The sequence below is a fragment of the Columba livia genome, chromosome 21 (assembly GCF_036013475.1).
Source record: "Columba livia isolate bColLiv1 breed racing homer chromosome 21, bColLiv1.pat.W.v2, whole genome shotgun sequence".
NCBI lineage: Eukaryota > Metazoa > Chordata > Aves > Columbiformes > Columbidae > Columba > Columba livia.
The window spans coordinates 7615167-7677519 of record NC_088622.1 but is presented as its reverse complement, the minus strand read 5'-3'; the positions used below and the strand labels follow the sequence as shown (position 1 = coordinate 7677519).

Below are 62353 nucleotides of genomic sequence, written 5' to 3'. Positions count from 1 at the left end.
AATCGACAGGAGGGATTCGGAAGAAATTGTCCCCCTTGGATGCATTTTGTGACATTAGAAAAAGATTGTTGGACCCCCTGGGGAAGAGCAACCAGGGACAATCTGATTGAATATCGTAATCAATGGTGGCCACCATATAATATATAATAATATTAATTTGCTGCACAGATCTAGGTGGGTATACTTGATAATGTATAGCATGGAAATGCATTATGCATAATAAATCATAAGATGGATATTTTAAATAATATATTGCCTTTTATGTAATGCATATTATACAATAAATAATGTTATATGTGCATTTTATATATCCTCCTCACATCCATTTGTTTTGACCCTTGAACAGTATAATCAGGGAAAGAACCTGAAATGCTGCTGTATAGGGCAGACGTGTTCTAAACATTTGCCTGAGAATAAATGTGATTTAGATCTAATGATCAGCCCTGGCTAATGGGAGGAAGGGGAGTAAACACCTGTCAAGGTTTGATTGCAGGGCGACAAATACACTGTAGCAGATGCTTTGTTAATGCCCTGTCTCCTGCCAAACACCTTGCCCCCCCCCCCACTCCCCACTCAGTACAGGTGGCTGGAAGGCAAAGAAGGACACAGAGAGAGAGAGTTGGAAAGAAAACATAAGGTTTTACTAGTGCTACTAATAAAATAGAGAAAATAATACAAAATATGCAAAACCAATCTTGAAAATGCTGACAAACAACTGCTCCAGCAGCAGCAGGAGACACCCAGAATTCCTGGGCTGGAGACTGCAGCAAACCAGAACTGGATTCAGTCTGTCACTAAGAAAACCAAGACAGAGTGGTCTCCTTGTGCAGACAGCAGAGCCGGGTGTAGTTGTGGCAGAGGTTGTTCTCAGCTGCTGCTCTGTGCAACTTGGTGAAAGAGGTGGCTGGGGGCTTCTTTTGAGGGAGGTTTCTTGTTCTGTGCCTCCTGCTCCTCAGGACCCTGCACAGGAGCCGTGCTGGGGTCTGCAGGGACAGTTGGGACCTACTGTGATTCCTCGTGTATGTGAACTGAACTTGTCCTGATGTCCTCGAATGAAACCAGACTGACTGCAGATGGTTTTCTTACCAGATCCAGTTCCAACCTACATGTTCAGTGCTAAAGAACATGAGACTTTGTGCTATTTTCAAGATGTCAGTGGCTGCGAATCTGCTGAGAACATCAGTGCCTTAGGTAACGGGGCAGGTGGTCTGTGATCTGAGATGTGTATTTGCATGGCGGTGCTTTCATGAACGTTTTCTGGTCTTGCCACTTCAAAGCCCTTCCTTTTCCTGGAAATTTTAAGATGGCATTTCTTATTCTGAGGTTCAGACTGGAGTTGGACTAGAAAGTTAAGTGGCTGATATAATGGGTTCCATAAAATAAGAACAGCTATCTCACTTTTTTTGTGTTTTTTTTTTTTTCTTACATCATCTGAACCTTGAATAAGCAAAAGGAAGAGTGGGCGACAGTCTGTTTTGTGATTCTAACATGTTCCTGTACCTTTCCCATCTTTCTATGGTGAAGGATTCCTTCCCTTGCAGACAGGACTGCAAGACCCGCTCCTGTCAGGTTGGACTTTGCCTGCAAACGTGGCACAGACTCTTCCATTGTGACATCAGCCACTGCCGTTGATGTCACAAAGCAGCATCAGCGCTGAGGTCGGCACAGCAGGGTATAAGACCAGGGGTCTCCATGCGCCTTTGTCACTCTCGATCTTGACGGGACTGAGATCGCAGAGTTTTTGGCTCACTCCTGAGCGAGCAAGATGCTTGTTACCTGCACCTCAGCAGGTACCAGGAGACACACAGAGACGGTTGAAGGTCTCAACAGGTACGTTTGAAAAATCTTTCCCCCCTTTCCCCATGTGTGTTTTCCACCTCATCAGCTGGGGTGGGTGGAGGGTGGACGGGAGAGGAGCATGAGGGCAGCCTGAGAGCTGGGTCTGGAGCTGCTGGAAGGCAGCAGCCGCCTTTCAGTCTCTTCATGAACGCAAGGGCTGGGCCCAGAAAGCCTTTGATCTCTGCAGAATGGGGGACGGCTCCATTTTGGATCAGAGAGAGAGTGTCCCAGGGGGTGACCCAAATACAGCCTGCCGTAGTAATTGTGAGAGCTCAGCTCCGTCCTGTATTGTGTTCTGCAGGGTGGGTTCTGTCCCTGAGCCTGCTTGGTTTTCCTCTCCACTTGGACCAGGAGGACACCCCCATGTCCTCTCTTGGCCATGTATTTGACTTGTGCTCCTGACAGAGGAGGTTTCCTTGGGAAACCTGGCCAGCTCCTCACCAGGGCTCTGCCTTAGGAAAGGGGCTTAAGATCCTCTGAGAGGTGCAAGGAGTTCTCTAGGAAAACAGAAGGGGATTGTTTATTCCTGATGAAGTGTACGCTGTGAGCCTTTTGAGAGCCTCCTGGAACAGGCAGGAGGAACTTCCCCCTTGCAGAGCGGTGTGTGCTGTGTCTTGGCAGATCAGGCTCAGGGCAGCAGGGCCCAGACACCAGAGTGTTTCTTTGGCACTTCCTTGGTTGCCCGTTGCTTGCCAGCACACACTGACATTCAGCCCTCCCTCCCTCTTTACCCAGTCTGCATCTGTCTGTAGTTAGGCCAAGAGAAGGGCCAGAGATAACCCGGCTGCTAAAGAAATGCTGTGAGAGGGGAGACACACACCCCCCGCCTGGCAGCTGTTGAACTGTAGGGGCACAGGCTGAACCTTCTCTTGAGAGGGTGGAGAACAGGATCAGCACAAGTGCCCATCAGATAGTGGGCAGGAGAAACAGGCATTCGTTATGTCCCTTCCATTTCCAAAGAATCCCTGTCCAGCCCCACAGACAGGAAGTGTGGCCACAGCTCTTGCTGCACTTCCTGCTCTTAGTCCCTGGTGCTGCTCTCCAGTCTGCTGCTGATCTGCACGGGTACCGCCAGCTTCACCAGCCTTTTCCTTTATCTGCTCTGCAGGAAGATGAAGACTCAGAAAGCAACGATGCTGGTGTTGATTCTTGGTCTGCTCTCTTTTGGTGAGTGTCTGTAGAGCTGTGACCTGAGGACGGTGCTTTAGGAGGTACTCGGGGCTCCATCCTGTCATGTTCCGTTTCCCCCGCTGTGACCAGAGGAGCTCAGCTAAGAGCAGAAAGTCCCCGACAGAGCTATGCCAGTCTCTGCTCCAGCGGGATGGGTGGGGGGTGAAGAAGTCCTGAGTCGCCTTCCCCAGGAGGGCTGAGCCAGTTCTCTTCAGCCAAGGGAGAGGCCGTGGCTGAGCTCTTCTGCCCCAGGGAGCTGAGAATCTTCTGCAGGACAAGGAGCACAGTCCAGGGCAGGGAACGTCCATCTGTTGTGAAGCCCTTATGCCATGATGGCCACTGTCAAAGACAATGAGAGACAACTAGGGTACTTGAGAGAGACACAGAAAGGGGAGCAGGCACCCTGGGGCATAACCCAGCCTTAGACCAAGTTCTAAGCTCTGGTGTGTGTCCCACAGGTATTTACGACTTGGGCCAACTTGGCAAAGAAAGCCTCTGGAGCACCGCAGCACAGTTACAAGACCTGAGCAAAACCCTGTCCCTGCCAGACCAGCTCCATAAGCTCCAGGAACAGCTTTACCATCTGCGCTGGAGCACAAAGGATGTCGCGGAGCAGGCTCTACAGGAAGGCTTGAAGCAGGCAAAGCTTCCAGGCTTTACCGGACGGGTAAGGGCACAAGGCAGAAGGATCTACTCAGGGGATTTATCCTCCCTCCGGCACGTATCCTACTCCATTCCCTGTCACAGCCAACAGGCTGGTGCTGCTGGAACAAGTGCTGTCATGGCCACGCTTCCTTTTCCTGTTGCTCCACACTTCCCTATGGGGAAAAGAGAGCGTGACGGGAATGACAGCTGTCTGAGTTGTACCTTCCTCTGCATTGAGATCTCGAGTCCTCCTCAAAGGAGGACTGGAGAGAAAGACCTTCCAGGCAATTTGGGTGTTCCTTGCATCTGAGATGGGCCTTGTCCCCGTTCACCTTGGCTGGCCTTGCAGGGGAGCTGCTTGCCTCGTTCCTTTTCCTTCTAACAGGCACTGTCCTTTGTGTTCCTTCCCAGGCTGTTCAGGAGATCATCAATCAAGCCCTGGAGAATCTGGTGGAAATCCAGGTCCCGATGCCGGATTACGCCCTGAAATCAGCAGGTGCCGTGACATTGTACATACAAACCAGTTCTAAAGCTCTTCCTGTCCATATTGACAAGATGGGTATTGTAACTTGCCCTGGGGTGGGAGAGAAGGGACGAGAAGTCAAGGGTCAATTTGTGCCCTAAAAGTGCACCCACTGACAGAGTGTGTAATGGGCCAGACCCCATGGGAAGCTCAGAAAGCCTTGTTCACGTTCTTGTCTTTTTCCACGGCCCCATACAACATTTTAGTGACACCTTGCTGTGTGTTCCAGAGAGGCCGTGCCAGTGAGAAAGAGGGGAAACAACTGTGGGACATAGATGATAACTGAGAAACCTTTTCCAAGTCAACAGTGCAATATTCCTCCTGGCACCGCCTGATGATTCTGCTCATGTTTTAATTTCCAGGGGCTGCTGTCATTCATTCCAGGACTTCTCCATCCCTGCGGAACGCCAAAGCCAAACTCTTCTTCTATTCCCTGCCATTGATGGATTACATGAGGTCCCCTGAGCTTATTCTGGAGGTAGGAGCACCAAGAAGCAGTAAAACATAGGTCGGGATAATGAACCACACCTGCTGCTCAGAGTTGCCTTTCCCCGTATCTTTGATCCTCAAAGCTTCTTCTCCTGCCTCCTTCTTGCATGGACCTGCTTTCCTTCTGTGTCTCCCTGCTGAGTATTTCCTCTCCCAAAGTGCCCCAGGTTCTACGCGGGAGCTTCTGCCAGGCCAGGCTGCTCCTGCAGTCTGTGTCTGCCCACTCGCTGTGCAAACTGTCAGCACAGCATGGGAGGAGAATGGCAGAGGAGCCTGCAGAGCTCTGGTATGTATTCTTACTGAGCAACAGCAGGTGCTGAGAGTCTGCACTGCTGGAGGGTCCCATGTTGGGCTCTCAAGCTGTCCTGGCCCTGCTCCTGAGCTGCCTGCACAATCTGAAGAGCTGGCTGGTGCCAGTGGAAGGAGGTGGGAGTGGATGAGAGGGAGCAAGTGCTTCCTCTGACAGGAAAGGTTCATGCAGGTGGGCCCGGAGCTGCCACCTGCTCTGGGCAGGGGCCTTTGAGCCACACCAACCCTGGCTTGTTTTTGGTGAGGGCTCTGGACTGGGAGAGGACACTGAGATTCTACAACTAGTGCACCCAGCTCCCAGCCATCGAAGGGCTTCTCTGCGGAATGGTTTTGTGATACGTGAATTCTCACAGCTGCTGCTCTGTTCGGTACCCACAGAGTCTGACTGAAGGCACTGGCTGTGGTTCAGAGCAGAACTGATTGGCCAAATGATTATTAATCCTCTAATGCTCATGGCAGGAATGAGAGCCAGGGCAACCTTCTCCATGTCAATGTAGTTTCTTCTTCTCCTTTCAGCCAGAAAATTATCCTGGAAACTGCTGGCCCTTCCCAGGAAGTCAGGGTCATGTGTTCATCAAGTTGCCCGTGCCAGTCATTCCAAGAGCAGTCACCATGGACCATGTCTCAGGGACAGCGTTCCACGGAGAAAGTATCTCCGGAGCTCCAAAGGACTTTGCTGTCTACGTAAGTGATTTCTCTGGAGTTGGGGGCAGGGGGTTGCACAGAATTTCTAAGCAGGGAATGAAGATGGGTCAAAGAGTCCAGTGGCCTGAAGCTTCCTCCTGACTCTCAGAAGAAACAGGGTCCTTGGAGTCACTCCCTGCCCATTTTATTCCTCTTTTATTCAATGTACCACTCAAAAACAAAAAGCTGCTCGGGCAAGATGCTACTCCAGGAGCCACAAGGAAAAGGAGCTGAACAGTACATGGTCCTAAACCTTCTTGGCTTCCAATCCCAGTGGCATTTGTGATCCTCAGGTTACCTCCCTCTCACTGGGAGTGTCTGCTCCTTTTCGGACTTCCAGCTTGGACTCGTTGAGTAGGCAAGTGTAGCGTGCTGCCCAGCTGCAGCTTAAGTCTTTTCCTTGTGGTCATCGTCCTTGGACTATGTAGCTGAAATAACCCCGTACTTCACCGACTGAAGTTCAGTCTTCCATGAGGCACCAGACGCTCTTGTTTTCTCTACCCCTGTTTTTCTGTAGGGCTTCAAGGAAGAACACGAGGAGCAGGGAATGTTCCTGGGACAGTTCACTTTCCTGGTGCCACTGAATCCCAGTCAGACCTTCCAGCTGAAGGTATGGGGACAAAGAGGGAGGAGAACTGTAGGAGAGGAGGAGAAATGCAGTTGAATGGGCAGAGGCTTCCTTGCCAAAGGGCACAGGCAGCCCTGTCCTTGAGTGTGTGCCACACTGGCCTTTCTTCTGCTTTAACTTCCTGGTGGCAGATGTCTGGACTGCCGGTCTTCTCTTTCATTTTGGGTGCTTAGTGCTTAGAAGTGCCACAGCTGAAGCTGGAATCAGCTTGACTGTCTAGACCCCAAGTGCACACAAGCGGCCACATCTGGTAGGATGCATGACTGCTGTTCTGCAAGTTAAAGAGCAGAAATACTGGGCTTCCTGAGGATTCTGTTGGTGCTGGCAGTGAGTAGTGACAGAGAGGCCATTCTGTTTCTGTGGCTTTCTAGAGAAGGGAACGAGACATTATACTGACACCAGCACTGGATCTTCTGACTGTGGAAACGTGTGCCTCAAAGCAGGCGAGAACTTTCCAGTGTATTTGCTGAGGCATCTGGTAGCTGCTTCTTCCTTTGCTGTTCTCATGGCCCAATGAGGGAACATCTTGACCATGACAGGTCAAAAGTCCCCGCAGGGCAGCAGGAAGGAAGCTGTTGAATGAGGCCGTTGCTGTGGCACTTCTGTCAGTGCTCACGTGCCAGAGAGGAGAAGGCGACTCCTTTCTTCTTGTCATTGCAGAATGAGCTCCCTGTGGTCGTGAATTACATCAGGCTGCAAGTGCTGAGCAACTGGGGCCACCCGGACTACACCTGCCTGTATCGGTTCAGGGTGCACGGTGATCCGCCCAAAGATGGGGGAGACGTTCTTGTTTCATCTGTCAATAAATTCCATTAATGTTCACCAAGTCGAGTTCCAGTCTGCTTTGCCTGTGATGCTGCCTGGTCCTCCCTGAGCTCACTGGAGCTCCCTGTCCTTCTCTAAACCCACCAGCTTATGGGAGACTTCAGGCGTACACAGCAAGATTTTCCTTATTAAGAGAAATGGGAAAACTCAGTTACAAATCTGCAGAAAGCCTGACATCCACACACTTGCTGCCTACTCAGGAACATCAGCAAGGCCCTGCCTGTACACCAAAGATTAAATTAATCGACACGTTTCCTGTGCAGGAAGCAACCAAGGATCAACTGAGTGTTTTCAGAAGAGGCAGATGCTGCTTCAGCTAACACCTGTCAGTCTGTTGCCAATGAGAAAATGGAAGGGTGTTTTTTTTGTGAGATGGAAACCTTAACTGGAAAGTTGGTTCATGGACTTACTAGGCTCTCTGAGCACATATCGTGTTTATATCCCAGGAAACATTACAGAGTGATTAGCAAAGCAATTCCAAGACACTTAAGAGATCCCATAACCACAGGAGCCTGTCTTTCTTTTTCACCCGAATTCCCGAAGCACCAAGGCAGGAGCAGGCAGGGCAATCGTGTGCTCGATTGGCACCAGGAAGGAGAGAGCAGGAAGAGCACTTGGCACCCAGGGCTGGGAACAGCAATTTGTGCTCTGAGCTGGGGCTTAGTCCATGTACAAGCCCAGCACGGGTCCAGATACCAAACTGAGGGTGTCGGTTCATTCCCAGTATCACACACACGGCACCTTCTTCCATTGCCTCCTCCTGATGAGCTGTTTTCCAGCCCCTTCCAGCTCAGCCCAGCTCAGACGCCTGCACTCTGGATCAGGGCTGCCTGGGGCTGGTGACCCTCGGGGCAGCAGCAGGAACCGCTCTGACCCTGGTTGTGGGGCTGTCCCTGGGCTGAGCCCTCGGGCCCAGGGCTGCTGAACTGGGCCCTGGTGGGGGTGGACAGGTCCTCCCGGCCTGTCCGTGCTGGGAGACACCTGCTCCTGCAGCACCCCTGGTACTGATCCCGAACCTGGTCCAGCCTCATCCAGAAGTACACTTTAGTTTGGTTTCTTTTTCTTAAAACTGAGGATAATTCAGGTAGAGGCAGAGCCTGTTTACAAGTCTGAGTATTTTGGGGACAGAGGCCAGTTGGGGGCTGGGACCCTTGCAGGTGGGGGATCTTTCTGCCACATGCCCTTGGCCTGGCGCTCACAGCTGGGAAGGGACTTTCCAAAATGCTGCTGGGAGGAGCCAGATGTGGCCACCCCCGGCACAGCCTCAGGGTCTGCTGCCAACCTGCCCTCAAATCATCTCTGCCCAGCTGGACATTGCCCAGGAGTCACTGCCAGTGTTGCTGTTCTCCTTGGGGCAGCGTGGTGCTCACCAGGCACAGCCAGAGCTGTTGCTGTGCCAGGAGAAGACTTCACACAGAGCCTTGGCTGATGGTGACAGTTCCCACCAGCCCTCCAGCTCTGGAAGGTCCAGTTGCCCCACAGGGCAACTGACTGGTTGGCAACTGACTGACTGGTAACTGACTGGTAACTGACTGGCAACTGACTGACTGGTTGTCACTTCTCTTGCAGGAACAGGATTGAACAGCAGGAGGGAGGCAGGACGAGAGAATCCATGAGGTCAGAAAGCACATCAGGCAGCTGGTATAGTCATGGTGACAGCAGAGGGGTCAAAGACCCGTTTTTTCAACTATGTTGCGGATAAAAGTAACACCAGAAGCAATGTAGGCCCACTGATGAACGAGGTGGGTGCCCTAGTGACAGAAGATACAGAGGAGGCAGAGTTACTGAACGCCTTCTTTGTCTCTGTTTACTCTGCCGCAGGCTGTCCTGAGGAGCCCCGTACCGCTGAGGCCCCAGAGGAAGGCAGGACAATGAGGAGTTTGCCTCAGCTGATGAGGACTGGGTTAGGGACCAGTTAGGCAATCTGGACATCCATAAATCTATGGGTCCGGATGGGATGCACCCGCAGGTGCTGAGGGAGCCGGCTGAGGTCATTGCTGGACCACTCTCCATCATCTTTGCCAAGTCTTGGGAAATGGGAGAGGTGCCTGAGAACTGGAGGAAAGCAAATGTCACTCCAGTCTTCAAAAAGGGCAAGAAGGAGGACCCGGGTAACTGTAGACCCGTCAGCCTCACATCCATCCTTGGGAAACTGATGGAACGACATACCCTTGGTGCCATCTCAAGTATAAGAAGATCATTAAGGGCAATCAACATGGCTTCGCCATTGGGAAGTCATGCTTGACCAACCTCATCACCATTTATGAAAACATAACAAGGTGGATAGATGATGGCAGAGCGGTGGATGTGGTCTACCTTGACTTCAGTAAAGCGTTTGGCACAGTGAATTAGAATTAGTGAATTAGTGACAGAGAATTAGAAAGGGCATGACAACAGGATCACATTAAAAAAACACCTAATAACAACAGAAAATCCAGATGACAGGCTGGTCCTGTAATTAGCTGCATTAAAACTCCTGTGTAGAAGCAGGTGGGAGTTTATTGCTTCAGAAAACAATAAGAAATGAGTTTCCACAGGGCATCCTTGAGCTCCTGGTTCCTCCTGCTGTAGATGAGGGGGTTCACTGCTGGAGGCAACACTGAGTACAGAAATGACAAAGCCAGGCCCAAGGATGGGGAGGAGATGAAGGGCGTTTTCAGGTAGGTAAACATGCCAATGCTGACAAACAGGGAGACCACGGCCAGGTGAGGGAGGCATGTGGAAAAGGCTTTGTGCCCTCCCTGCTCAGAGGGGATCCTCAGCACGGCCCTCAAGATCTGCACATAGGACAGCCCAATAAAGGAAAAACACCCAAGTAATACCAAGACACTGGCCACAAGAAGCCAGATTTCCCCGAGGTAGGTGTCTGAGCAGGAGAGCTTGAGGATCGGGGGAATTTCACAGAAGAACTGGTCCACAGCAGTGCCCTTGCACAGTGGCAATGAAAATGGTGCAGAGCACTGAGAAACCCAGTGGCCCAGGCAGCTGCTGCCATGTGGACACAAGCTCTGCTGCCCAGGAGGGTCCCGTAGTGCAGGGGTTTGCAGACGGCAACGTAGCGGTCATAGGACATGATGATGGGAAGAAAATACTCTGCTGAAATGAAAAAGACAAACAGAAAGACTCGAGCAGCACATCCTGTGTAAGAAATGCTCCTGGTGTCCCAGAATGAATTGGCCATGGACCTGAGGACAGTGGTGGAGATGGAGCCCAGCTCGAGGAGGGAGAGGTTGAGCAGGAAGAAGCTCTGTCAGTCTCTGTCGGGCCTTGTCGGCCTCTAACGGGCACTGTCGGGCCTTGTCGGGCTCTGTCGGGCTCTGGCGAGCTCTGTCGGGCCTTGGCGGGCTCTGGCGGGCTCTGGGGGTTTGGAGGTGCTGGTTCCAGGCTATGGTGGTGATGGTGAGGCCATTGCCCAGGAGGGCAGCCAGGTAGATGCCCAGGAAGAGCCAGAAGTGCAAGAGCCACAGCTCCCGTGTGTCTGTGAACGCCAGGGGGAGCAACTGGGTGATGGAGCTGCAGTTGGACATTTGCTGTTTCTTGCCATGGGGGCGCTGTTCCAAAAAAGAAAATGACAACTTAAAATCAGGACACACTCCTCTGAGCAAAGCCACTGCATTTTTCATATAAATAAGCCCAGTTGAAATGCATTTCCTTCCTCCGCTGTGTGCTGGCTGAGTGTGCTGTGAGGAGCAGGACCTCTGCCCGTCTTGGGCCAAGCAACCAGCTTTGCTCTGCTGCGCTGGGGACATGGGAGCTGGTTTGTGACAGCCTTGACGTTCACAAGCAATGTCAGATTTGACGTTCCATTAGTGGAAAAGTTCAAGATCAGTACTTGATACACCTCAGAGCGTGGGCTGCAAAGTAGAGGCTTAGCATGTCATTATAATGATTTTGTCTATGTTTTGAATTTTCCATCATCATATCTCATGAGTGGTTATTTGCAGGGGTTGAAATCCTCATTTATATGACTGAAAATATGAAGAAGAGTCTCAAGACAGGCAAAACAGCTCATCTCTCTGTGGCTCAGTGCAGAGTTAGGAGAGCAGCTTTTACCCATTTGCCCTGTCCTTTCACTTGTGCTGCCTTGAAAACCACTTCATGAACAAATCTCTCTTTAAAAGAAAACCCAAAACTGAACTCACAGTGGAGCAGGAGAGCCCTGTTTGAAAGGGCAGATCTGCCCTTTTGCTGCCTCAGCCCAGAGGTGGAGATGTGATGGAGAGAGCAGGACACAACCGCTCACTGAGGGAAGCAAAGGGCTCTGAGAGGAGAGTGCAGACCCCAAGGAAAGGCTCAGCACTCCTGGGATCCTACGGCAGAGCTGGGCCTTTCTGGGGGCAGCTCGTGAGCCCAGCAGGACAGGCAGAGCAGAGTCAGGGCTGCTGAAGGTGGGATGTGCTCAAAGGACAGTCAGATCATTGCCCAGCAGACAACACCCAGCATCATCTGCAGAGAAGGACCAAAAGAGCTCCTGAACACCCCCTGCTCTGCTGCCTGGAGCTGTTCCTGCCTGCAGCTGTGTCTGTGTCCCCAGGTCTCCTCCTGTCAGTGTCACAGACCCCATCCCACCCGCTGTGTGCTCAGCTCTGCCCTGCAGACCCCTCCCAGCAGCCAGGCACAGCCCAGGGGCAGCTCTGTATGTGCTGGCTCTGATGGGAACATCAAACCAGCAATAATGAGCCTGGAAAAGTCACCGTGAATCTGTCTGTAAGGCACAGTGTGTTAATTTCTGATACTCCCAGGTTTATACAACTCTAAGAGAAATGGATCTGAAATTTCAGGGCCGCATCCTGAACCAAGAAATTAGTTTCTATGTCCCAGTGCCCACCCCGTCAACCCAGACAAAGGGATTTCAATACCAGGATCCCTCCCTGTCATGTACCAACTGACTTGCTGTACTAGTTTAAAAGTCGCCTGGGAGTGCCCTGTAGTGATCTTGAGATGTGAATAGCTCTGACCCAATGTGAGAGTCGGTCCGAAGATGGAGCAGTATTTGCCTGAACATCGCCATCAAGAACCGCTCCAACGCGGTTCCAAGAACTGGTGTCACCTTTCTTGGTTCCTGTCCGCGACCTTCGTCACAGTGGCCTTGACCCCGTGGTAACCCGGACCCCGCAATGGCCTTGACCCCACGGTGGACCCGACCATCCCTGTGGTGGCCCTGACCCCATGGTGACCCTGCTTATTTTCCCAGGGGTCACGGCCACCCCTGTGGTGACACCGGTGGCCCTGGCTGTCCCTTCAGAGGCTGTGGTGTCCCCTGGTCCCTGTGGTGTCCCCTGATGGTGACCATCTGTAAGAGTCGGTCTGACGATTTGCCTGACCATCGCCATCAGGAACTCAACTGGTGACAAACACAACCTCATTTCTCATCTTTACTTTTACTTCTCCCCGTTTCTTTTCCCTTTTCCTTTTCTTCATCTTTTTCTCTATCGCGTGCCCCTTTAAGGGGAAATTAATGAAGTAACGCTGCTTGATTGAATTATAACCCCTGGGCATTTTGGTCGCCTTAATTTTACACTCTTAGATCAAGGTTAAAAGAACCATCACGAGTCCATCATCGAATGGGCCGTGACACCCAGACAGCACCCTCTGTACAGCAGAAGGACCCTGCATTGCTGGGGTTGCTCCTTTCATGCAGAGCTTCTCCCTGCAGCGCAAGGGAATCTCCCCGGGCAGGCTGAGCGCTGACCCTGGCAGGCGGCAGAGTCCCTGCCCTGTCACAGCCCTGGGGTGCAGGGACCCTGCTCTGCAGGACAGCCCTGGGCACCCCTGGGTGCTCACCCGGTTTCACAGCTGTTCAAAACTGCTTGAACAAGAGCACCTCTGTACAGATCCCACAAGCTGTGCCTGTGCCAATTTTAGGAGATAATGCCAGGAGCTACAGCTGCATTGCCCTGCAGCCAGAGACTAACCATGGCAAGGGCTGCAAAGATTTCTCCTCCAGTGAGCTCTCAGTCATCCTCCCAGTCCTGACCACCTTTAATCTCTCTCTGCCTGGCTTGTCTCCCTGAGATGCCCAGGCAGAAACCTCAGCCCTGCTGTGCTTTGCAGAGGAGCTGCTCCTGGGCAGAGCTGTCTCTCTGCAGCGCTGCCGCTTGCCATGAGCTCCCTGTGTCCCAGGAGCCCAGCCCAGCTCAGCAGCACAGCAGCAGCCCATGAGGTCCCTTTCTCTGTGCCCTCTGGGCTCCCTTGTGTTCTTCCTGGATCTCCAGAGGAATGGCCCATGAAAAAGTCTGAAATAATCAGTGATGTTTCTTCTCTCACCACTACAGAGACAATTCTTTCCTGCAGTAGTTTTTTTCATATTAAGAAATAATTTTGGCATGAGAAACATATTTTCTTGCCCCATCGTTAGACAGGACACCAGGAATGTTACAGCAAAGGATCTAATTCCTCCAAGCTGGGGGAGGAGCATCTTCAGTTGAATGAATTCAGGCATTTTATTCTGGTTTTATAGTCCTAGGTGTAGAGAGACATTCAACAATCTGTGGCCATGTCATGTCTGTGCTCTGAGGCAAAGCCTTTGCACACATGCGGTCTTGGACACTTGGTACCAGGTTTCCTGTGGCAGGTCAGAGCCGGGCTGGTGCCACAGCTGGGGTGGTTCAGCCCAGATGTGAGGTAATGTCCTCAGCCAGGGACCTGACGGGGTGGGCTGGAGCTGTCAGTGCTGCAGACAGAGCTGTGACACGGATGGAATAAACTGCCAGGCAGGGTGGCAGGAGTGTGTTCATCTGGTGCTCAATGACAGCAGCCTCCAAGCACAGCAGCAGTCCAGATCAGAACTCAGTCTAGACCTGTAAGGCAATTGAAGGTCCCCATAATGAGCTGTTACTACTGCAGGAACAGTTAAAGGAGAAACAAAGACAACATGTGGCCACTGACGAATTTAATAAGGGAAGGAAGTGACATTCTCTGTGTGTCTTGCTCTCCATCTTCACCAGCAAGGTCTCTCAGGCCTCTGTGACTGGAGGCAGAACAAGCAGCAGTGGATGGGGATCAAGTCAGGGATCACTGGAACTAACACAATCCTTTCCAGTCTATGGGACAGGAGGGGCAGCACCCCAGGAGCTGAGACAGCAGGACGATGTCACAGTGAGGCTCCTCCACCATCTTGGAAAGCTCATGGAGACTGGGGGGACTCCCTGACCACTGGCAGCTCTCACACAGTGTGTGCACTTCTCAAAAATGGCCGGTGGGTGAGCAGGGGAACCAAGGGCTGTGCCCCAGAACGTGTCCACTGGAACCCCATTTCTGGGTGTCTGAAAGAGAAGGTGATGGGTTTTACCCAGGGCAGGTTGTGTCTGTCCATCCTCTTTGTTCTCTGTGAGGAAAGGACGGGGTTGCTGGCCGTGGGCAGAGCAGCGGTGGTCTGTTACCTGGAAGTCAGCCAGGCATTCAGCAAACAATCCTTTACAAACAATTTTGTGAAGGATTTGATGGAATGTAAAAGCATACACCTCCATATTCCAGGTAACTGCTTTATATGTCTGTAATGGAGAAGTAGACTTTCTAGAAGAAGCTGGAGGAGTTCCACTCCACGTCTCTGTCTTCATTTCATGTTTTGTTTCTCTCATGTGGATACTCAGAGAGATTTTAACCTGGACTGCAGACTGGTGGTTTCCACTAGTCTTTTGTTGACATGGTTAAATTTTTCTTGGGAAATAAAAGATCAGACTTGTTTGTAAAGAAATCTTCAGTTGGTGAAGGACTTTGAGAGGAGGAATGATGCTAATGAACATACTGGGAATAATGTGAAATGATTCTTTAAAAAATGATGAAGGAAAAGCTTGTGAAGAAAACACTCAGTGCAGCTGATATTTTCTATCCCCCAAAATAGCTTGGGCAGGAGTCTGAAGAGCTCTCTATCAGTCACGGTGCCAGGATCTGTCCTATTTCTAGAAACTGAGTTTAGAAGCTTTTAGAGATGATTTTAGCAACATGTGGCCACTGTTCCTGGTCAGTTCTCGAGGTATGTGCAAGATTTTGCTAGGACATCTGGCTGCAAGTGTTGATCAAACAGCATGGAGGAACAAACAGTACACAGGACTACATAGCATAGCATATAGGATTGCAGTACAAGTGCTTTGTGTCCTCTACAAATAGCCAAATAAGCAGTGAAGATAAATAGGCTAGACTGGCATTTTAAAATCAAGCGTGACTGTACCCTGCAAGTCATGATCATGTTCTTTGGGCCCTGTCAGGCTCTGTGAAACTCTGTCAGGCTCTGTTCGCAGAATCACAGAATCGACTGGGTTGGAAAAGACCGCAGAGATCATCAAGTCCAACCCTTGGTCCAACTCCAGCCCATTTGCTAGATCATGGCACCCAGTCCCAGCTGGCCACAACTTCCCTTCAGGCAGTTCTAGAGAGTGATGAGCTCACCTCTAAGCCTCCTCTTCTCCGGACTAAACAAGCCCAGCTCCCTTAGCCTCTCCACACAGGTCTTGTGCTCAAGTCCCTTCACCAGTCTTGTTGCTCTTCTCTGGACCCTCTGTTGGTCTCTCTTGGGCCCTGTCGGACTCTGTCAAGCTCTTTAGGGCTCTTTCATGCCCTCTTGGACTCTCTTGGGGTCATTTGGGCTCTTTCACGCTTTGTTGGGCTCTGTCTGGCCCTGTCAGACTTTGTCAGGTGCTGTTGGGCTCTATCAGGCTCTGTTGACACAGTGCCATGGACAAGAGCAATGTTTTGTTTGCAGAGCCTGTGTACACATACGCAGGCACATCGCAAGAAGAGCCAGAGGCCACAAATGCATTTGCAAAGAGCAAGTTTTATTTTAGTTCCCTCTCTACTGGGGGATCTCCGAAGCCACACCGGAGCTCCCAGGCAGAGGTGACAGAAGCGGGGACGCAGGCGCTGGTCAGTTCACCCTGCTGGAAGATCACCGGAACTGCTGAGCTCGCCTGTATTTCAAGGCTTCAGGCAGGCGCAGCTTCCCGCTCTTCCTCACAACCAAGCAGGAACCTCAGACATAGTGGTGAGGTGCCTGCAGTTTCTCACAGGCCTATGTTATCTAACGCAGAGGTTCTACTCATCAAGCACACAAGGTCAGTAGAACAATTAGTGTGATGCATGTGCTTTTTCTACAGACAAGTGCAAGTCACTTGAGCGTATTTACATTTCACTAACCTCCTCCCCAAATCTTCCCCTCTATCCCCATAGAGAGCCTCATGGAGTGGGCTATGGCTGTCCCTGTCCAAATGTGACACTGGTGCCCTTGGAATATCCAGGGAGAAACTGAAGTGCTTGGAGAGATTCTTATCAAAACCTCATGTGCTGTCAACTCTTGTGTGTCACCAGAGGAGGAGGCGATGGAGGAAATGCGTGTGGCACGTGTGTGTGGCCCCGGGGATGAACTGACACCCTCAGTTTGGTATCTCGTGGGGGACTATGTTGAGTCTGTGGATTCCCTAAGGGAGGACATGGGAACAGAAATTAGCCTTGAAGATACTAAGGCCTACCTGTGAGAAAGATGGAACTAAAGGAGTATCCAGAGATATTGAGGTGTAGCCATGAGAGAGAAGGGAGTAAAAGAGTGACACTGATGACAGCAAAATTAGCCAATGAGATGCTACTGCCGCAACTTGTAACCAATAGCAAAAAGACACTTGAGCTGGAAAAATACATAAAAAGATGTTTGTGGCAATAAATGGAGACTGCTGCTTTTACCTAAGAACTTGGTCTACCTCATTTGTCCGTCTCAACTGCAATACCTAACAATATCAAAACTAAACACAAATTCTGGATGGCTGCCTATGGACATAACATGATACGTGTCGAAGGCAACTGAACAGGGAGAATAAAGAAATTGGTATAATATGTGTGAAATCTCAACGGCACACGGAAGACAACCTCCCAGTAGAAACTAAAGCTACACGATTTTTTAAAAACTGCAGTACAATTATTAAAACCATTCAGACAGGGAAACGTTAGGGTTACCCTTCCCATTAAAAATGTTTTCATTTCATGCGCTTATTTGATGGCGTCAGAGTGGAAAGTTTTTCTTTCCTTTTAGAGACAGACAGAGGCCTTGGTGGGTCCTGGAGGAGGCGGAAAAGGTGCCTGGGAGGGAGGAGAGCACGGGGAGATGGGGACAGAGGTGCAGACAGAGGAAAGAGCCGGTGCTGGCAGTGAGGACACTCCTGCTGTGCAGGTGCTGCCGAGGTCACAACCCCAGAGCAGTGACAGACAGGAACGGGCCACTGGCTTGTGCTGGTCCCTTGTGGAGCAGAAATCCTCCTGCAGCCTCTGGAGCTCCACGCAGGAGCAGTGTCGCCACCACAACAGTTCTTTCTCCACCCCTTGTTCCACCCCATGGACGTCGGGCTCAGGTCCCACATGATCCAATACGTCCTCACCAACCACTGCTCCTCTTCCCACTCTTTGGGCACCAAACCCAGCTCGGGTGGGAACCAAGAGGGTCCCCTCATGTTCAGGGCCCAAAGCGCCATCTGTAGCATCTGCCCGTCCTTTTGAGTGCCCAGAGCCTCCTTCTTGGGGCCAAATCCTCATGTTCAGAGTCCCAACGTGTCGTTTATCACCCATGGCCTTTGCTCAGGCCGCACTGCTCCATTTTTAGGTGGAGCTCGTTGCCTGGCAACAACCAAGCCGAAGTCTCTAGAGAGTCAGTGGACCGAGGAGAGCAAATCACATTTGAGGAGGCGGGGCGAGCCATGTGACTGAGAGGTAACCAGCCAATCAAGCTTTGAGACCTGCAAAAAGGTGACGAGAGTTGAACAAACTGGGCAGCATTCAGGGCCGGGCTGTGCTAGCTGCACCAGTCACACCTGGTGGGAGTGCAGCACATGGATCATTGACAAACAGTCTGACCAATCATTTGATGGGAGGAGCCAGAGGGAAATCCCAGACTGCCAATCAGAGGACACAGCGCCACATGGCAGTGTGGCACCCAAACCAGGGCAGAGTGCTCAGGCTGCCCCGAGCTCGAGCAGCCCCGGCCCAGGCCCGGGGCCCCTTCCTCTCTGCCACCCTCCCTGTCCCTCCCATCTCCCGGCCACCCCCATGTTCCAGACCCCGCGTGTCCGTGGCACCACCCGCTCACACAGTCAGTATCGCGGGCTGTGCCGCTGGAACGCAGCCATGGGCCATCTGGCTTCTCGCCGCCACCGCCAACAGCGTCCGACCATTGTGGCCCCTGCTGTACGCTGGGCCACAGCCCATGCTGTGGGGCAGAGGCCCCACGAGACCCAGTACCCGCCATCCTGACAGGGGCTGAAGAGGCCCCAGCATCTAAGCAGCTTCACCTCTGCTCTCTCATGGATGGTGGAAATGCCCCGTGGCGCTGGTTCCAGCAATGGAAGCGGAGCCGCTGGCAGTGCAGAGCCCAACCATTCTGGGCTGCTGAATCATGGCGAGATATTGCTGCCCAGCTGGAGAACCTGCCTGTGAGAGTTTACCACGTAGAAGCCCATGTGCCCAAGTGTCGGTCCACTGAAGAATCTGATAAGAACAACCAGCAGGGGGATCGAGCTGCCAAGATTAAAGTGGCTGAAATAGATTTGCACTGGCAAGATGAAGGTGAATTATTGATGCCCCATTGGGCCCACGATGCCTCAGGTCATCGAGGAAGGGATGCAACATATGAATGGACTCACAGTCGAGGGGTGGACTTGACCATGCACGCTCTTGCACAGGTTATTCACCGTTGTGAAACATGTGCTACGATCAAACAAGCCAAGCAGGCAAAGCCTGTGTGGTATGGGGGGCGATGACTAAAGTGTAAACATGGGGAGGCCTGGCAAATTGAATATATCACACTGACACAAACCCGCCACGGCACGAGCTCTGTGCTTACAATGGGGCAGCCATTGGCTGGAAACATGCACCGTGTCCCACGGCACTGCCCGCAACACTGTCCTGGGCCTTGAAAAGCAAGTCCTGTGGTGATGCGGTAGCCCAGAGAGAGCTGAGCCAGACAACAGGACTCATTTCCAGAACATCCTCATAGACGTCTGGACCAAGGACCGTGGCATTGAGTGGGTCTGTGACATCCCCATCATGCACCAGCCACCAGGAAAATGGAGCGGTGCAACGGACTGTTAAAGACTATGCTCAGAGCAATGGGTTTAGAAATTGGCATTGAAATTTAGCCATGGCCACCCTGAGAGAACCCAGGTGCCCAGGGCTGAGCTGGCCTGTGCCTCCCAAGGGCACACCCTGGCCTCCCTCCCCAGGCGCAGGGTCACAGTGGGGCCCTTTGTGACCTCACTTGGTGACACCCACTGCCCTGCACGTGCTCAGCGCAGCTGCGGGCCCAGCCCACACTGTCCGACAGGACGGTGAGGAGACAGGGTGTGAGCACGGAGCTGGCGAGAGCCCCCGCGCGTAGCCCACGTCTTTCAGAGAATCGGAGAATCTTTTTGGTTGGAAGACACACTTAAGATCGTCGAGTCCAACCACAACCTAGCTCTAGCTGCCTCCGGCAGACTCTCTGCTGCCCCTGGCAGACTTGGAGCAAGGAGCTCCTGAGCGCAGCTCACGTCTTTCCCCAACGAGGAGCACACGAGCGCAGCCCACACCTTTCGTCGCTGCCTCTGGCAGAGCTGCAGCACCAAGGCATTTTTCCGAAGCATCCGCCTTCCCCATCCTTAGTCGTAGCCTTTGTCTGCAAAATGGCGGAGAGACCCCCGATCCGACCTAGGCTGGCCTGGCAGGAGAGACCCCCCAGCCGCCCCAGGGTGGCCTGGCAGGAGGAGGTTGGGGCTCCCCACGAGCTCAGATCTCCACTGGACCCCAACCAGGTGGATGTGGTCCAGCCACTGCAGATCGGTGAGTGAGAGGCCCTGACTGTCTGGCCAGGGTGGGGCCCAGCTATGGCTCTCTGCTCCACACCAGCATCACGTTTCCCCACAGGCTGGCAGGGGGTTCCCATGGGTGGTGATTATGCTGCCTGAAGTCCAGGGCTGCTCTGAGCTGGGAGCTGGCGCCAGCACAGCTTCTGCAGGCAGAGGGGACCCAGCTCCTGCTCCAGGGCACTGGCAGCGAGAGGCAGCTGGGTGGGCAGGAGGCAGCCGTGCTGTGGGACGGGGACCTTTCCTGCCCGTCTGAAGCGAGTTCCTCACCCGCTGCACTGGGGGCTTTCCCTGTCCTGCCTGGCTCCAGCATCTCAGCCCGTCTGCCAGGCACCCTCCAGCCGTGACACGCATGGGACGACCGTGCCAGGGCAGCAGGCACTGGGATGGACATGGGGCAGAGCTCCTTCCTCTGCTCTGTCCTGCCTGCAAACCCTCTCTGCAGCCCTTCCTGCTCTCCTCCTTTAGCAGACGCTGGCTGGTTGCCCACGTCTGAGGTGGAACCGGAACACATGGACTCTCATCTTCCTTGGCATTGTGATGGACCTCCATGTCACCAGCACTGCCCCTCCTCTGCTCCTGACCCCCACGCTCTCTCCCAGACTGTGATGCTCACGTGTAGCTCAGCTGCTCCTTAGGAGAGCAGGACACAGTTGTGCTGCATCTTCCCATCTCTCCCGGGGGTCCTGTATCCCTGCCCCGCAGCACTCCAGCCATGCGAGCCCTCCCCCACATCTCCCACGTTACTCCAGCCATGGGGACTGAGCTGTGGGACTGCACACAGAGCTCTAGGGCCTTGCAGTTTCCACAGCCAGGAGCATTCACACACGTACACTGGAGGCAGGTCAGGCTTTCCATGGCACCACTCTCCACCACCTCCTGCACTGACATGACCTCTCTCCTCGGCCACTCCAAGTTCAAAGCTCTTTCTGGTACTGGGGAAGCTGCTGTGTCTTACCAACTGTTCTGTGTTTGCCCGCTTTTTAGGCACGACACTGCCAGAGGAGAACGCACATCTCCAGGAGGACTGTGAAGCCAAGACCACCTCCTTGCGTTCTTCGCCGAGTGCTGCTCACATTATCGAGGTAACGAGCTCCCGGCTCTGGCTGGCATCCTTGGCTGTGGCATCAGCAGGGGCCTTGTGTGAGCAAAGGCCTCCACAATCAGCGGGGCTGGCATGGTCCCTGCTGAGAGGGTTCCTGCTGTCCCCAAGCAGGGACAATGCGAGGGTGTGCTCCAGTGTCCCAGCAGCAGCCCCAGTCCTCCTGGCCACCAGCAAGCCCTGGTTCACGGCAGGGCCAGCACCCTGTGCCCATGAGCCCAAACCTTCTCCCTCAACCTGGGGCCTCTCTTCTCATCCTCCCCAGCAGTCACTGCCGCCCCTGCTCCCAGTTTGGCTGCAGGCACTGTTGCAGCACCGCCGGGTGCCTCTGCAGGGCTGCTGGCACTGCCCGGCTAAGCAGCAGCATCAGGGCACCGGGTGTGACTTGGCTTCGCTGCCTCCCTTCTTCCCATAGTTCTTTGCAGAAGACCTCCAGCCTTGTGAGAAAACAGACGTGGTCCTGGTGTTAATCGAGGCAATGAGAGACTCCAGCACCTTTGACAAGGAGGCGGCCAGAAACATGCTGAACACGGTGAAGAGAAACTGTGATTTCTGGCTGGTGGATGTAAGTGGCCTTTGGCTGGATTGCCCTTTGGCCCTGTCAGGCCTTGTTCCTCCCTCCATCCGTCTTTTCCTCTCAAATCCCGGTGTCTCGGAACAGTGAAGCCACGTGAAGGCGGCAGAGAGGGATGGGAAGGACAGCTGAAAAAATGGCTGCACTCCAGTGGCAGCGCCATCCTCACCTTTGTCCCCTCCAGGTACCAAAGATCACGAGCTGCATCCACAGAAACCTGGAGAGCATAAACACGACAGCAGCCCGGCAGAGTGTGGAGTCCCTCATTGTCGAGATGGCTGACAAATGCCCTGGGGAGGTGGTCTCGACGCTGCTGACAATCGCACCACCAGGAGACAGGTACTGGCCCCAAAAGCCATGAGGGCTTGTTCCCTGTGGGGAGAGGGGCCTGGAGACGCTCTGGCTGCCAGCGCCAAGGAATCCTGCAGGACACCCCCGAGGAGCAGGACCCTCCATCCCACCACATTTGCCAGCGCTGGGGCTCAGCCAGGCCCGCAGCGGCCACAGCTGAGCAAGACAGCCCAGAGCCCCCCACTGCACTCCTGCCAGCCCCACGGGAGCAGCAGCTCAGCCCTCTGCTGCTGCCCAGGGCATCCCAAGCGTCCTGCAGCGCTGAGCCTGGACACGCTGCTGTGGCCCAGGCTGCCCTGCTGACAGAGCGCTCTCTTGCAGGACTGCCCTGGCACTGTGGGAGGTGATGTTCTCCGTGCCCCAGACCTTGCAGAACGTCTTGAAGGAGCTGCACATCCAACTGCAGGACCGGCACCGTAGGATCTTATATACACACCGGGACGACGCCTCCATCCTTCGCTTGGCTGTGAGTTACTGGAAAAAGCTCCTGGTGCCCCAGGAGCTGCACGGTGCAAGGAGCCCCACCAGCTCTGCCAGTTGCTCACTGCTGGCTTGCTTTCAGATGCTGGCCAGCAGTGACCTGCAAGATGAGGCGTTTGCTCCAATGTACCAAGTCAGTAGGTTTCTGAGGCAACGAAGACCAACGCTGCTCTCCCTGTTGCTCAGGGGCATGATGACGCTGTCAGAGAGACACGAGATGGTGAGTAGGGCGTCACCAAGGGCAGCCATGTTGGCAGCCAAGGGCCGGGGCAGTGGGTTCGGGCTTGGCCTTGGCTGGCAGTCAGGCGCCGGGGTGACTGCTCCAAAGGCCCTCCCTGCCATGGTGGGGCCTGGTGGCTACCTGGGGAGCTCTCCAGGCATCGACCTGGTCCCAAGAGGGCAACTCTCTTTTTCATACAGGCAAGAAAAATGAAGGTCATGCTGCCAGACCTGCTGTGGGTCCTGCAGTACGGCAATAAGGCTATCAAGATCAAGGCTCTGGTGGTCTTCAGAAACGTGATGGCTCAGCTGGAGAGGAAGGAGGCCACCCCCATGGCTGTGCTGCTGGCAGAATTTCTCCCGCCCTTTTTCGATGATGTAAGGCTGATATAAGCCTGAGCCTTGTGGATGAGAACTGGACAATGAGAGCTGCCCTTCAGCCCAGCCACGCGGAGCAGGGGCTTCTTCTCTGCTTTCTCCCTGAGGCTCTTGTGGGATGGTTTCTGTGTTCTGCAGCCCAGCCCAGCTTCTCCCTGCCAGCTGCTCCCACAGCTCCTCCCCACCATGGCTGCTGAAGCTGGTGGGGGTCGCTGGGTGGCTGGGAGAGCACTTTGAGGCACAGGCACTGCCTGAACAAGTCTCTTGAGTGGCCTTTCATGGACGCAGGGCCGCAGATCTGGCCCACAACTGCAGTGTGCAGAATGCTGCCCTGGAGCACCTCCCCTCACATCAGCCATGCAGGAGCTTCTGCTCACTGTGGGCAGAGAGCTGCTGGTGTTCAGGTCCTACTGTGCTTCTCCCTTCCAGGAGCTGAGCCAGCTGAGAGAGATGTCCATCAGCCTCTTCAGAGACCTGATGAAGGTGTTGGTGGGTAACAACAAGAGAAAGACGAAGAACAGGGTGCGACTTGGCCTGCTCCCACTCTTCTTCCACATGAGTGACCAAACGGAGAGCGTGGCCAAGGTACAGATTTCAAAGCTGAGCAGTGACGCAGGGAAGAGACCCCTGGATGATTGGGCCAGGGCATGTCTCAGCTCCCTAAGGGCAGAATCATCCCAGGAACGGAGCCCAGAGGAGGGTGATGCCAGATCTCCTTCTCCAGACCATGCTGCCATCTCCCAGCTTCTGCTGTTCCGTAGGTCGCCAGGGAAGGCCTCCTTGGTGCAGCAGAGCTCCTCAAGTGGAAACAGCTCGAACACCTGGTGCAGACACAGCAGAAATGGAGGATTGGAGAGTGCTTGGTGAGGACGACCCCCAAGGCCCAGGGCCCAGGCTGGACAAAGGCACATATCTGTGCTGTGGGCTCTGCAGATGTGCCTCGCCTGTCCTGCTGCAGCTCCAGGCTGCATCCTTGTTCCCTGTCCTCAAGAACAGAGCCCCCAAGGGCTCTTCTCTCTGTCCCGCTGCCCTCCCTGCACCCACTGGGATGGAGGGCTCTCAGCAGCCCTGGCACTCCTCAGCCTGTGTCTCTCTCTCAGCCTCAGCCCCACAGGGCTCCTGGCTGGAACACGGGAATGGCCGGAGGGGAAGGGGAATGGGGGTTCCTGGGAGGAGAGACTGATCCAGCCAAGTGGGGAGGGACACTGACGTGCTCACACCCTTGTGCTCTCTCCAGCTGGAGCAGGACAGAAGCAGAGCTCAAGAGTTCTTGATTCAGAGCCTGCCATACCTGATGGATGCTCAGGCCAGCTTGCGAGAGGCGGCCTTGAGGTTCATCGGTGAGTCACAGTCCCCAGGGTCCCTCTCTTGGCAGCCTGGCCCCGGTCCCCACCGCTGCCCTGGCACAAGGAGCAGCCCTGTGCCTGCCAGAGCCCCTGCTGCCCCGTGCAGGGCCTTGGCCTCCCCTCCCAGCCCTGCCCACACAGGTGGGCTTGGTGGCTGCCTTGCTTGGTCCCACCATCTCAGCTCCTGCTCTCCCCTGGGCTCAGCCCTGGTGAGGGGAGGGAGCAGGGGCTGATGGAGCTCTGTGCCCAGGGCTGGCTGTGTGGCACCTGAGGGGCACATGCAACGAGAAGCTGCCTGTGATCTGCAGAGGTGAGTAGGGAGCGTGGTCGGGAGGGGATTCCTGGGGGCCAGACATGAGAGGTCACCTGGGCTCTGCTTCTTTCTCTGGCAGCCATTCAACCCTTGGAGAATGACAGTGAGCCTTCCATCTGCTTCCTGGCAACTCAGACCATTGTCATCGTGCGCTCTTCATGGAAGCGGCCAAGATCACGATGGATCCTGAGAGCCCTGTGCTGCTGGCGCTAAACCAGGTGGAGGAGCAGCTCTTCTTGAGGAAAATGGCTGGGTTTTAATAAAGAGCCCTTCTTGAAGTTCGGTTGGATGTCTGCCTTTTCCAAGGACCCCAGAACCTCTCTGAGTGGGATGTTCAGAGACAGAATCTTTCCCTGTTGCACATAGAGGCCGTAGTCTTGGTTTCCCTCTGGCCTCCTGTTGCCACTCCCAAAGGATGGGAGGCACCCCAGCCTTGTGGCATGTCACCCTGCTCTGCACTCATCTGAGATGTCCCACGCCATGAGGAATGGACACGGGGATCACAGTTCAAGGAAGCACAACCCAGTGCTGCATTCAGGTGGTTTCCCATTGGATGTTTCTGCCAACATGAAGTGACGTCAAGGCACTGTCTGTCCCACAGGCCTTCATGGAACTCCCAGGAATAGCTGATGTTGTTTGTGCTTACTTGGGTACATCTCACCTCACATCCGTGATGTGCGTGCTCACATCTCATCTGTACAAAGCAAACATGGATTTCTGACCTGCTCATTCAGTGTCCCTCCATGGGGGGAAGAGCAACATCTCTGAGGTGGGGAGAGAGGCCAGTGCTGGAAATGGTGGTTATGAGGGGCAGTTCGTGAGGATGTCCTGGGGCAGCTTCTGTGGGGTGTCCGGTGCACACGGGCACAGCCCAGCCCCTGCTCTGCTGGTCCTGCAGGTCTCTGGCAGGAGGCCTGGCTGTGAGAGGACACTGCTGTGTGCCAGCCCCGCACACACACACTGTTCAGCTGTACCCTGGGGTTTGCATCCGTGGCCAATTTCATGGGCATATTCTTGAGAGAATCTTTGGAAGAAGACCTAAAGCATCATGCACTGCCCTGAGGAGATCACCTTTCTATCTGGAAAGGCTGTTCTGGGTCCAGATCTGTCACACAAGTGCCCATTGCCTGTCCCTGCCTGCGCTCACAGGACTGACACACAGCAGGAAGGTGACCAAGCTGCCAGAGCACTCAGGCCTTGCACCAGCACAAGGGATCAGAAGGAGAGTGTGGGAGTGGAATGAGAACAGCTCTGGAAGACCAAGCGCAGCTGCTCCCTGGCAGTGCTGCCGTGCTGGACTCTTTTCCCCTCCTCCCACGCACACAGGAATTGTCCCTGAACCTCCAAAAAGGCCTTGGAGGAAGGATATAGTGAAAAACAAGTTACTACAGGAATGTTTATTTTGTTTAAGAGACAAGGAGAGCACAGCTCTTCATTTACACAGCCAGTAGTTATAAAAGAAAATCAGACAGAGAATTAGAAAGGGCATGACAACAGGATCACATTAAAAAAACACCTAATAACAACAGAAAATCCAGATGACAGGCTGGTCCTGTAATTAGCTACATTAAAACTCCTGTGTAGAAGCAGGTGGGAGTTTATTGCTTCAGAAAACAATAAGAAATGAGTTCCCACAGGGCATCCTTGAGCTCCTGGTTCCTCCTGCTGTAGATGAGGGGGTTCACTGCTGGAGGCAACACTGAGTACAGAAATGACAAAACCAGGCCCAAGGATGGGGAGGAGATGAAGGGCGTTTTCAGGTAGGTAAACATGCCAATGCTGACAAACAGGGAGACCACAGCCAGGTGAGGGAGGCATGTGGAAAAGGCTTTGTGCCGTCCCTGCTCAGAGGGGATCCTCAGCACGGCCCTGAAGATCTGCACATAGGACAGCCCAATAAAGAAAAAACACCCAAGTAATACCAAGACACTGGCCACAAGAAGCCAGATTTCCCCGAGGTAGGTGGTCATAGGACATGATGATGGGAAGAAAATACTCTGCTGAAATGAAAAAGACAAACAGAAAGACTCGAGCAGCACATCCTGTGTAAGAAATGCTCCTGGTGTCCCAGAATGAATTGGCCATGGACTTGGGGACAGTGGTGGAGATGGAGCCCAGCTCGAGGAAGGAGAGGTTGAGCAGGAAGAAGCTCTGTCAGGCTCTGTCGGGCCTTGTCGGGCTCTGGCGGGCTCTGGCGGGCCTTGTCGGGCTCTGTCAGGCTCTGTCGGGCCTTGGCGGGCTCTGGCGGGCTCTGGCGGGCTCTGTCGGGCCTTGTCAGGCTCTGGCGGGCTCTGGCGGGCCTTGTCGGGCTCTGGCGGGCTCTGTCAGGCTCTGTCGGGCCTTGTCGGGCTCTGGCGGGCTCTGGGGGGCCTTGTTGTGCTCTGGCGGGCTCTAGCGGGTTCTGTCGGGCCTTGACGGGCTCTGGCGGGCTCTGGGGGTGTGGAGGTGCTGGTCCCAGGCTATGGTGGTGATGGTGAGGCCGTTGCCCAGGAGGGCAGCCAGGTAGATGCCCAGGAAGAGCCAGAAGTGCAAGAGCCACAGCTCCCGTGTGTCTGTGAACGCCAGGGGGAGCAACTGGGTGATGGAGCTGCAGTTGGACATTTGCTGTTTCTTGCCATGGGGGCTCTGTTCCAAAAAAGAAAATGACAACTTAAAATCAGGACACACTCCTCTGAGCAAAGCCACTGCATTTTTCATATAAATAAGCCCAGTTGAAATGCATTTCCTTCCTCCGCTGTGTGCTGGCTGAGTGTGCTGTGAGGAGCAGGACCTCTGCCCGTCTGGGGCCAAGCAACCAGCTTTGCTCTGCTGCGCTGGGGACATGGGAGCTGGTTTGTGACAGCCTTGACGTTCACAAGCAATGTCAGATTTGACGTTCCATTAGTGGAAAAGTTCAAGATCAGTACTTGATACACTTCCGAGCGTGGGCTGCAAAGTAGAGGCTTAGCATGTCATTACAATGATTTTGTCTATGTTTTGAATTTTCCATCATCACATCTCATGAGTGGATTTTTGCAGGGGTTGAAATCCTCATTTATATGACTGAAAATATGAAGAAGAGTCTCAAGACAGGCAAAACAGCTCATCTCTCTGTGGCTCAGTGCAGAGTTAGGAGACCAGCTTTTACCCATTTGCCCTGTCTTTTCACTTGTGCTGCCTTGAAAACCACTTCATGAACAAATCTCTCTTTAAAAGAAAACCCTAAACTGAACTCACAGTGGAGCAGGAGAGCCCTGTTTGAAAGGGCAGATCTGCCCTTTCGCTGCCTCAGCCCAGAGGTGGAGATGTGATGGAGAGAGCAGGACACAACCGCTCACTGAGGGAAGCAAAGGGCTCTGAGAGGAGAGTGCAGACCCCAAGGAAAGGCTCAGCACTCCTGGGATCCTACGGCAGAGCTGGGCCTTTCTGAGGGCAGCTCGTGAGCCCAGCAGGACAGGCAGAGCAGAGTCAGGGCTGCTGAAGGTGGGATGTGCTCAAAGGACAGTCAGATCATTGCCCAGCAGACAACACCCAGCATCATCTGCAGAGAAGGACCAAAAGAGCTCCTGAACACCCCCTGCTCTGCTGCCTGGAGCTGTCCCTGCCTGCAGCTGTGTCTGTGTCCCCAGGTCTCCTCCTGTCAGTGTCACAGACCCCATCCCACCCGCTGTGTGCTCAGCTCTGCCCTGCAGACCCCTCCCAGCAGCCGGGCACAGCCCAGGGGCAGCTCTGTATGTGCTGGCTCTGATGGGAACATCAAACCAGCAATAATGAGCCTGGAAAAGTCACCGTAAAGCTGTCTGTAAGGCACAGTGTGCTAATTTCTGATACTCCCAGGTTTATACAACTCTAAGAGAAATGGATCTGAAATTTCAGGGCCGCATCCTGAACCAAGAAATTAGTTTCTATGTCCCAGTGCCCACCCCGTCAACCCAGACAGAGGGATTTCAATACCAGGATCCCTCCCTGTCAGGTACCAACCGACTTGCTGTACTAGTTTAAAAGTCGCCTGGGAGTGCCCTGTAGTGATCTTGAGATGTGAATAGCTCTGACCCAATGTGAGAGTCGGTCCGAAGATGGAGCAGTATTTGCCTGAACATCGCCATCAAGAACCGCTCCGACACGGTTCCAAGATCTGGTGTCACTTTTATTGGTTCCTGTCCGCGACCTTCGTCACAGTGGCCTTGACCCCGTGGTGACCCGGACCCCCCAATGGCCTTGACCCCACGGTGGCCTCGACCATCCCTGTGGTGGCGCTGACCCCATGGTGACCCTGCTCATTTTCCCAAGGGTCCCGGCCACCCCTGTGGTGACACCGGTGGCCCTGGCTGTCCCTTCAGAGGCCCTGGTGTCCCCTGGTCCCTGTGGTGTCCCCTGATGGTGACCATCTGTAAGAGTCGGTCTGACGATTTGCCTGACCATCGCCATCAGGAACTCAACTGGTGACAAACACAACCTCATTTCTCATCTTTACTTTTTCTTCTCCCCGTTTCTTTTCCCTTTTCTTTTTCTTCCTCTTTCTCTCTATCGCGTGCCCATTTAAGGGGAAATTAATAAAGTAATGCTGCTTGATTGAATTATTACCCCTGGGCATTTTGGTCGCCTTAATTTTGCACTCTGAGATCAAGGTTAAAAGAACCATCACGAGTCCATCATCGAATGGGCCGTGACACCCAGACAGCACCCTCTGTACAGCAGAAGGACCCTGCATTGCTGGGGTTGCTCCTTTCATGCAGAGCTTCTCCCTGCAGCGCAAGGGGATGTCCCCGGGCAGGCTGAGCGCTGACCCTGGCAGGCGGCAGAGTCCCTGCCCTGTCACAGCCCTGGGGTGCAGGGACCCTGCTCTGCAGGACAGCCCTGGGCACCCCTGGGTGCTCACCTGGCTTCACAGCTGTTCAAAACTGCTTGAACAAGAGCCCCCTCTGTACAGATCCCACAAGCTGTGCCTGTGCCAGTTTTAGGAGATAATGCCAGGAGCTACAGCTGCATTGCCCTGCAGCCAGAGACTTACCATGGCAAGGGCTGCAAAGATTTCTCCTCCAGTGAGCTCTCAGTCATCCTCCCAGTCCTGACCACCTTTAATCTCTCTCTGCCTGGCTCGTCTCCCTGAGATGCCCAGGCAGAAACCTCAGCCCTGCTGCGCTTTGCAGAGGAGCTGCTCCTGGGCAGAGCTGTCTCTTTGCAGCGCTGCCGCTTGCCATGAGCTCCCTGTGTCCCAGGAGCCCAGCCCAGCTCAGCAGCACAGCAGCAGCCCATGAGGTCCCTTTCTCTGTCCCCTCTGGGCTCCCTTGTGTTCTTCCTGGATCTCCAGAGGAATGGCCCGTGAAAAAGTCTGAAATAATCAGTGATGTTTCTTCTCTCACCACTACAGAGACAATTCTTTCCTGCAGTAGTTTTTTTCATATTAAGAAATAATTTTGGCATGAGAAACATATTTTCTTGCCCCATCGTTAGACAGGACACCAGGAATGTTACAGCAAAGGATCTAATTCCTCCACGCTGGGGGAGGAGCATCTTCAGTTGAATGAATTCAGGCATTTTATTCTGGTTTTATAGTCCTAGGTGTAGAGAGACATTCAACAATCTGTGGCCATGTCATGTCTGTGCCCTGAGGCAAAGCCTTTGCACACATGCGGTCTTGGACACTTGGTACCAGGTTTCCTGTGGCAGGTCAGAGCCGGGCTGGTGCCACAGCTGGGGTGGTTCAGCCCAGATGTGAGGTAATGTCCTCAGCCAGGGACCTGACGGGGTGGGCTGGAGCTGTCAGTGCTGCAGACAGAGCTGTGACACGGATGGACTAAACTGCCAGGCAGGGTGGCAGGAGTGAGTTCATCTGGTGCTCAATGACAGCAGCCTCCAAGCACAGCAGCAGTCCAGATCAGAACTCAGTCTAGACCTGTAAGGCAATTGAAGGTCCCCATAATGAGCTGTTACTACTGCAGGAACAGTTAAAGGAGAAGCAAAGACAACATGTGGCCACTGACGAATTTAATAAGGGAAGGAAGTGACATTCCCTGTGTGTCTTGCTCTCCATCTTCACCAGCAAGGTCTCTCAGGCCTCTGTGACTGGAGGCAGAACAAGCAGCAGTGGATGGGGATCAAGTCAGGGATCACTGGAACTAACACAATCCTTTCCAGTCTATGGGACAGGAGGGGCAGCACCCCAGGAGCTGAGACAGCAGGACGACGTCACAGTGAGGCCACTCTCCACCATCTTGGAAAGCTCATGGAGACTGGGGGGACTCCCTGACCACTGGCAGCTCTCACACAGTGTGTGCACTTCTCAAAAATGGCCAGTGGGTGAGCAGGGGAACCAAGGGCTGTGCCCCAGAACGTGTCCACTGGAACCCCATTTCTGGGTGTCTGAAAGAGAAGGTGATGGGTTTTACCCAGGGCAGGTTGTGTCTGTCCATCCTCTTTGTTCTCTGTGAGGAAAGGACGGGGTTGCTGGCCGTGGGCAGAGCAGCGGTGGTCTGTTACCTGGAAGTCAGCCAGGCGTTCAGCAAACAATCGTTTACAAACGATTTTGTGAAGGATTTGATGGAATGTAAAAGCATACACCTCCATATTCCAGGTAACTGCTTTATATGTCTGTAATGGAGAAGTAGACTTTCTAGAAGAAGCTGGAGGAGTTCCACTCCACGTCTCTGTCTTCATTTCATGTTTTGTTTCTCTCATGTGGATACTCAGAGAGATTTTAACCTGGACTGCAGACTGGTGGTTTCCACTAGTCTTTTGTTGACATGGTTAAATTTTTCTTGGGAAATAAAAGATCAGACTTGATGCTAATGAACATACGGGGAATAATGTGAAATGATTCTTTAAAAAATGATGAAGGAAAAGCTTGTGAAGAAAAAACTCAGTGCAGCTGATATTTTCTATCCCCCAAAATCGCTTGGGCAGGAGTCTGAAGAGCTCTCTATCAGTCACGGTGCCAGGATCTGTCCTATTTCTAGAAACTGAGTTTAGAAGCTTTTAGAGATGATTTTAGCAACATGTGGCCACTGTTCCTGGTCAGTTCTCGAGGTATGTGCAAGATTTTGCTAGGACATCTGGCTGCAAGTGTTGATTAAACAGTATGGAGGAACAAATAGTACACAGGACTACATAGCATAGCATATAGGATTGCAGTACAAGTGCTTTGTGTCCTCTACAAATAGCCAAATAAGCAGTGAAGATAAATAGACTAGACTGGCATTTTAAAATCAAGCGTGACTGTACCCTGCAAGTCATGATCATGTTCTTTGGGCCCTGTCAGGCTCTGTGAAACTCTGTCAGGCTCTGTTCGCAGAATCACAGAATCGACTGGGTTGGAAAAGACCGCAGAGATCATCAAGTCCAACCCTTGGTCCAACTCCAGCCCATTTGCTAGATCATGGCACCCAGTCCCAGCTGGCCACAACTTCCCTTCAGGTAGTTCTAGAGAGTGATGAGCTCACCTCTAAGCCTCCTCTTCTCCGGACTAAACAAGCCCAGCTCCCTCAGCCTCTCCCCATAGGTCTTGTGCTCAAGTCCCTTCACCAGTCTTGTTGCTCTTCTCTGGACCCTCTGTTGGTCTCTCTTGGGCCCTGTCGGACTCTGTCAAGCTCTGTAGGGCTCTTTCATGCCCTCTTGGACTCTCTTGGGGTCATATGGGCTCTTTCACGCTTTGTCGGGCTCTGTCTGGCCCTGTCAGACTTTGTCAGGTGCTGTTGGGCTCTATCAGGCTCTGTTGACACAGTGCCATGGACAAGAGCAATGTTTTGTTTGCAGAGCCTGTGTACACATACGCAGGCACATCGCAAGAAGAGCCAGAGGCCACAAATGCATTTGCAAAGAGCAAGTTTTATTTTAGTTCCCTCTCTACTGGGGGATCTCCAAAGCCACACCGGAGCTCCCAGGCAGAGGTGACAGAAGCGGGGACGCAGGCGCTGGTCAGTTCACCCTGCTGGAAGATCACCGGAACTGCTGAGCTCGCCTGTATTTCAAGGCTTCAGGCAGGCGCAGCTTCCCGCTCTTCCTCACAACCAAGCAGGAACCTCAGACATAGTGATGAGGTGCCTGCAGTTTCTCACAGGCCTATGTTATCTAACGCAGAGGTTCTACTCATCAAGCACACAAGGTCAGTAGAACAATTAGTGTGATGCATGTGCTTTTTCTACAGACAAGTGCAAGTCACTTGAGCGTATTTACATTTCACTAACCTCCTCCCCAAATCTTCCCCTCTATCCCCATACAGAGCCTCATGGAGTGGGCTATGGCTGTCCCTGTCCAAATGTGACACTGGTGCCTTTGGAATATCCAGGGAGAAACTGAAGTGCTTGGAGAGATTCTTATCAAAACCTCATGTGCTGTCAACTCTTGTGTGTCACCAGAGGAGGAGGCGATGGAGGAAATGCGTGTGGCACGTGTGTGTGGCCCCGGGGATGAACTGACACCCTCAGTTTGGTATCTCGTGGGGGACTATGGTGAGTCTGTGGATTCCCTAAGGGAGGACATGGGAACAGAAATTAGCCTTGAAGATACTAAGGCCTACCTGTGAGAAAGATGGAACTAAAGGAGTATCCAGAGATATTGAGGTGTAGCCATGAGAGAGAAGGGAGTAAAAGAGTGACACTGATGACAGCAAAATTAGCCAATGAGATGCTACTGCCGCAACTTGTAACCAATAGCAAAAAGACACTTGAGCTGGAAAAATACATAAAAAGATGTTTGTGGCAATAAATGGAGACTGCTGCTTTTACCTAAGAACTTGGTCTACCTCATTTGTCCGTCTCAACTGCAATACCTAACAATATCAAAACTAAACACAAATTCTGGATGGCTGCCTATGGACATAACATGATACGTGTCGAAAGCAACTGAACAGGGAGAATAAAGAAATTGGTATAATATGTGTGAAATCTCAACAGCACACGGAAGACAACCTCCCAGTAGAAACTAAAGCTACACGATTTTTTAAAAACTGCAGTACAATTATTAAAACCATTCAGACAGGGAAACGTTAGGGTTACCCTTCCCATTAAAAATGTTTTCATTTCATGCGCTTATTTGATGGCGTCAGAGTGGAAAGTTTTTCTTTCCTTTTAGAGACAGACAGAGGCCTTGGTGGGTCCTGGAGGAGGCGGAAAAGGTGCCTGGGAGGAAGGAGAGCACGGGGAGATGGGGACAGAGGTGCAGACAGAGGAAAGAGCCGGTGCTGGCAGTGAGGACACTCCTGCTGTGCAGGTGCTGCCGAGGTCACAACCCCAGAGCAGTGACAGACAGGAACGGGCCACTGGCTTGTGCTGGTCCCTTGTGGAGCAGAAATCCTCCTGCAGCCTCTGGAGCTCCACGCAGGAGCAGTGTCGCCACCACAACAGTTCTTTCTCCACCCCTTGTTCCACCCCATGGACGTCGGGCTCAGGTCCCACATGATCCAATACGTCCTCACCAACCACTGCTCCTCTTCCCACTCTTTGGGCACCAAACCCAGCTCGGGTGGGAACCAAGAGGGTCCCCTCATGTTCAGGGCCCAAAGCGCCATCTGTAGCATCTGCCCGTCCTTTTGAGTGCCCAGAGCCTCCTTCTTGGGGCCAAATCCTCATGTTCAGAGTCCCAACGTGTCGTTTATCACCCATGGCCTTTGCTCAGGCCGCACAGCTCCATTTTTAGGTGGAGCTCGTTGCCTGGCAACAACCAAGCCGAAGTCTCTAGAGAGTCAGTGGACCGAGGAGAGCAAATCACATTTGAGGAGGCGGGGCGAGCCATGTGACTGAGAGGTAACCAGCCAATCAAGCTTTGAGACCTGCAAAAAGGTGACGAGAGTTGAACAAACTGGGCAGCATTCAGGGCCGGGCTGTGCTAGCTGCACCAGTCACACCTGGTGGGAGTGCAGCACATGGATCATTGACAAACAGTCTGACCAATCATTTGATGGGAGGAGCCAGAGGGAAATCCCAGACTGCCAATCAGAGGACACAGCGCCACATGGCAGTGTGGCACCCAAACCAGGGCAGAGTGCTCAGGCTGCCCCGAGCTCGAGCAGCCCCGGCCCAGGCCCGGGGCCCCTTCCTCTCTGCCACCCTCCTTGTCCCTCCCATCTCCCGGCCACCCCCATGTTCCAGACCCCGCGTGTCCGTGGCACCACCCGCTCACACAGTCAGTATCGCGGGCTGTGCCGCTGGAACGCAGCCATGGGCCATCTGGCTTCTCGCCGCCACCGCCAACAGCGTCCGACCATTGTGGCCCCTGCTGTACGCTGGGCCACAGCCCATGCTGTGGGGCAGAGGCCCCACGAGACCCAGCACCCGCCATCCTGACAGGGGCTGAAGAGGCCCCAGCATCTAAGCAGCTTCACCTCTGCTCTCTCATGGATGGTGGAAATGCCCCGTGGCGCTGGTTCCAGCAATGGAAGCGGAGCCGCTGGCAGCGCAGAGCCCAACCATTCTGGGCTGCTGAATCATGGCGAGATATTGCTGCCCGGCTGGAGAACCTGCCTGTGAGAGTTTGCCACGTAGAAGCCCATGTGCCCAAGTGTCGGTCCACTGAAGAATCTGATAAGAACAACCAGCAGGGGGATCGAGCTGCCAAGATTAAAGTGGCTGAAATAGATTTGCACTGGCAAGATGAAGGTGAATTATTGATGCCCCATTGGGCCCACGATGCCTCAGGTCATCGAGGAAGGGATGCAACATATGAATGGACTCACAGTCGAGGGGTGGACTTGACCATGCACGCTCTTGCACAGGTTATTCACCGTTGTGAAACATGTGCTACGATCAAACAAGCCAAGCAGGCAAAGCCTGTGTGGTATGGGGGGCGATGACTAAAGTGTAAACATGGGGAGGCCTGGCAAATTGAATATATCACACTGACACAAACCCGCCACGGCACGAGCTCTGTGCTTACAATGGGGCAGCCATTGGCTGGAAACATGCACCGTGTCCCACGGCACTGCCCGCAACACTGTCCTGGGCCTTGAAAAGCAAGTCCTGTGGTGATGCGGTAGCCCAGAGAGAGCTGAGCCAGACAACAGGACTCATTTCCAGAACATCCTCATAGACGTCTGGACCAAGGACCGTGGCATTGAGTGGGTCTGTGACATCCCCATCATGCACCAGCCACCAGGAAAATGGAGCGGTGCAACGGACTGTTAAAGACTATGCTCAGAGCAATGGGTTTAGAAATTGGCATTGAAATTTAGCCATGGCCACCCTGAGAGAACCCAGGTGCCCAGGGCTGAGCTGGCCTGTGCCTCCCAAGGGCACACCCTGGCCTCCCTCCCCAGGCGCAGGGTCACAGTGGGGCCCTTTGTGACCTCACTTGGTGACACCCACTGCCCTGCACGTGCTCAGCGCAGCTGCGGGCCCAGCCCACACTGTCCGACAGGACGGTGAGGAGACAGGGTGTGAGCACGGAGCTGGCGAGAGCCCCCGCGCGTAGCCCACGTCTTTCAGAGAATCGGAGAATCTTTTTGGTTGGAAGACACACTTAAGATCGTCGAGTCCAACCACAACCTAGCTCTAGCTGCCTCCGGCAGACTCTCTGCTGCCCCTGGCAGACTTGGAGCAAGGAGCTCCTGAGCGCAGCTCACGTCTTTCCCCAACGAGGAGCACACGAGCGCAGCCCACACCTTTCGTCGCTGCCTCTGGCAGAGCTGCAGCACCAAGGCATTTTTCCGAAGCATCCGCCTTCCCCATCCTTAGTCGTAGCCTTTGTCTGCAAAATGGCGGAGAGACCCCCGATCCGACCTAGGCTGGCCTGGCAGGAGAGACCCCCCAGCCGCCCCAGGGTGGCCTGGCAGGAGGAGGTTGGGGCTCCCCAGGAGCTCAGATCTCCACTGGACCCCAACCAGGTGGATGTGGTCCAGCCACTGCAGATCGGTGAGTGAGAGGCCCTGACTGTCTGGCCAGGGTGGGGCCCAGCTATGGCTCTCTGCTCCACACCAGCATCACGTTTCCCCACAGGCTGGCAGGGGGTTCCCATGGGTGGTGATTATGCTGCCTGAAGTCCAGGGCTGCTCTGAGCTGGGAGCTGGCGCCAGCACAGCTTCTGCAGGCAGAGGGGACCCAGCTCCTGCTCCAGGGCACTGGCAGCGAGAGGCAGCTGGGTGGGCAGGAGGCAGCCGTGCTGTGGGACGGGGACCTTTCCTGCCCGTCTGAAGCGAGTTCCTCACCCGCTGCACTGGGGGCTTTCCCTGTCCTGCCTGGCTCCAGCATCTCAGCCCGTCTGCCAGGCACCCTCCAGCCGTGACACGCATGGGACGACCGTGCCAGGGCAGCAGGCACTGGGATGGACATGGGGCAGAGCTCCTTCCTCTGCTCTGTCCTGCCTGCAAACCCTCTCTGCAGCCCTTCCTGCTCTCCTCCTTTAGCAGACGCTGGCTGGTTGCCCACGTCTGAGGTGGAACCGGAACACATGGACTCTCATCTTCCTTGGCATTGTGATGGACCTCCGTGTCACCAGCACTGCCCCTCCTCTGCTCCTGACCCCCACACTCTCTCCCAGACTGTGATGCTCACGTGCAGCTGAGCTGCTCCTTAGGAGAGCAGGACACAGTTGTGCTGCATCTTCCCATCTCTCCCGGGGGTCCTGTATCCCTGCCCCGCAGCACTCCAGCCATGCGAGCCCTCCCCCACATCTCCCACGTTACTCCAGCCATGGGGACTGAGCTGTGGGACTGCACACAGAGCTCTAGGGCCTTGCAGTTTCCACAGCCAGGAGCATTCACACACGTACACTGGAGGCAGGTCAGGCTTTCCATGGCACCACTCTCCACCACCTCCTGCACTGACATGACCTCTCTCCTCGGCCACTCCAAGTTCAAAGCTCTTTCCGGTACTGGGGAAGCTGCTGCGTCTTACCAACTGTTCTGTGTTTGCCCGTTTTTAGGCACGACACTGCCAGAGGAGAACGCACATCTCCAGGAGGACTGTGAAGCCAAGACCACCCCCTTGCGTTCTTCGCCGAGTGCTGCTCACATTATCGAGGTAACGAGCTCCCGGCTCTGGCTGGCATCCTTGGCTGTGGCATCAGCAGGGGCCTTGTGTGAGCAAAGGCCTCCACAATCAGCGGGGCTGGCATGGTCCCTGCTGAGAGGGTTCCTGCTGTCCCCAAGCAGGGACAATGCGAGGGTGTGCTCCAGTGTCCCAGCAGCAGCCCCAGTCCTCCTGGCCACCAGCAAGCCCTGGTTCACGGCAGGGCCAGCACCCTGTGCCCATGAGCCCAAACCTTCTCCCTCAACCTGGGGCCTCTCTTCTCATCCTCCCCAGCAGTCACTGCCGCCCCTGCTCCCAGTTTGGCTGCAGGCACTGTTGCAGCACCGCCGGGTGCCTCTGCAGGGCTGCTGGCACTGCCCGGCTAAGCAGCAGCATCAGGGCACCGGGTGTGACTTGGCTTCGCTGCCTCCCTTCTTCCCATAGTTCTTTGCAGAAGACCTACAGCCTTGTGAGAAAACAGACGTGGTCCTGGTGTTAATCGAGGCAATGAGAGACTCCAGCACCTTTGACAAGGAGGCGGCCAGAAACATGCTGAACACGGTGAAGAGAAACTGTGATTTCTGGCTGGTGGATGTAAGTGGCCTTTGGCTGGATTGCCCTTTGGCCCTGTCAGGCCTTGTTCCTCCCTCCATCCGTCTTTTCCTCTCAAATCCCGGTGTCTCGGAACAGTGAAGCCACGTGAAGGCGGCAGAGAGGGATGGGAAGGACAGCTGAAAAAATGGCTGCACTCCAGTGGCAGCGCCATCCTCACCTTTGTCCCCTCCAGGTACCAAAGATCACGAGCTGCATCCACAGAAACCTGGAGAGCATAAACACGACAGCAGCCCGGCAGAGTGTGGAGTCCCTCATTGTCGAGATGGCTGACAAATGCCCTGGGGAGGTGGTCTCGACGCTGCTGACAATCGCACCACCAGGAGACAGGTACTGGCCCCAAAAGCCATGAGGGCTTGTTCCCTGTGGGGAGAGGGGCCTGGAGACGCTCTGGCTGCCAGCGCCAAGGAATCCTGCAGGACACCCCCGAGGAGCAGGACCCTCCATCCCACCACATTTGCCAGCGCTGGGGCTCAGCCAGGCCCGCAGCAGGCACAGCTGAGCAAGACAGCCCAGAGCCCCCCACTGCACTCCTGCCAGCCCCACGGGAGCAGCAGCTCAGCCCTCTGCTGCTGCCCAGGGCATCCCAAGCGTCCTGCAGCGCTGAGCCTGGACACGCTGCTGTGGCCCAGGCTGCCCTGCTGACAGAGCGCTCTCTTGCAGGACTGCCCTGGCACTGTGGGAGGTGATGTTCTCCGTGCCCCAGACCTTGCAGAACGTCTTGAAGGAGCTGCACATCCAACTGCAGGACCGGCACCGTAGGATCTTATATACACACCGGGACGACGCCTCCATCCTTCGCTTGGCTGTGAGTTACTGGAAAAAGCTCCTGGTGCCCCAGGAGCTGCACGGTGCAAGGAGCCCCACCAGCTCTGCCAGTTGCTCACTGCTGGCTTGCTTTCAGATGCTGGCCAGCAGTGACCTGCAAGATGAGGCGTTTGCTCCAATGTACCAAGTCAGTAGGTTTCTGAGGCAACGAAGACCAACGCTGCTCTCCCTGTTGCTCAGGGGCATGATGACGCTGTCAGAGAGACACGAGATGGTGAGTAGGGCGTCACCAAGGGCAGCCATGTTGACAGCCAAGGGCCGGGGCAGTGGGTTCGGGCTTGGCCTTGGCTGGCAGTCAGGAGCAGGGGTGACTGCTCCAAAGGCCCTCCCTGCCATGGTGGGGCCTGGTGGCTGCCTGGGGAGCTCTCCAGGCATCGACCTGGTCCCAAGAGGGCAACTCTCTTTTTCATACAGGCAAGAAAAATGAAGGTCATGCTGCCAGACCTATTGTGGGTCCTGCAGTACGGCAATAAGGCTATCAAGATCAAGGCTCTGGTGGTCTTCAGAAACGTGATGGCTCAGCTGGAGAGGAAGGAGGCCACCCCCATGGCTGTGCTGCTGGCAGAATTTCTCCCGCCCTTTTTCGATGATGTAAGGCTGATATAAGCCTGAACCTTGTGGATGAGAACTGGACAATGAGAGCTGCCCTTCAGCCCAGCCACGCGGAGCAGGGGCTTCTTCTCTGCTTTCTCCCTGAGGCTCTTGTGGGATGGTTTCTGTGTTCTGCAGCCCAGCCCAGCTTCTCCCTGCCAGCTGCTCCCACAGCTCCTCCCCACCGTGGCTGCTGAAGCTGGTGGGGGTCGCTGGGTGGCTGGGAGAGCACTTTGAGGCACAGGCACTGCCTGAACAAGTCTCTTGAGTGGCCTTTCCTGTACGCAGGGCCGCAGATCTGGCCCACAACTGCAGTGTGCAGAATGCTGCCCTGGAGCACCTCCCCTCACATCAGCCATGCAGGAGCTTCTGCTCACTGTGGGCAGAGAGCTGCTGGTGTTCAGGTCCTACTGTGCTTCTCCCTTCCAGGAGCTGAGACAGCTGAGAGAGATGTCCATCAGCCTCTTCAGAGACCTGATGAAGGTGTTGGTGGGTAACAACAAGAGAAAGACGAAGAACAGGGTGCGACTTGGCCTGCTCCCACTCTTCTTCCACATGAGTGACCAAACGCAGAGCGTGGCCAAGGTACAGATTTCAAAGCTGAGCAGTGACGCAGGGAAGAGACCCCTGGATGATTGGGCCAGGGCATGTCTCAGCTCCCTAAGGGCAGAATCATCCCAGGAAAGGAGCCCAGAGGAGGGTGATGCCAGATCTCCTTCTCCAGACCATGCTGCCATCTCCCAGCTTCTGCTGTTCCGTAGGTCGCCAGGGAAGGCCTCCTTGGTGCAGCAGAGCTCCTCAAGTGGAAACAGCTCGAACACCTGGTGCAGACACAGCAGAAATGGAGGATTGGAGAGTGCTTGGTGAGGACGACCCCCAAGGCCCAGGGCCCAGGCTGGACAAAGGCACATATCTGTGCTGTGGGCTCTGCAGATGTGCCTCGCCTGTCCTGCTGCAGCTCCAGGCTGCATCCTTGTTCCCTGTCCTCAAGAACAGAGCCCCCAAGGGCTCTTCTCTCTGTCCCGCTGCCCTCCCTGCACCCACTGGGATGGAGGGTTCTCAGCAGCCCTGGCACTCCTCAGCCTGTGTCTCTCTCTCAGCCTCAGCCCCACAGGGCTCCTGGCTGGAACACGGGAATGGCCGGAGGGGAAGGGGAACGGGGGTTCCTGGGAGGAGAGACTGATCCAGCCAAGTGGGGAGGGACACTGACGTGCCCACACCCTTGTGCTCTCTCCAGCTGGAGCAGGACAGAAGCAGAGCTCAAGAGTTCTTGATTCAGAGCCTGCCATACCTGATGGATGCTCAGGCCAGCTTGCGAGAGGCGGCCTTGAGGTTCATCGGTGAGTCACAGTCCCCAGGGTCCCTCTCTTGGCAGCCTGGCCCCGGTCCCCACCGCTGCCCTGGCACAAGGAGCAGCCCTGTGCCTGCCAGAGCCCCTGCTGCCCCGTGCAGGGCCTTGGCCTCCCCTCCCAGCCCTGCCCACACAGGTGGGCTTGGTGGCTGCCTTGCTTGGTCCCACCATCTCAGCTCCTGCTCTCCCCTGGGCTCAGCCCTGGTGAGGGGAGGGAGCAGGGGCTGATGGAGCTCTGTGCCCAGGGCTGGCTGTGTGGCACCTGAGGGGCACATGCAACGAGAAGCTGCCTGTGATCTGCAGAGGTGAGTAGGGAGCGTGGTCGGGAGGGGATTCCTGGGGGCCAGACATGAGAGGTCACCTGGGCTCTGCTTCTTTCTCTGGCAGCCATTCAACCCTTGGAGAACGACAGTGAGCCTTCCATCTGCTTCCTGGCAACTCAGACCATTGTCATCGTGCGCTCTTCATGGAAGCGGCCAAGATCACGATGGATCCTGAGAGCCCTGTGCTGCTGGCGCTAAACCAGGTGGAGGAGCAGCTCTTCTTGAGGAAAATGGCTGGGTTTTAATAAAGAGCCCTTCTTGAAGTTCGGTTGGATGTCTGCCTTTTCCAAGGACCCCAGAACCTCTCTGAGTGGGATGTTCAGAGACAGAATCTTTCCCTGTTGCACATAGAGGCCGTAGTCTTGGTTTCCCTCTGGCCTCCTGTTGCCACTCCCAAAGGATGGGAGGCACCCCAGCCTTGTGGCATGTCACCCTGCTCTGCACTCATCTGAGATGTCCCACGCCATGAGGAATGGACACGGGGATCACAGTTCAAGGAAGCACAACCCAGTGCTGCATTCAGGTGGTTTCCCATAGGATGTTTCTGCCAACATGAAGTGACCTCAAGGCACTGTCTGTCCCACAGGCCTTCATGGAACTCCCAGGAATAGCTGATGTTGTTTGTGCTTACTTGGGTACATCTCACCTCACATCCGTGATGTGCGTGCTCACATCTCATCTGTACAAAGCAAACATGGATTTCTGACCTGCTCATTCAGTGTCCCTCCATGGGGGGAAGAGCAACATCTGTGAGGTGGGGAGAGAGGCCAGTGCTGGAAATGGTGGTTATGAGGGGCAGTTTGTGAGGATGTCCTGGGGCAGCTTCTGTGGGGTGTCCGGTGCACACGAGCACAGCCCAGCCCCTGCTCTGCTGGTCCTGCAGGTCTCTGGCAGGAGGCCTGGCTGTGAGAGGACACTGCTGTGTGCCAGCCCCGCACACACACACTGTTCAGCTGTACCCTGGGGTTTGCATCCGTGGCCAATTTCATGGGCATATTCTTGAGAGAATCTTTGGAAGAAGACCTAAAGCATCATGCACTGCCCTGAGGAGATCACCTTTCTATCTGGAAAGGCTGTTCTGGGTCCAGATCTGTCACACAAGTGCCCATTGCCTGTCCCTGCCTGCGCTCACAGGACTGACACACAGCAGGACGGTGACCAAGCTGCCAGAGCACTCAGGCCTTGCACCAGTACAAGGGATCAGAAGGAGAGTGTGGGAGTGGAATGAGAACAGCTCTGGAAGACCAAGCGCAGCTGCTCCCTGGCAGTGCTGCCGTGCTGGACTCTTTTCCCCTCCTCCCGCGCACACAGGAATTGTCCCTGAACCTCCAAAAAGGCCTTGGAGGAAGGATATAGTGAAAAACAAGTTACTACAGGAATGTTTATTTTGTTTAAGAGACAAGGAGAGCACAGCTCTTCATTTACACAGCCAGTAGTTATAAAAGAAAATCAGACAGAGAATTAGAAAGGGCATGACAACAGGATCACATTAAAAAAACACCTAATAACAACAGAAAATCCAGATGACAGGCTGGTCCTGTAATTAGCTGCATTAAAACTCCTGTGTAGAAGCAGGTGGGAGTTTATTGCTTCAGAAAACAATAAGAAATGAGTTTCCACAGGGCATCCTTGAGCTCCTGGTTCCTCCTGCTGTAGATGAGGGGGTTCACTGCTGGAGGCAACACTGAGTACAGAAATGACAAAGCCAGGCCCAAGGATGGGGAGGAGATGAAGGGCGTTTTCAGGTAGGTAAACATGCCAATGCTGACAAACAGGGAGACCACGGCCAGGTGAGGGAGGCATGTGGAAAAGGCTTTGTGCCCTCCCTGCTCAGAGGGGATCCTCAGCACGGCCCTCAAGATCTGCACATAGGACAGCCCAATAAAGAAAAAACACCCAGGTAATACCAAGACACTGGCCACAAGAAGCCAGATTTCCCCGAGGTAGGTGTCTGAGCAGGAGAGCTTGAGGATCGGGGGAATGTCACAGAAGAACTGGTCCACAGCAGTGCCCTTGCACAGTGGCAGTGAAAATGGCGCAGAGCACTGAGAAACCCAGTGGCCCAGGCAGCTGCTGCCATGTGGACACAAGCTCTGCTGCCCAGGAGGGTCCCGTAGTGCAGGGGTTTGCAGATGGCAACGTAGCGGTCATAGGACATGATGGTGGGAAGTGCCCTGTAGTGATCTTGAGATGTGAATAGTTCTGACCCAATGTGAGAGTCGGTCCGAAGATGGAGCAGTATTTGCCTGAACATCGCCATCAAGAACCGCTCCGACACGGTTCCAAGATCTGGTGTCACTTCTATTGGTTCCTGTCCGCGACATTCGTCACAGTGGCCTTGACCCTGTGGTGACCCGGACCCCCCAATGGCCTTGACCCCACGGTGGCCTCGACCATCCCTGTGGTGGCGCTGACCCCATGGTGACCCTGCTCATTTTCCCAAGGGTCCCGGCCACCCCTGTGGTGACACCGGTGGCCCTGGCTGTCCCTTCAGAGGCCCTGGTGTCCCCTGGTCCCTGTGGTGTCCCCTGATGGTGACCATCTGTACGAGTCGGTCTGACGATTTGCCTGACCATCGCCATCAGGAACTCAACTGGTGACAAACACAACCTCATTTCTCATCTTTACTTTTTCTTCTCCCCGTTTCTTTTCCCTTTTCTTTTTCTTCCTCTTTCTCTCTATCGCGTGCCCATTTAAGGGGGAATTAATAAAGTAATGCTGCTTGATTGAATTATTACCCCTGGGCATTTTGGTCGCCTTAATTTTGCACTCTGAGATCAAGGTTAAAAGAACCATCACGAGTCCATCATCGAATGGGCTGTGACACCCAGACAGCACCCTCTGTACAGCAGAAGGACCCTGCATTGCTGGGGTTGCTCCTTTCATGCAGAGCTTCTCCCTGCAGCGCAAGGGGATGTCCCCGGGCAGGCTGAGCGCTGACCCTGGCAGGCGGCAGAGTCCCTGCCCTGTCACAGCCCTGGGGTGCAGGGACCCTGCTCTGCAGGACAGCCCTGGGCACCCCTGGGTGCTCACCGGGCTTCACAGCTGTTCAAAACTGCTTGAACAAGAGCCCCCTCTGTACAGATCCCACAAGCTGTGCCTGTGCCAGTTTTAGGAGATAATGCCAGGAGCTACAGCTGCATTGCCCTGCAGCCAGAGACTTACCATGGCAAGGGCTGCAAAGATTTCTCCTCCAGTGAGCTCTCAGTCATCCTCCCAGTCCTGACCACCTTTAATCTCTCTCTGCCTGGCTCGTCTCCCTGAGATGCCCAGGCAGAAACCTCAGCCCTGCTGCGCTTTGCAGAGGAGCTGCTCCTGGGCAGAGCTGTCTCTCTGCAGCGCTGCCGCTTGCCATGAGCTCCCTCTGTCCCAGGAGCCCAGCCCAGCTCAGCAGCACAGCAGCAGCCCATGAGGTCCCTTTCTCTGTCCCCTCTGGGCTCCCTTGTGTTCTTCCTGGATCTCCAGGGGAATGGCCCATGAAAAAGTCTGAAATAATCAGTGATGTTTCTTCTCTCACCACTACAGAGACAATTCTTTCCTGCAGTAGTTTTTTTCATATTAAGAAATAATTTTGGCATGAGAAACAGATTTTCTTGCCCCATCGTTAGACAGGACACCAGGAATGTTACAGCAAAGGATCTAATTCCTCCAAGCTGGGGGAGGAGCATCTTCAGTTGAATGAATTCAGGCATTTTATTCTGGTTTTATACTCCTAGGTGTAGAGAGACATTCAATAATCTGTGGCCATGTCATGTCTGTGCCCTGAGGCAAAGCCTTTGCACACATGCGGTCTTGGACACTTGGTACCAGGTTTCCTGTGGCAGGTCAGAGCCGGGCTGGTGCCACAGCTGGGGTGGTTCAGCCCAGATGTGAGGCAATGTCCTCAGCCAGGGACCTGACGGGGTGGGCTGGAGCTGTCAGTGCTGCAGACAGAGCTGTGACACGGATGGAATAAACTGCCAGGAAGGGTGGCAGGAGTGAGTTCATCTGGTGCTCAATGACAGCAGCCTCCAAGCACAGCAGCAGTCCAGATCAGAACTCAGTCTAGACCTGTAAGGCAATTGAAGGTCCCCATAATGAGCTGTTACTACTGCAGGAACAGCTAAAGGAGAAACAAAGACAACATGTGGCCACTGACGAATTTAATAAGGGAAGGAAGTGACATTCCCTGTGTGTCTTGCTCTCCATCTTCACCAGCAAGGTCTCTCAGGCCTCTGTGACTGGAGGCAGAACAAGCAGCAGTGGATGGGGATCAAGTCAGGGATCACTGGAACTAACACAATCCTTTCCAGTCTATGGGACAGGAGGGGCAGCACCCCAGGAGCTGAGACAGCAGGACGACGTCACAGTGAGGCTCCTCCACCATCTTGGAAAGCTCATGGAGACTGGGGGGACTCCCTGACCACTGGCAGCTCTCACACAGTGTGTGCACTTCTCAAAAATGGCCGGTGGGTGAGCAGGGGAACCAAGGGCTGTGCCCCAGAACGTGTCCACTGGAACCCCATTTCTGGGTGTCTGAAAGAGAAGGTGATGGGTTTTACCCAGGGCAGGTTGTGTCTGTCCATCCTCTTTGTTCTCTGTGAGGAAAGGACGGGGTTGCTGGCCGTGGGCAGAGCAGCGGTGGTCTGTTACCTGGAAGTCAGCCAGGCATTCAGCAAACAATCGTTTACAAACGATTTTGTGAAGGATTTGATGGAATGTAAAAGCATACACCTCCATATTCCAGGTAACTGCTTTATATGTCTGTAATGGAGAAGTAGACTTTCTAGAAGAAGCTGGAGGAGTTCCACTCCACGTCTCTGTCTTCATTTCATGTTTTGTTTCTCTCATGTGGATACTCAGAGAGATTTTAACCTGGACTGCAGACTGGTGGTTTCCACTAGTCTTTTGTTGACATGGTTAAATTTTTCTTGGGAAATAAAAGATCAGACTTGATGCTAATGAACATACGGGGAATAATGTGAAATGATTCTTTAAAAAATGATGAAGGAAAAGCTTGTGAAGAAAAAACTCAGTGCAGCTGATATTTTCTATCCCCCAAAATCGCTTGGGCAGGAGTCTGAAGAGCTCTCTATCAGTCACGGTGCCAGGATCTGTCCTATTTCTAGAAACTGAGTTTAGAAGCTTTTAGAGATGATTTTAGCAACATGTGGCCACTGTTCCTGGTCAGTTCTCGAGGTATGTGCAAGATTTTGCTAGGACATCTGGCTGCAAGTGTTGATTAAACAGTATGGAGGAACAAATAGTACACAGGACTACATAGCATAGCATATAGGATTGCAGTACAAGTGCTTTGTGTCCTCTACAAATAGCCAAATAAGCAGTGAAGAAAAATAGCCTAGACTGGCATTTTAAAATCAAGCGTGACTGTACCCTGCAAGTCATGATCATGTTCTTTGGGCCCTGTCAGGCTCTGTGAAACTCTGTCAGGCTCTGTTCGCAGAATCACAGAATCGACTGGGTTGGAAAAGACCGCAGAGATCATCAAGTCCAACCCTTGGTCCAACTCCAGCCCATTTGCTAGATCATGGCACCCAGTCCCAGCTGGCCACAACTTCCCTTCAGGTAGTTCTAGAGAGTGATGAGCTCACCTCTAAGCCTCCTCTTCTCCGGACTAAACAAGCCCAGCTCCCTCAGCCTCTCCCCATAGGTCTTGTGCTCAAGTCCCTTCACCAGTCTTGTTGCTCTTCTCTGGACCCTCTGTTGGTCTCTCTTGGGCCCTGTCGGACTCTGTCAAGCTCTGTAGGGCTCTTTCATGCCCTCTTGGACTCTCTTGGGGTCATATGGGCTCTTTCACGCTTTGTCGGGCTCTGTCTGGCCCTGTCAGACTTTGTCAGGTGCTGTTGGGCTCTATCAGGCTCTGTTGACACAGTGCCATGGACAAGAGCAATGTTTTGTTTGCAGAGCCTGTGTACACATACGCAGGCACATCGCAAGAAGAGCCAGAGGCCACAAATGCATTTGCAAAGAGCAAGTTTTATTTTAGTTCCCTCTCTACTGGGGGATCTCCGAAGCCACACCGGAGCTCCCAGGCAGAGGTGACAGAAGCGGGGACGCAGGCGCTGGTCAGTTCACCCTGCTGGAAGATCACCGGAACTGCTGAGCTCGCCTGTATTTCAAGGCTTCAGGCAGGCGCAGCTTCCCGCTCTTCCTCACAACCAAGCAGGAACCTCAGACATAGTGATGAGGTGCCTGCAGTTTCTCACAGGCCTATGTTATCTAACGCAGAGGTTCTACTCATCAAGCACACAAGGTCAGTAGAACAATTAGTGTGATGCATGTGCTTTTTCTACAGACAAGTGCAAGTCACTTGAGCGTATTTACATTTCACTAACCTCCTCCCCAAATCTTCCCCTCTATCCCCATACAGAGCCTCATGGAGTGGGCTATGGCTGTCCCTGTCCAAATGTGACACTGGTGCCTTTGGAATATCCAGGGAGAAACTGAAGTGCTTGGAGAGATTCTTATCAAAACCTCATGTGCTGTCAACTCTTGTGTGTCACCAGAGGAGGAGGCGATGGAGGAAATGCGTGTGGCACGTGTGTGTGGCCCCGGGGATGAACTGACACCCTCAGTTTGGTATCTCGTGGGGGACTATGGTGAGTCTGTGGATTCCCTAAGGGAGGACATGGGAACAGAAATTAGCCTTGAAGATACTAAGGCCTACCTGTGAGAAAGATGGAACTAAAGGAGTATCCAGAGATATTGAGGTGTAGCCATGAGAGAGAAGGGAGTAAAAGAGTGACACTGATGACAGCAAAATTAGCCAATGAGATGCTACTGCCGCAACTTGTAACCAATAGCAAAAAGACACTTGAGCTGGAAAAATACATAAAAAGATGTTTGTGGCAATAAATGGAGACTGCTGCTTTTACCTAAGAACTTGGTCTATGTCATTTGTCCGTCTCAACTGCAATACCTAACAATATCAAAACTAAACACAAATTCTGGATGGCTGCCTATGGACATAACATGATACGTGTCGAAAGCAACTGAACAGGGAGAATAAAGAAATTGGTATAATATGTGTGAAATCTCAACGGCACACGGAAGACAACCTCCCAGTAGAAACTAAAGCTACACGATTTTTTAAAAACTGCAGTACAATTATTAAAACCATTCAGACAGGGAAACGTTAGGGTTACCCTTCCCATTAAAAATGTTTTCATTTCATGCGCTTATTTGATGGCGTCAGAGTGGAAAGTTTTTCTTTCCTTTTAGAGACAGACAGAGGCCTTGGTGGGTCCTGGAGGAGGCGGAAAAGGTGCCTGGGAGGGAGGAGAGCACGGGGAGATGGGGACAGAGGTGCAGACAGAGGAAAGAGCCGGTGCTGGCAGTGAGGACACTCCTGCTGTGCAGGTGCTGCCGAGGTCACAACCCCAGAGCAGTGACAGACAGGAACGGGCCACTGGCTTGTGCTGGTCCCTTGTGGAGCAGAAATCCTCCTGCAGCCTCTGGAGCTCCACGCAGGAGCAGTGTCGCCACCACAACAGTTCTTTCTCCACCCCTTGTTCCACCCCATGGACGTCGGGCTCAGGTCCCACATGATCCAATACGTCCTCACCAACCACTGCTCCTCTTCCCACTCTTTGGGCACCAAACCCAGCTCGGGTGGGAACCAAGAGGGTCCCCTCATGTTCAGGGCCCAAAGCGCCATCTGTAGCATCTGCCCGTCCTTTTGAGTGCCCAGAGCCTCCTTCTTGGGGCCAAATCCTCATGTTCAGAGTCCCAACGTGTCGTTTATCACCCATGGCCTTTGCTCAGGCCGCACAGCTCCATTTTTAGGTGGAGCTCGTTGCCTGGCAACAACCAAGCCGAAGTCTCTAGAGAGTCAGTGGACCGAGGAGAGCAAATCACATTTGAGGAGGCGGGGCGAGCCATGTGACTGAGAGGTAACCAGCCAATCAAGCTTTGAGACCTGCAAAAAGGTGACGAGAGTTGAACAAACTGGGCAGCATTCAGGGCCGGGCTGTGCTAGCTGCACCAGTCACACCTGGTGGGAGTGCAGCACATGGATCATTGACAAACAGTCTGACCAATCATTTGATGGGAGGAGCCAGAGGGAAATCCCAGACTGCCAATCAGAGGACACAGCGCCACATGGCAGTGTGGCACCCAAACCAGGGCAGAGTGCTCAGGCTGCCCCGAGCTCGAGCAGCCCCGGCCCAGGCCCGGGGCCCCTTCCTCTCTGCCACCCTCCTTGTCCCTCCCATCTCCCGGCCACCCCCATGTTCCAGACCCCGCGTGTCCGTGGCACCACCCGCTCACACAGTCAGTATCGCGGGCTGTGCCGCTGGAACGCAGCCATGGGCCATCTGGCTTCTCGCCGCCACCGCCAACAGCGTCCGACCATTGTGGCCCCTGCTGTACGCTGGGCCACAGCCCATGCTGTGGGGCAGAGGCCCCACGAGACCCAGCACCCGCCATCCTGACAGGGGCTGAAGAGGCCCCAGCATCTAAGCAGCTTCACCTCTGCTCTCTCATGGATGGTGGAAATGCCCCGTGGCGCTGGTTCCAGCAATGGAAGCGGAGCCGCTGGCAGCGCAGAGCCCAACCCATCTGGGCTGCTGAATCATGGCGAGATATTGATGCCCGGCTGGAGAACCTGCCTGTGAGAGTTTGCCACGTAGAAGCCCATGTGCCCAAGTGTCGGTCCACTGAAGAATCTGATAAGAACAACCAGCAGGGGGATCGAGCTGCCAAGATTAAAGTGGCTGAAATAGATTTGCACTGGCAAGATGAAGGTGAATTATTGATGCCCCATTGGGCCCACGATGCCTCAGGTCATCGAGGAAGGGATGCAACATATGAATGGACTCACAGTCGAGGGGTGGACTTGACCATGCACGCTCTTGCACAGGTTATTCACCGTTGTGAAACATGTGCTACGATCAAACAAGCCAAGCAGGCAAAGCCTGTGTGGTATGGGGGGCGATGACTAAAGTGTAAACATGGGGAGGCCTGGCAAATTGAATATATCACACTGACACAAACCCGCCACGGCACGAGCTCTGTGCTTACAATGGGGCAGCCATTGGCTGGAAACATGCACCATGTCCCACGGCACTGCCCGCAAAACTGTCCTGGGCCTTGAAAAGCAAGTCCTGTGGTGACGCGGTAGCCCAGAGAGAGCTGAGCCAGACAACAGGACTCATTTCCAGAACATCCTCATAGACGTCTGGACCAAGGACCGTGGCATTGAGTGGGTCTGTGACATCCCCATCATGCACCAGCCACCGGGAAAATGGAGCGGTGCAACGGACTGTTAAAGACTATGCTCAGAGCAATGGGTTTAGAAATTGGCATTGAAATTTAGCCATGGCCACCCTGAGAGAACCCAGGTGCCCAGGGCTGAGCTGGCCTGTGCCTCCCAAGGGCACACCCTGGCCTCCCTCCCCAGGCGCAGGGTCACAGTGGGGCCCTTTGTGACCTCACTTGGTGACACCCACTGCCCTGCACGTGCTCAGCGCAGCTGCGGGCCCAGCCCACACTGTCCGACAGGACGGTGAGGAGACAGGGTGTGAGCACGGAGCTGGCGAGAGCCCCCGCGCGTAGCCCACGTCTTTCAGAGAATCGGAGAATCTTTTTGGTTGGAAGACACACTTAAGATCGTCAAGTCCAACCACAACCTAGCTCTAGCTGCCTCCGGCAGACTCTCTGCTGCCCCTGGCAGACTTGGAGCAAGGAGCTCCTGAGCGCAGCTCACGTCTTTCCCCAACGAGGAGCACACGAGCGCAGCCCACACCTTTCGTCGCTGCCTCTGGCAGAGCTGCAGCACCAAGGCATTTTTCCGAAGCATCCGCCTTCCCCATCCTTAGTCGTAGCCTTTGTCTGCAAAATGGCGGAGAGACCCCCGATCCGACCCAGGCTGGCCTGGCAGGAGAGACCCCCCAGCCGCCCCAGGGTGGCCTGGCAGGAGGAGGTTGGGGCTCCCCAGGAGCTCAGATCTCCACTGGACCCCAACCACGTGGATGTGGTCCAGCCACTGCAGATCGGTGAGTGAGAGGCCCTGACTGTCTGGCCAGGGTGGGGCCCAGCTATGGCTCTCTGCTCCACACCAGCATCACGTTTCCCCACAGGCTGGCAGGGGGTTCCCATGGGTGGTGATTATGCTGCCTGAAGTCCAGGGCTGCTCTGAGCTGGGAGCTGGCGCCAGCACAGCTTCTGCAGGCAGAGGGGACCCAGCTCCTGCTCCAGGGCACTGGCAGCGAGAGGCAGCTGGGTGGGCAGGAGGCAGCCGTGCTGTGGGACGGGGACCTTTCCTGCCCGTCTGAAGCGAGTTCCTCACCCGCTGCACTGGGGGCTTTCCCTGTCCTGCCTGGCTCCAGCATCTCAGCCCGTCTGCCAGGCACCCTCCAGCCGTGACACGCATGGGACGACCGTGCCAGGGCAGCAGGCACTGGGATGGACATGGGGCAGAGCTCCTTCCTCTGCTCTGTCCTGCCTGCAAACCCTCTCTGCAGCCCTTCCTGCTCTCCTCCTTTAGCAGACGCTGGCTGGTTGCCCACGTCTGAGGTGGAACCGGAACACATGGACTCTCATCTTCCTTGGCATTGTGATGGACCTCCGTGTCACCAGCACTGCCCCTCCTCTGCTCCTGACCCCCACGCTCTCTCCCAGACCGTGATGCTCACGTGTAACTGAGCTGCTCCTTAGGAGAGCAGGACACAGTTGTGCTGCATCTTCCCATCTCTCCCGGGGGTCCTGTATCCCTGCCCCGCAGCACTCCAGCCATGCGAGCCCTCCCCCACATCTCCCACGTTACTCCAGCCATGGGGACTGAGCTGTGGGACTGCACACAGAGCTCTAGGGCCTTGCAGTTTCCACAGCCAGGAGCATTCACACACGTACACTGGAGGCAGGTCAGGCTTTCCATGGCACCACTCTCCACCACCTCCTGCACTGACATGACCTCTCTCCTCGGCCACTCCAAGTTCAAAGCTCTTTCCGGTACTGGGGAAGCTGCTGTGTCTTACCAACTGTTCTGTGTTTGCCCGCTTTTTAGGCACGACACTGCCAGAGGAGAACGCACATCTCCAGGAGGACTGTGAAGCCAAGACCACCTCCTTGCGTTCTTCGCCGAGTGCTGCTCACATTATCGAGGTAACGAGCTCCCGGCTCTGGCTGGCATCCTTGGCTGTGGCATCAGCAGGGGCCTTGTGTGAGCAAAGGCCTCCACAATCAGCGGGGCTGGCATGGTCCCTGCTGAGAGGGTTCCTGCTGTCCCCAAGCAGGGACAATGCGAGGGTGTGCTCCAGTGTCCCAGCAGCAGCCCCAGTCCTCCTGGCCACCAGCAAGCCCTGGTTCACGGCAGGGCCAGCACCCTGTGCCCATGAGCCCAAACCTTCTCCCTCAACCTGGGGCCTCTCTTCTCATCCTCCCCAGCAGTCACTGCCGCCCCTGCTCCCAGTTTGGCTGCAGGCACTGTTGCAGCACCGCCGGGTGCCTCTGCAGGGCTGCTGGCACTGCCCGGCTAAGCAGCAGCATCAGGGCACCGGGTGTGACTTGGCTTCGCTGCCTCCCTTCTTCCCATAGTTCTTTGCAGAAGACCTCCAGCCTTGTGAGAAAACAGACGTGGTCCTGGTGTTAATCGAGGCAATGAGAGACTCCAGCACCTTTGACAAGGAGGCGGCCAGAAACATGCTGAACACGGTGAAGAGAAACTGTGATTTCTGGCTGGTGGATGTAAGTGGCCTTTGGCTGGATTGCCCTTTGGCCCTGTCAGGCCTTGTTCCTCCCTCCATCCGTCTTTTCCTCTCAAATCCCGGTGTCTCGGAACAGTGAAGCCACGTGAAGGCGGCAGAGAGGGATGGGAAGGACAGCTGAAAAAATGGCTGCACTCCAGTGGCAGCGCCATCCTCACCTTTGTCCCCTCCAGGTACCAAAGATCACGAGCTGCATCCACAGAAACCTGGAGAGCATAAACACGACAGCAGCCCGGCAGAGTGTGGAGTCCCTCATTGTCGAGATGGCTGACAAATGCCCTGGGGAGGTGGTCTCGACACTGCTGACAATCGCACCACCAGGAGACAGGTACTGGCCCCAAAAGCCATGAGGGCTTGTTCCCTGTGGGGAGAGGGGCCTGGAGACGCTCTGGCTGCCAGCGCCAAGGAATCCTGCAGGACACCCCCGAGGAGCAGGACCCTCCATCCCACCACATTTGCCAGCGCTGGGGCTCAGCCAGGCCCACAGCAGGCACAGCTGAGCAAGACAGCCCAGAGCCCCCCACTGCACTCCTGCCAGCCCCACGGGAGCAGCAGCTCAGCCCTCTGCTGCTGCCCAGGGCATCCCAAGCGTCCTGCAGCGCTGAGCCTGGACACGCTGCTGTGGCCCAGGCTGCCCTGCTGACAGAGCGCTCTCTTGCAGGACTGCCCTGGCACTGTGGGAGGTGATGTTCTCCGTGCCCCAGACCTTGCAGAACGTCTTGAAGGAGCTGCACATCCAACTGCAGGACCGGCACCGTAGGATCTTATATACACACCGGGACGACGCCTCCATCCTTCGCTTGGCTGTGAGTTACTGGAAAAAGCTCCTGGTGCCCCAGGAGCTGCACGGTGCAAGGAGCCCCACCAGCTCTGCCAGTTGCTCACTGCTGGCTTGCTTTCAGATGCTGGCCAGCAGTGACCTGCAAGATGAGGCGTTTGCTCCACTGTACCAAGTCAGTAGGTTTCTGAGGCAACGAAGACCAACGCTGCTCTCCCTGTTGCTCAGGGGCATGATGACGCTGTCAGAGAGACACGAGATGGTGAGTAGGGCGTCACCAAGGGCAGCCATGTTGGCAGCCAAGGGCCGGGGCAGTGGGTTCGGGCTTGGCCTTGGCTGGCAGTCAGGAGCAGGGGTGACTGCTCCAAAGGCCCTCCCTGCCATGGTGGGGCCTGGTGGCTGCCTGGGGAGCTCTCCAGGCATCGACCTGGTCCCAAGAGGGCAACTCTCTTTTTCATACAGGCAAGAAAAATGAAGGTCATGCTGCCAGACCTATTGTGGGTCCTGCAGTACGGCAATAAGGCTATCAAGATCAAGGCTCTGGTGGTCTTCAGAAACGTGATGGCTCAGCTGGAGAGGAAGGAGGCCACCCCCATGGCTGTGCTGCTGGCAGAATTTCTCCCGCCCTTTTTCGATGATGTAAGGCTGATATATAAGCCTGAGCCTTGTGGATGAGAACTGGACAATGAGAGCTGCCCTTCAGCCCAGCCACGCGGAGCAGGGGCTTCTTCTCTGCTTTCTCCCTGAGGCTCTTGTGGGATAGTTTCTGTGTTCTGCAGCCCAGCCCAGCTTCTCCCTGCCAGCTGCTCCCACAGCTCCTCCCCACCATGGCTGCTGAAGCTGGTGGGGGTCGCTGGGTGGCTGGGAGAGCACTTTGAGGCACAGGCACTGCCTGAACAAGTCTCTTGAGTGGCCTTTCCTGTACGCAGGGCCGCAGATCTGGCCCACAACTGCAGTGTGCAGAATGCTGCCCTGGAGCATCTCCCCTCACATCAGCCATGCAGGAGCTTCTGCAAACTGTGGGCAGAGAGCTGCTGGTGTTCAGGTCCTACTGTGCTTCTCCCTTCCAGGAGCTGAGCCAGCTGAGAGAGATGTCCATCAGCCTCTTCAGAGACCTGATGAAGGTGTTGGTGGGTAACAACAAGAGAAAGACGAAGAACAGGGTGCGACTTGGCCTGCTCCCACTCTTCTTCCACATGAGTGACCAAACGCAGAGCGTGGCCAAGGTACAGATTTCAAAGCTGAGCAGTGACGCAGGGAAGAGACCCCTGGATGATTGGGCCAGGGCATGTCTCAGCTCCCTAAGGGCAGAATCATCCCAGGAAAGGAGCCCAGAGGAGGGTGATGCCAGATCTCCTTCTCCAGACCATGCTGCCATCTCCCAGCTTCTGCTGTTCCGTAGGTCGCCAGGGAAGGCCTCCTTGGTGCAGCAGAGCTCCTCAAGTGGAAACAGCTCGAACACCTGGTGCAGACACAGCAGAAATGGAGGATTGGAGAGTGCTTGGTGAGGACGACCCCCAAGGCCCAGGGCCCAGGCTGGACAAAGGCACATATCTGTGCTGTGGGCTCTGCAGATGTGCCTCGCCTGTCCTGCTGCAGCTCCAGGCTGCATCCTTGTTCCCTGTCCTCAAGAACAGAGCCCCCAAGGGCTCTTCTCTCTGTCCCGCTGCCCTCCCTGCACCCACTGGGATGGAGGGCTCTCAGCAGCCCTGGCACTCCTCAGCCTGTGTCTCTCTCTCAGCCTCAGCCCCACAGGGCTCCTGGCTGGAACACGGGAATGGCCGGAGGGGAAGGGGAACGGGGGTTCCTGGGAGGAGAGACTGATCCAGCCAAGTGGGGAGGGACACTGACGTGCTCACACCCTTGTGCTCTCTCCAGCTGGAGCAGGACAGAAGCAGAGCTCAAGAGTTCTTGATTCAGAGCCTGCCATACCTGATGGATGCTCAGGCCAGCTTGCGAGAGGCGGCCTTGAGGTTCATCGGTGAGTCACAGTCCCCAGGGTCCCTCTCTTGGCAGCCTGGCCCCGGTCCCCACCGCTGCCCTGGCACAAGGAGCAGCCCTGTGCCTGCCAGAGCCCCTGCTGCCCCGTGCAGGGCCTTGGCCTCCCCTCCCAGCCCTGCCCACACAGGTGGGCTTGGTGGCTGCCTTGCTTGGTCCCACCATCTCAGCTCCTGCTCTCCCCTGGGCTCAGCCCTGGTGAGGGGAGGGAGCAGGGGCTGATGGAGCTCTGTGCCCAGGGCTGGCTGTGTGGCACCTGAGGGGCACATGCAACGAGAAGCTGCCTGTGATCTGCAGAGGTGAGTAGGGAGCGTGGTCGGGAGGGGATTCCTGGGGGCCAGACATGAGAGGTCACCTGGGCTCTGCTTCTTTCTCTGGCAGCCATTCAACCCTTGGAGAACGACAGTGAGCCTTCCATCTGCTTCCTGGCAACTCAGACCATTGTCATCGTGCGCTCTTCATGGAAGCGGCCAAGATCACGATGGATCCTGAGAGCCCTGTGCTGCTGGCGCTAAACCAGGTGGAGGAGCAGCTCTTCTTGAGGAAAATGGCTGGGTTTTAATAAAGAGCCCTTCTTGAAGTTCGGTTGGATGTCTGCCTTTTCCAAGGACCCCAGAACCTCTCTGAGTGGGATGTTCAGAGACAGAATCTTTCCCTGTTGCACATAGAGGCCGTAGTCTTGGTTTCCCTCTGGCCTCCTGTTGCCACTCCCAAAGGATGGGAGGCACCCCAGCCCTGTGGCATGTCACCCTGCTCTGCACTCATCTGAGATGTCCCACGCCATGAGGAATGGACACGGGGATCACAGTTCAAGGAAGCACAACCCAGTGCTGCATTCAGGTGGTTTCCCATAGGATGTTTCTGCCAACATGAAGTGACCTCAAGGCACTGTCTGTCCCACAGGCCTTCATGGAACTCCCAGGAATAGCTGATGTTGTTTGTGCTTACTTGGGTACATCTCACCTCACATCCGTGATGTGCGTGCTCACATCTCATCTGTACAAAGCAAACATGGATTTCTGACCTGCTCATTCAGTGTCCCTCCATGGAGGGAAGAGCAGCGTCTGTGAGGTGGGGAGAGAGGCCAGTGCTGGAAATGGTGGTTATAAGGGGCAGTTTGTGAGGATGTCCTGGGGCAGCTTCTGTGGGGTGTCCGGTGCACACGGGCACGGCCCAGCCCCTGCTCTGCTGGTCCTGCAGGTCTCTGGCAGGAGGCCTGGCTGTGAGAGGACACTGCTGTGTGCCAGCCCCGCACACACACACTGTTCAGCTGTACCCTGGGGTTTGCATCCGTGGCCAATTTCATGGGCATATTCTTGAGAGAATCTTTGGAAGAAGACCTAAAGCATCATGCACTGCCCTGAGGAGATCACCTTTCTATCTGGAAAGGCTGTTCTGGGTCCAGCTCTGTCACACAAGTGACCATTGCCTGTCCCTGCCTGCGCTCACAGGACTGACACACAGCAGGACGGTGACCAAGCTGCCAGAGCACTCAGACCTTGCACCAGCACACGGGATCAGAAGGAGTGTGTGGGAGTGGAATGAGAACAGCTCTGGAAGACCAAGCGCAGCTGCTCCCTGGCAGTGCTGCCGTGCTGGACTCTTTTCCCCTCCTCCCGCGCACACAGGAATTGTCCCTGAACCTCCAAAAAGGCCTTGGAGGAAGGATATAGTGAAAAACAAGTTACTACAGGAATGTTTATTTTGTTTAAGAGACAAGGAGAGCACAGCTCTTCATTTACACAGCCAGTAGTTATAAAAGAAAATCAGACAGAGAATTAGAAAGGGCATGACAACAGGATCACATTAAAAAAACACCTAATAACAACAGAAAATCCAGATGACAGGCTGGTCCTGTAATTAGCTGCATTAAAACTCCTGTGTAGAAGCAGGTGGGAGTTTATTGCTTCAGAAAACAATAAGAAATGAGTTTCCACAGGGCATCCTTGAGCTCCTGGTTCCTCCTGCTGTAGATGAGGGGGTTCACTGCTGGAGGCAACACTGAGTACAGAAATGACAAAACCAGGCCCAAGGATGGGGAGGAGATGAAGGGCGTTTTCAGGTAGGTAAACATGCCAATGCTGACAAACAGGGAGACCACGGCCAGGTGAGGGAGGCATGTGGAAAAGGCTTTGTGCCCTCCCTGCTCAGAGGGGATCCTCAGCACGGCCCTCAAGATCTGCACATAGGACAGCCCAATAAAGAAAAAACACCCAGGTAATACCAAGACACTGGCCACAAGAAGCCAGATTTCCCCGAGGTAGGTGTCTGAGCAGGAGAGCTTGAGGATCGGGGGAATGTCACAGAAGAACTGGTCCACAGCAGTGCCCTTGCACAGTGGCAGTGAAAATGGCGCAGAGCACTGAGAAACCCAGTGGCCCAGGCAGCTGCTGCCATGTGGACACAAGCTCTGCTGCCCAGGAGGGTCCCGTAGTGCAGGGGTTTGCAGATGGCTACGTAGCGGTCATAGGACATGATGGTGGGAAGTGCCCTGTAGTGATCTTGAGATGTGAATAGCTCTGACCCAATGTGAGAGTCGGTCCGAAGATGGAGCAGTATTTGCCTGAACATCGCCATCAACAACCGCTCCGACGCGGTTCCAAGATCTGGTGTCACTTTTATTGGTTCCTGTCTGCGACCTTCGTCACAGTGGCCTTGACCCCGTGGTGACCCTGACCCCGCAATGGCCTTGACCCCTCGGTGGCCCCGACCATCCCTGTGGTGGCGCTGACCCCATGGTGACCCTGCTCAATTTCCCAGGGGTCACGGCCACCCCTGTGGTGACACCGGTGGCCCTGGCTGTCCCTTCAGAGGCCCTGGTGTCCCCTGGTCCCTGTGGTGTCCCCTGATCGTGACCGTCTGTAAGAGTCGGTCTGTCGATTTGCCTGTCCATCGCCATCAGGAACTCAACTGGTGACAAACACAACCTCATTTCTCATCTTTACTATTACTTCTCCCCCTTTCTTTTCCCTTTTCTTTTTCTTCCTCTTTCTCTCTATCGCGTGCCCCTTTATGGGGAAATTAATAAAGTAATGCTGCTTGATTGCATTATTACCCCTGGGCATTTTGGTCGCCTTAATTTTGCACTCTGAGATCAAGGTTAAAAGAACCATCACGAGTCCATCATCGAATGGGCCGTGACACCCAGACAGCACCCTCTGTACAGCAGAAGGACCCTGCATTGCTGGGGTTGTTCCTTTCATGCAGAGCTTCTCCCTGCAGCGCAAGGGGATCTCCCCGGGCAGGCTGAGCGCTGACCCTGGCAGGCGGCAGAGTCCCTGCCCTGTCACAGCCCTGGGGTGCAGGGACCCTGCTCTGCAGGACAGCCCTGGGCACCCCTGGGTGCTCACCCGGCTTCACAGCTGTTCAAAACTGCTTGAACAAGAGCCCCCTCTGTACAGATCCCACAAGCTGTGCCTGTGCCAGTTTTAGGAGATAATTCCAGGAGCTACAGCTGCATTGCCCTGCAGACAGAGACTTACCATGGCAAGGGCTGCAAAGATTTCTCCTCCAGTGAGCTCTCAGTCATCCTCCCAGTCCTGACCACCTTTAATCTCTCTCTGCCTGGCTCGTCTCCCTGAGATGCCCAGGCAGAAACCTCAGCCCTGCTGCGCTTTGCAGAGGAGCTGCTCCTGGGCAGAGCTGTCTCTCTGCAGCGCTGCCGCTTGCCATGAGCTCCCTCTGTCCCAGGAGCCCAGCCCAGCTCAGCAGCACAGCAGCAGCCCATGAGGTCCCTTTCTCTGTGCCCTCTGGGCTCCCTTGTGTTCTTCCTGGATCTCCAGAGGAATGGCCCATTAAAAAGTCTGAAATAATCAGTGATGTTTCTTCTCTCACCACTACAGAGACAATTCTTTCCTGCAGTAGTTTTTTTCATATTAAGAAATAATTTTGGCATGAGAAACATATTTTCTTGCCCCATCGTTAGACAGGACACCAGGAATGTTACAGCAAAGGATCTAATTCCTCCAAGCTGGGGGAGGAGCATCTTCAGTTGAATGAATTCAGGCATTTTATTCTGGTTTTATACTCCTAGGTGTAGAGAGACATTCAACAATCTGTGGCCATGTCATGTCTGTGCTCTGAGGCAAAGCCTTTGCACACATGCGGTCTTGGACACTTGGTACCAGGTTTCCTGTGGCAGGTCAGAGCCGGGCTGGTGCCACAGCTGGGGTGGTTCAGCCCAGATGTGAGGCAATGTCCTCAGCCAGGGACCTGACGGGGTGGGCTGGAGCTGTCAGTGCTGCAGACAGAGCTGTGACACGGATGGAATAAACTGCCAGGCAGGGTGGCAGGAGTGAGTTCATCTGGTGCTCAATGACAGCAGCCTCCAAGCACAGCAGCAGTCCAGATCAGAACTCAGTCTAGACCTGTAAGGCAATTGAAGGTCCCCATAATGAGCTGTTACTACTGCAGGAACAGCTAAAGGAGAAACAAAGACAACATGTGGCCACTGACGAATTTAATAAGGGAAGGAAGTGACATTCCCTGTGTGTCTTGCTCTCCATCTTCACCAGCAAGGTCTCTCAGGCCTCTGTGACTGGAGGCAGAACAAGCAGCAGTGGATGGGGATCAAGTCAGGGATCACTGGAACTAACACAATCCTTTCCAGTCTATGGGACAGGAGGGGCAGCACCCCAGGAGCTGAGACAGCAGGACGACGTCACAGTGAGGCCACTCTCCACCATCTTGGAAAGCTCATGGAGACTGGGGGGACTCCCTGACCACTGGCAGCTCTCACACAGTGTGTGCACTTCTCAAAAATGGCCAGTGGGTGAGCAGGGGAACCAAGGGCTGTGCCCCAGAACGTGTCCACTGGAACCCCATTTCTGGGTGTCTGAAAGAGAAGGTGATGGGTTTTACCCAGGGCAGGTTGTGTCTGTCCATCCTCTTTGTTCTCTGTGAGGAAAGGACGGGGTTGCTGGCCGTGGGCAGAGCAGCGGTGGTCTGTTACCTGGAAGTCAGCCAGGCATTCAGCAAACAATCGTTTACAAATGATTTTGTGAAGGATTTGATGGAATGTAAAAGCATACACCTCCATATTCCAGGTAACTGCTTTATATGTCTGTAATGGAGAAGTAGACTTTCTAGAAGAAGCTGGAGGAGTTCCACTCCACGTCTCTGTCTTCATTTCATGTTTTGTTTCTCTCATGTGGATACTCAGAGAGATTTTAACCTGGACTGCAGACTGGTGGTTTCCACTAGTCTTTTGTTGACATGGTTAAATTTTTCTTGGGAAATAAAAGATCAGACTTGATGCTAATGAACATACAGGGAATAATGTGAAATGATTCTTTAAAAAATGATGAAGGAAAAGCTTGTGAAGAAAAAACTCAGTGCAGCTGATATTTTCTATCCCCCAAAATCGCTTGGGCAGGAGTCTGAAGAGCTCTCTATCAGTCACGGTGCCAGGATCTGTCCTATTTCTAGAAACTGAGTTTAGAAGCTTTTAGAGATGATTTTAGCAACATGTGGCCACTGTTCCTGGTCAGTTCTCGAGGTATGTGCAAGATTTTGCTAGGACATCTGGCTGCAAGTGTTGATTAAACAGTATGGAGGAACAAATAGTACACAGGACTACATAGCATAGCATATAGGATTGCAGTACAAGTGCTTTGTGTCCTCTACAAATAGCCAAATAAGCAGTGAAGAAAAATAGACTAGACTGGCATTTTAAAATCAAGCGTGACTGTACCCTGCAAGTCATGATCATGTTCTTTGGGCCCTGTCAGGCTCTGTGAAACTCTGTCAGGCTCTGTTCGCAGAATCACAGAATCGACTGGGTTGGAAAAGACCGCAGAGATCATCAAGTCCAACCCTTGGTCCAACTCCAGCCCATTTGCTAGATCATGGCACCCAGTCCCAGCTGGCCACAACTTCCCTTCAGGTAGTTCTAGAGAGTGATGAGCTCACCTCTAAGCCTCCTCTTCTCCGGACTAAACAAGCCCAGCTCCCTCAGCCTCTCCCCATAGGTCTTGTGCTCAAGTCCCTTCACCAGTCTTGTTGCTCTTCTCTGGACCCTCTGTTGGTCTCTCTTGGGCCCTGTCGGACTCTGTCAAGCTCTGTAGGGCTCTTTCATGCCCTCTTGGACTCTCTTGGGGTCATATGGGCTCTTTCACGCTTTGTCGGGCTCTGTCTGGCCCTGTCAGACTTTGTCAGGTGCTGTTGGGCTCTATCAGGCTCTGTTGACACAGTGCCATGGACAAGAGCAATGTTTTGTTTGCAGAGCCTGTGTACACATACGCAGGCACATCGCAAGAAGAGCCAGAGGCCACAAATGCATTTGCAAAGAGCAAGTTTTATTTTAGTTCCCTCTCTACTGGGGGATCTCCGAAGCCACACCGGAGCTCCCAGGCAGAGGTGACAGAAGCGGGGACGCAGGCGCTGGTCAGTTCACCCTGCTGGAAGATCACCAGAACTGCTGAGCTCGCCTGTATTTCAAGGCTTCAGGCAGGCGCAGCTTCCCGCTCTTCCTCACAACCAAGCAGGAACCTCAGACATAGTGATGAGGTGCCTGCAGTTTCTCACAGGCCTATGTTATCTAACGCAGAGGTTCTACTCAT

At 54.4% G+C, this 62353-nt stretch overlaps 1 protein-coding gene across 1 annotated transcript; it reads left to right on the top strand.

Annotated features, from left to right (window-relative positions):
• Nucleotides 1–1765: 1765 nt before the first annotated feature.
• LOC135575986 (SUN domain-containing protein 3-like) lies at nt 1766–7103 on the top strand. Its single transcript, XM_065038221.1, has 8 exons — nt 1766–1830; nt 2948–3006; nt 3366–3676; nt 4066–4150; nt 4540–4655; nt 5492–5659; nt 6177–6269; nt 6948–7103. The coding sequence occupies exons 1-8, from the start codon at nt 1766–1768 to the stop codon at nt 7101–7103; spliced, it is 1053 nt and encodes a 350-aa protein (XP_064894293.1).
• Nucleotides 7104–62353: the final 55250 nt, after the last annotated feature.

What these genes read in the sequence shown, in the direction of transcription:
- LOC135575986 (XM_065038221.1), top strand. Translation starts at nt 1,766, where the DNA reads ATGCTTGTTACCTGCACCTCAGCAGGTACCAGGAGACACACAGAGACG. An exon ending in TTACGCCCTGAAATCAGCAG is followed by an intron (nt 4,151 to 4,539) that starts GTGCCGTGACAT and finishes TTTAATTTCCAG; the next exon opens with GGGCTGCTGTCATTCATTCC. An exon ending in GTCAGACCTTCCAGCTGAAG is followed by an intron (nt 6,270 to 6,947) that starts GTATGGGGACAA and finishes TTGTCATTGCAG; the next exon opens with AATGAGCTCCCTGTGGTCGT.